The sequence below is a fragment of the Dendrobates tinctorius genome, unplaced genomic scaffold (genome assembly GCF_039654945.1).
Source record: "Dendrobates tinctorius isolate UK_male_01 unplaced genomic scaffold, ASM3965494v1 ptg000035l, whole genome shotgun sequence".
Classification (NCBI taxonomy): domain Eukaryota; kingdom Metazoa; phylum Chordata; class Amphibia; order Anura; family Dendrobatidae; genus Dendrobates; species Dendrobates tinctorius.
This window is the reverse complement of record NW_027361703.1, coordinates 8,123,681-8,195,769: the sequence shown is the minus strand read 5'-3', so window position 1 is coordinate 8,195,769 and position 72,089 is coordinate 8,123,681.

Genomic DNA, 72,089 nt, shown 5'->3' with positions numbered 1-72,089 from the left:
AGTGAGTTTGCTGCACTGAAAGTAAAAGGGGCCGAATAATATTGCACGCCCCACTTTTCAGTTTTTGAATTTCCACAAAAATTTAAAATAACCAATAAATTTAATTCAGCTTCTCAATTGTGTCCTACCTGTTGTTGATTCTTCACCAAAAATTTACATTTGGTATCTTTATGTTTGAAGCATGATATGTGGGAAAAGGTTGAAAAGTCCCAGGGGGCCAAATACTTTCGCAAGGCACTGTACATCAACACTGCAGTATCCTGGTGTATAGTGCAAGCAATTAGATGATCACAGGTTGAAGTCCCTAATAGTCAAACAAATACACTAAAAAGTAAAAAAAAAAGATCAGAATTTCGAATTACAACCCTTTTTCCTCATTAAAAATAAAGTTATTAACATTTTTTTAAATATACATATATGGTTTCACTGCATCAATAAAAATTCAATCTATCAAAATATAAAATGAATCAACCCAATTGGGAAACATCGTAAACAGAACATACATTAAAAATGCCAATATTGCATTTTTTTGGCCAATGCAAAAAATGCAGCAAGAAGCAATCACAATGGTGCATCTACCCCAAATAGTTTAAATAAAAACATTGGCTTGCTCCGCACAAAAAAGCGATCACACAGCTCCATCGACCAGAAAATGAAAGAGTTATGGGTCTTCAAAAATGGCCACACAAAGAAAAAAGAAAAAATCTAGACAAGTTTGGTATTGCTGTAATTGTACTTAGCTGGACAAATATGATGCCAGGTCACTTTTACCACAAAATGCACACAGTAAAAACAATTCCCCAAAAACAATGTCAGAATTGCATTTTTTTCAATACAAAATATGGTAAAATGAATGATGTCTTTCAAAAGTACAACTCTTCCCATTAAAAGCAAGCTCTCATATGGTTATGTGGACAGAACAGTAAAATGAAAGTTATGGCTCTTGGAAGAAGGAAGAGTAAAAAAAAGAAAACACAAATGGAAATTAACCATGTTGGGAAGGAGTTAATAAAGGGGGTCTTATTTTAAGTGAAGGAATGAAAAGGTGTATAATACACATATGTAATAATCACCATCTGCCCCTTATTGTGCAGTTTGTTGAGTGCCTGACAAATTGTTTTTGTCTGTTTAGTTCTGCTGATTATGTGAGGATATACGTATGCAGACATAAGGGAGTTGTTTGAACCCTGCACACCCAATACTTTTATTTTCAGGTGGTCTTGTGTCTGTTTTTGTTACTGTAAATATGATTATTATTATTATTATTTTTTTGTTAATATAGCACTAAGCTTTGACACAAAACAGTGTGAAGGAATCCATGGCTGAAATGTGTTGTATGCCATTTTCAAGATGTACATACTTTCAGAAAATAAATGGTTTGGGATTGGATTTAATTATTTCCTAATTCATGTTTGATATGTGTAAAAAATGTATTGGTTAAACGATGGTTAATTTCTTTACCTAATATTAAGAAAGTTACAGACATTAAGTAATAATGCAGCCAGAAGACAATATATCTAGTGATGTATAGAAGGAGTAGCTGTAGCCGAACAAAAGGTCAAAAAGCTACTATAGCAACAACTACAATGAACTGTATAAAAATGGCCAAAATGTATGACAGAAATGCAGAGCCCCAGCCCTGTGTCTTTTCTTCTATACTATGGACTTTTACTTTCCTTACATTTAATTACTGAGCACCGTGGTAACTGTTATCTCCTTAGTTTGTCAAATGCCTTAAGGCCCTTTTACATTTAGCGATGCACCAGCGATCCGACCCGGTCAGGATCGCTGGTGCACCGCTAAATGATCGCTAGTGAGCTGTCACACAGACAGATCTCACAGCGATGCAGCAGCGACGCAGCGGACGATACTCACCTTTCACACACAGCGATCCTGACGTCCTCCCACCCGCCTCCACACGTCGCTCGTCGTCACAGCAGGAAGCCCAGCAGGAAGCAGACGACGAGAAATTGAGCCGCCCGATCTCGCGCGATCCGCGATGGACAGCGGGGGAGCCGGTCGGAGGTAAGTATCACACGTAGCGATATCGCTAGCAATATCGCTATAACGTCACAAAACCAGTGACGTTTTAGCTATATTGCTAGCGATATCGCTATGTGTAAAACCCCCTTTAGTGAGCAATGCTGAACACTTACTTTTTTAGTGTTGGTCATTTTGTATGTAGTTGAGGCAAAGATATTTTGATATATACTGTACTGGCCCAATGCCAAAAGAGCGCTCTTGTGGAATGTGCGATGTTTTAGTACAGAACAAGCTCTTGTGATTCTTTTCTTTTTAAACGAGTTGTCTGATATTTTGAAAATAATTCCCTCATAGCAGCGAATGTGATAAAGTAAAATAATTCACCTTTTTTCCTCCTGCTTTTTAGTCACATGTTGAGCATTTGGTGATTTTTTTACCTCAGTATATGTAAGCCAAAACCAGGAGTGGGTGATAAATACAGAAGTGGTGACGTGTTTCTATTACACTTTTCCTCTGATTGTTCATCTCCAGGTTTTAGCTTACAAATACTGAGGTAAAATGCTGACCAAATACTAAGTGTGTGATCGTAGCCATAGTCCTCCACTTGGGTGTTCCCTTCTGGTGTGTATTTCCTTCACGGCAGCAATGACATGCTGTCCATGTGCACATGACAGCTGCAGCCAATCACTGGCCTCAGTGGTGATGCCTGTAGACATAAAATGAGACTGCTGAGGCTACTGATTGGCTACAGCAGTCACATGCATGGACGGCAAATAATCCCTGCAGGACAAGTAAACACAAAATGACAGAGATGATTGAGGGATGGCACTGGTCTGGAGGATGATTTAAAGGTACGTTATGGATATTTGTATAATTAATTGCAATTAGAGAATGTTAGGGTTTTATTTCTATCCCGGTCAAAAAAAAAATCCCTTTCCTTGCATAGACTTCTCTTTTCCTTAGCCAAATATTAATGTAATGCTTTTATCCCTTTTTTTATTTTATTTTCTCTGTTCAATTACTTGATTGTTTTGTTGTTCACATTCTCCTTTCAGCATTGTGGAATGTGAACAGGAACACGAGTAAGTTGTATTTCATCTGATTTATAGAAAAGTATGATCTGTCAAGAAAAAAATTGCATTTCTCCCTGTGCTCTGGCAATTTATTCATGGGTAAATAATCCTGAGATATTATTAATGATGTGAAAGAAAATAAATTCTGATATCGGAGTATGAGTAAAAATGAATATTGTGGGTATAAATCTTCCCTGCATCTGCACCTGTGTTTTGTAGGTCTTTTCTGGTCTGAGAACAATTTCTTATGTTTGCTCTGATTTCAAGAAACACGTCACATTTGCATGCTTGATATGTAATTAATCACACGCTGATTACTAAAATTATCTATCATTTAAGGAAATGGATTAGCATTAAATGACATGCTGTAATTTTAATACTAACTCCATTATTCAATGCATATTTTTTTGTTCAATAAGAACTTCATGAAACCGTATAATTCATCATGTCAATTATGTGAAATTACATTTCAGTGAGTATATATGAGGTGTTTCTGAATAGTCTGATTTCATAAATAAAAAATACATATTTAATTGCCAATGACAGAAGCTACATCTGACACATCTGTAATATACATATCATCCATATAAACATGCCTATCTGCACTACAGGGACAAAAGTATTGAGACACTTACACATTGGACCTACAGGAGCTTTTCTGACATCCCATTCTAAATCCATAGGCACCAAAGATTCCTCTTTGCAAATAAAACTGCCTCCACATTACTTAGAAAGCTTTCTATAAGATTTTGTAGTGTGCTTGTGGGAATTTTTTATTGCACACTAGTTACACACAAAACTGCCTTTCTTGACATTGCTTTGTGCACTTGGGCAGTGTCAGGCCGAAACAGAAAAGGACCTTCCCCAAACTGTTCCCAGAAACTTTGGAAATATACAATTGTCCAAAATGTCTTGGTATGCTGAAGCATTAAGGTTTCCCTTCACTGGTAGTGAGAGACCTTGCAAAGCCAATGAATAACTATCCCATAGCATTATTCCTCCTCTTCGAATCCTTGCACTTGGCACAATGTGGTCTGACAGGTAAAATTCTCATGGAATTCTCCAAAACCAGACTTGTCCATCAGACTGCTAGAAAGAGAAGTATGATTCCTCACTCAATAAAACACATTTCTTCTTCTCCTGTGTCCAATAATGCTCTGCTTTCCATCACTCTATCTAATGCTTGCCATGTTTTTGGTGGTGTAGGACTTGCATTCTGCTGCCTGGCCATGGAAACCCATGCCATGATGCTCCTGGCGTACAGTTTTTGTGCTGATGTTAATTCCAGAAGAGACATGGAGCAATGTGCCTCAACTTATGGGGATTTTTTGTTGTGGCTGAGTTCCTGTGGTTCCTAAATGCTTCAACTGTTCAATACTACTGCCCAACTGATAGTGGAATATTTATAAGGGACAAAAAATTAAAAAATTGACTGATAATAGAGCCATGCTCAAATTCATTGAGCGCACAAATCTTTCTATCTAACATCAGTATTTCTATCTATCTATCTAGAAAGAGAAAAAGGAAACAACACAAACTAGTGAAAATATAAATGTAGTGCCAGTCTACAGATTGAAACCCAACAACCTTTACTTCTTAGAAACAATAAAAAAAAAAGCAGACAGCACTCGATGGTAAGTTCCAAAACCAAAGTGAAAATTTCAGCAAAGGCTCAGTGGTGTCAAAAGGTTGCCACTTATCAACATGAGCCAATAAATATTAATTTGCCTTTGGAACTCCGAATTGAATGCTCTCTGCTTTTGTGGATTTCTATTTACCTATCTACAAACATAAGAATACAGCAGTACTCTATAAGTCCTATGATTAATGCAAACATTTATTATATAACATGTAATAGCATTAATGCTGTATAGAATAAACTTCTAAAATGAAGGTACTTAGGTTCTCATGAATTGGTCAATTTATGCCTTATCAGTCTACAAATTTAAAGGGCAGGTAGCATCCAGCGCTAATTAAAGAGAACCTGACACCAGGTTTGGCCGATGCGAGTTAAGGCTACCACCTTTCAGGGCTTATCTACAGCATTCTATAATGCTGTAGATAAGTCCCCGATCTGATCTGCAAGAGAAGAAAAATAAAGATTTATTATACTAACCCGGGGGCGGTCTGGTCTGATGGGTGTCAAAGGTCCTGGTCCAGAGCTACTCATCTTCTTACGATGCCGCCCTCCTGCTTGCTTCATGGCTCCCCAGCATCATGCTCTTGTGCAGGCGTACTTATTTGCCAGTTGATGACAAAGCAAAGTACTGCAGTGCTCAGGTGCTGGGCGCCTCTGACCTTTCCCGGCGCCCGCACACAGCAGCACTTTCCTCTGCCCCCGGGTGAGAATAAAAAGACGTATTTTTCTTCTCTTGCAGGTCAGATCGGGAACTTATCTACAGCATTATAGAATGAGAACCTCAAAAAGAGGAAAAAATCCTCCACAAAATTCAGGAAAAAACCAGACAGGCCTAAATACATCTGCACTAATACAGGGTGCAGCAGACCCAAGTAAAATGGCAGCTGCACAGGTGCAATAATACCAAATGAATCAGCCAGCCTATAATCAGGGATTGGCCATGTGGCTCACCAGTGCAGAAAAAATAATCCGCATGTGGCAGTATTCACACAGGGAATGCAGGGCTTCTGGTTCACAACCTCTTAGTAACACCATAGAGGGGGGCTGCCCAGTGCCAACTAGAATGCATCCCGTGTGAACAGAGGCCACAGATGGCAGAACCATTTGGGCCCAACTGCACCCTGAAATATAAAGTGCACAAAAACATATCAATATATGTAAGGTATTGGTTGATATTAAGGCCTTAATACGGAAGCTGGCAAACTGCGTCAAAGTTCCTTACACTTGCCAGTCCTACTCTAACATGACAACCTCAAAAAGAGGAAAAAATCCTCCACAAAATTCAGGAAAAAAACAGACAGGCCTAAATACATCTGCACTAATACAGGGTGTATTAGTGCAGATGTATTTAGGCCTGTCTGTTTTTTTAGCATTATTGAATGCTCTAGATAAGCCCTGAAAGGTGGGGGCCATCATCGGACAAACCTGAAGATAGGTTCGCTTTAAAGGGAAGCGGTCATGTCAAAAAATGCAGTTAGCCTGCAGATAAAGGGTTAATCTGCAGGTTTAACAGTATACCTAAGATGTGCAAAGACAGGGGATGAAGCTGACAGTCTGTGTGAAAGTAATAATAATGATGACAACGATTATGATGTACAACAGTTGAAGCAGAGGGCAGAAAGTGAACTAACTGCTTCCTGAGTAATGCTGCTAAGCATGGCAAGCTGCATCCTTTTTTGCTTGTGATGTAACAAGCATATAAGCACCAAACGAAAGTATACAGTCATAGCCAAAAGTGTTGGCACCCTTGAAATTGCTCCAGAAAATTAAGTATTTCTCCCAGAAAATAATTACAATTACATACAGCTCTGGCAAAAATTAAGAGACCACTACAAAATTTTCAGTTTGTGTGATTTTTCTCTTTATAGGTATATTTTTGAGTTAAATGTAGATTGCTCTTTTACTCTATAAACTACTGACAACATGTCTTCGAATTTCCAAGCACTAAATTTTGTATTTATTTTCAGAAAATGAGAAATGGTCAACATAAAAAAATGCAGTGCTTGCAGACCTCAAATAATGCTAAGAAAAAAAAGTTCATAATCATTTAGAGACAAAAATAATGTTTTAACTCAGGAAGAGTTTAAAAATCAATATTTTGTGGAATAACCATGATTTTTAAGCACAGCTTTCACGGGTCTTGGCATGCTTTCCACCAGTCTTTCACACGATTTTTGAGTGACCTTATGCCACTCCTGATACAAATATTTAAGCAGTCCTTCTTTGTTTGATGGCTTGTGACTACCCATCTTCCTCTTGACTACATTCCAGAGGTTTTCAATGGGGTTCAGGTCTGAAGATTGGGCTGGTCATGCAGGGATTTAATCTGGTGGTCCTTCATCCACACATTGATTGACCAAGCTGTATGGCTTGGCGCATTGTCCTACTGGAAAAACCAGTCCTCAGAGTGGGGGAACATTGTCCTTCGCAAAGATTAACCTGCCCAATTCCAGCTTTGCTGAAGCATCCCCAGATCATCACTGATCCTACACCAAATTTCACAGTGGGTGCAAGACAATGTGGCATGCACACCTCTCCAGGTCTCCGTCTAACCATTAGATGACCAGGTGTTGGGCAAAGCTGAAAATTAGACTCATCAGAGAAGATTACCTTACTCCAGTCCTCTATGGTCCAATCCTTATGGTTTTTGATAAACTTCATCCTGGCTCTCCTTTGCTTCTCATTGATGAAAGGCTTTTTTCTAGCTTTACATGACTTGAGCCCTGCCTCTAGGAGCCTCTTACAAACCGTTCTTGCCATGTACTTGACCCCAGCGGCCATTTGCCATTCCTTTTGTAGGTCACTTGATGTCATCCTACGGTTGATGAGTAACATTCGAATAAGATGACGGTCATCCCAGTCAGTGGAGAGTCGCTTTTGCCCTCTGCCGGTCTGTAGCTTCGTTGTCCCCAATATCTGCTGCTTGACCTTGTTGTAATGGACTGTCGTCTTAGAAATTTTAAGGATGGAGGCAACATGACGCTCCCTGTATCCCTCTGCTAGTAAAGCCAGAATTGAGCCCTTTTTTCCTCACTTTTCTTTTCAACTCCTTTGGCATGGTTAAAAGTTATTTTTTCTTTCCTATTACTTTTAGGATATTACCAGCACTTGTTTTGCCATCCAGCTTGTCCTATTGCAAGAGGATTGTGAACACCACAGCAGGGTTTTTTATAATTTCCTTCATTAAATAAGATTTGGTTCAGTTGATCACCTAATCAGAAGCACATTAAGTGGAATGAGATGTACTCTGGTTGGAATTCAACTGACACTGGAATGGAATGACTGTCAGACATGTAGAGAAGCTGACTTTTGCAAACCTGTGCAGTGGTCTCTTAATTTTTGCCAGAGCTGTATGTTTTGTTATACCCATGTTTATTTTCTTTGTGTGTATTGGAACAACACAAAAAAACTGAGAAAAATAGGCAAATTGGACATAATTTCACACAAAACCCCCAAAATCGGTCGGACATTGTAACACCCAGTCCCCGTCCTGGCGCTGCGTCCAGGTCTGCCACTGCCCCCCACTATGGGCAATCACCTCCAGCCTCGCACGTTGTCCTTAGGCAGCAGCCGGCCTCCTCTGCGTCTCATGCTGCTGCTCTACATTCAGGTCTCCCTCCTGCCTCCACCTCCTGGCGTCCTGTCGGCAGATCTGTATCTAAAGCTATTAGGGCACACCCGCCCACTCTCCTGCCTTCTTAAAAGGACAGCGTGCATTTTTCAAAAAGTGCAATTAACCAATGGCAGCGCACTGGCTGCTATTTCTGGCCTCTCCTCCATAGGGAGAGCGCCGGACAACGAGTATCAATCATTGCTACATCCAGTTCTCTTGCTAACCTGTCTGCGCTGCGTCTGCAGTCTTTGTGCATCCTCTAATGCAGGGGTGTCAAACACGTGGCCCGCGGGCTGCATGCGACCCCTGAAGCAGTCATCTGCGGCCCACAGTGCACCACGTCTCACCCCCCTGATGCAAGAAGAAGGGGGAAGGCACGCAGCTATCCAGGAGCGCGGCGATGGCTGTGTGTTCTGTGTGCACAGGACCTGTGATGAGGTCACAGGAGGGGGAGGAGTCAGGGGGTCGCATGAACAGGGGCCTCAGTGTATGCAGAACGCTGCTGTCTTTGCCTGTGCTGGTTGTCATGGTGCTGACTGGGTAAGTTTCTTTGTGGGGTCAGAAGGGGTTTACAGGGTGGATGTAGCAGATCTGTGTGTGTATGAGGTGTACGGAGCGGAGCCATGTGTGTACAAGGTGTACGGAGCGGAGACGCGTGTGTACGAGGTGTATGGAGCAAAGCCGCATGTGTAAGAGGTGTGCGGAGCAGAGCCGCGTGTGTACGAGGTGTAGGGAACAGAGGCATGTGTGTATGAGGTGTATGGAGCGGAACTGCGTGTGTACGAGGTGTGCGGAGCAGAGCCGTGTGTGTGCGAGGTGTACTGAGCGGAGCCGCATGTGTGCGAGGTGTACGCAGCAGAGCCACGTGTGTACGATGTGTGCTGAGCGGAGATGTGTGTGTATTTTGGCATGGGGTGGGCCTCATTTGAAAGTTTGCACCAGGGCCCATAACTTTGTAGCTACACCACTGCTCACGCTAGAAGAGAGGAGTGCGCCACTCCATAGTGGCAGTGGCCCTGCGTGATGACATCCATCTGGCGCTGTGTAATGACATCACGCCAGCGCGCAGAGAGCGGAGGCGTGACTTCCCCCATTGCTGGATTTTGCAGGTGACTGAGGCTGTGCGTGTACAGCGAGATGATAGCGCCGGCTCACATGCAGAGCCGACACTATCATCCGCTGAGGTAAGCTGTACATCGCAGCTGACAACCTATTTGAACGGCCATGATCGGTATTAGCACCGATCGTGGCCGTTTAACCCCTTAGAAACTGCTATAAATTGTGACTGTATTAAGTATGAAAGGAATGCGGCCCGCCAGCTTAAAGTTTTTTTTATGGACCCATCTCATTACGGACTCTGCTGGAACTTCTGTTTTCTCTTTTGGTCCCGCTGGGACAGCTGCCACGTGTCCGGGGTATAACTGGAGGTAGCACCTGTGTCCTCCGGGTATTCCATTCTTGCCCTGTCTGAGGAGCTTTCTGAAGGGTACCCGGGGCTCATTAGTCACGCCCCCTTCGGAGCCCCCCGGACCGTGGTCCCGAGGCTCCCCTTTAAAAATAAAAAACGAATGTGAACTTCACCATCTCTGCCTCCGCTTCCATTCGTTACAGATTGCTCCAGCCATGGAATCCGCTAGACTCCAGAGGCCTCCGACTATGGAACTGTGCCAAGAGGTGACCCACTTAAAAGATCAACAGGACAAGATCACATCTTATCTACGTAACCTGTCCACCCGCGTGGATTCTCTGCTGAACCCGGCTGCTCCTGATTCATCTTTCAGCACCCAGGTACCTGCTTGTCACGGCAAGCAAGGGCCCTTGCCTGGCGGCTCCTCCCCACTTCCATGGTGATCCCACTCAGTGTCGGGGTTTTCTCAGTGTACCCTACACTTCAAAATCTTGGGGCACATATTTGTTTCTGACCTTGCCAAAGTGGGCTTCATTATGTCACATCTAGCAGGAGAGGCTCTCGCTTGGCTAAACCCGTTATGGGAGAGAGGAGACCCACTGGTTAATGATCTTCAGTCCTTCATAGAGACTTTTCACAGGACCTTCGATGAACCTGGCCAGGCCACGACGACCACTTCTGCCCTGCTTCGTTTACACCAAGGAACCCTCACGGTGGCTCAGTATGCTGTTCAGTTCCGCACCCTCTCGTCTGAGTTATCTTGGAACAATGAGCCCTGCTGGCTACCTTCTGGGAGGGTCTATCTGGAAAAATTAAGGATGAGCTGGTGGCATGGGACAGGCCTACCATCTTGGATGACCGGATTTCCTTGGCGATCCGGATTGACCCGAGTTTTCACGAGCGTTCCATGGAGATTAAGCGAGACAAGAGGTCCTACCACCTGGACTCTAGTTCTTCCAAAATGGTTACCTCATCCTCTTCTCCCAAAGCTATGGAGGTAGATCGAGTAAGTCTGGCCAGCCGCTGCCAGGAGGCGCGTCGCAAAGATGGAATCTGTCTATATTGTGGTAGTTCCGAACACCTGATCTGCTCCTGCCCAAAGAAGTCGGGAAACTCCTGTGCCTAGGCTCGGTAGGAGAGACCACTCTAGGTAGAGAACGTTCCTCTCCTTCGTTGCAGATCTCGATCTCCGTGACCTGCGGAGCAATAAAATTTTATGGACTCTGTTGGATTCCGGAGCCGCCGGGAGTTTTATCCAGCAGATGTTTGTGGATCGTTACCACTTACCAGTTCAGGCTCTTCCCAATCCGTTGCGGGTGACCGCTGTTGATGGTCAGCCACTGACCAAACCCGTCCAGTTCCAGACTGAGCCAGTGGAACTCCGGGTAGGTCTTATGCATTCTGAAAGAATCCCTTTTTATGTGTACCCTGGTTTGTCTCACCCCTTGCTTTTAGGTTTGCCTTGGTTTCAGAAACACGAACCAGTCCTTAATTGGAGAACAGGCAAAATTCTACGTTGGGGAGATTCGTGCACAGACCGTTGCTCAACCCAGATAGAACCAGTTTCACCCCCGGTCCAACCTGCTACCCTGCCTGAATTACCATCCGCTTACTGGACCTTCTCGGATGTCTTCGGGAAAAAGGAGGCTGAAAAACTTCCTCCCAACAGGTCGTATGACTGTCCAATAGATCTTCTTCCTGGTACATCTCCACCCTGTGGGAGAGTTTACCCTCTTTCCCAGGCAGAGACTCAGGCTATGTCGGACTACATCCAGGAGAATTTGGCCAGAGGGTTTATCCGAAAATCATTAGCAGCGGCAGGAGCAGGCTTCTTCTTCGTGATGAAAAAGGACGGATCCTTGCGGCCCTGTATCGACTACCGGGCACTGAACCAGATCACGGTAAAAAACAGGTACCTTTTGCCTCTAATTTCAGAACTGTTTGACCGTCTCTGAGGGGCCAAGATCTTCACCAAACTGGATCTCAGAGGTGCCTACAACTTGATCCGAATCAGTGATGGCGACGAGTGGAAAACAGCCTTCAACACACGTGATGGTCACTACGAGTACCTGGCAATGCCGTTTGGTCTAAGCAATGCACCCGCTGTTTTCCAAGAGTTCGGCAATGACATTTTCAGGTATCTGCTTTACACCTGTGCTGTTGTCTATCTGGACGACATTCTGATTTTTTCCACTGACTTGGTCTCGCACCGGTGGCAGGTATGCCTAGTCTTACAGAGGCTCAGGAAGAACAGACTGTATGCCAAGTTTGAAAAGTGCCTCTTTGAACAATCCTCTTTGCCTTTCCTCAGTTACATTGTTTCCTTCACAGGAATAAAAAATGGATCTACAGAACTTATCGGCTATACTCAAGTGGCCTCGTCCGTCTGGGCTGAAGGTCATACAGCGATTTCTGGGCTTCGACAACTACTACAGGCAATTCATTCCTAACTTCTCCACCCGAGTGGCGCCCATCTCTGCTCTGACCTGGAAAGGTACAAATCCCAAGGATTGGCCTCCTGATGCTGAGGAGGCTTTTGTTTCTCTCAAAAAGGCCTTTGCTGTTGCACCTGTTCTTCATCGTCCTAACTCTAATGAACAATTTTTTCTTGAGGTCGATGCTTCCTCCGTAGGTGCGGGAGCAGTACTAACCCAGAAATCGCCCACCGGGCGAATGCACTCCTGTGGTTTTTTCCAAGGTTTTTTCTCCCACAGAGAGGGATTATTCCGTTGGAGATCGGGAATTGTGGCTATCAAATTGGCTCTGCAGGAGTGGAGGCATCTTCTAGACGGAGCTCTTCATCAGGTTGTCATATACACCGATCACAAAAACCTTGCTTACCTCCAAACTGCGCAAAGGCTGAATCCTCGTCAAGCCCGCTGGGCTTTGTTTTTTGCTCGCTTTAATTTTGTTCTTCATTTTCGCCCAGCTGACAAAAATGTCAAAGCAGACGTACTTTCCAGAGCCTTTCTACCTCCTGATCAAGAAGAAGAACCGCAGCACATGATTGAACCCTCAAGGTTAGTCGCTGTCGCTTCTGCTGATCTTGCCCGGCTTCCCCCTGGGAAAAGTTTCGTGTCAGCTTCTGAACGTACGCGTGTCCTTCGGTGGGGTCACTCATCCAAGTTGGCTGGTTACGCCGGTCAGAGAAAGACTCTGCAACTCATCTCCCAGTACTACTGCTATGGCTAAGGACATTCAGGAGTACGTCTAAGCCTGTCCTTCCTGTGCCCATAGCAAGACGGCCAAGCACCTACCCGTAGGTAGGCTTCAGCCTTTCCCAATTCCATCCGCTCCCTGGCAACACATCGCGATGCACTTCATCACAGATCTTCCGGTCTCATCTGGCTGTTCTGTGGTGTGGGTAGTGGTGGACCGCTTCTCTAAAATGGCTCACTTCATTCCGCTACCCGGTCTTCCAACTGCTCCTGAGTTGGCAGATCTGTTCATCCGGCACATCTTCCGTCTCCATGGTTTCCCTCTCCACATCGTGTCCAACAGAGGAATCCAGTTCACCTCAAGATTCTGGATAGCAGTTTGTAAACTGGTAAAAATTGAACTGGATTTTTCCTCAGCATACCATCCCCAGTCCAATGGACAAGTGGAGAGGACAAATCAAATCCTGGCTGGATTCTTGCGTCACTTTGTCAACGCACATCATGACGACTGGGTAGCCTTACTGTCCTGGGCCAAATTTTCCTACAACAACCAAGTAAGTGAATCTTCTGGAAAGTCTCCCTTTCAGATTGTCTTCGGACTGCAACCCGCCATCTCCGGATCATCTGGCGTTCCGGCTGCCGATACCTTCTCCGAAGATTATTCTAAGGTCTGGAGGGACACCAAAACTGCTCTGGAGAAAGCCTCCCAGCGTATGAAATGGCATGCTGACAAGAGACGTTTGGATGCGCCTATCTTTCACCCCTGTGGTGTAGTAACCACTGAGTCTGCTAGGGGGCGCTGTGTGGATGTCCCAGGAGAAAGGATGAATGGCAGAATACTGAATGGCCATTATGTATCTCAAAGTGGGTGGCTTTGGGATGGAGACTTATGTGTTGTTCAGCAATGATATTGCTGAGGTGTTGTTTCAATGTGTAAGGGAGAAGTCTCCAGGTAACTAGAGAGATGGGCAGACCTGGTTACCTACAAACCCACCCAGGGGGTGTGTTTAAAGCACTGTTGGAAAGAGTGTGTAAATGCTTGAAGGACCTGTGATGAGGATAGAGTCATGTGACCCGGTGGGCGTGGCTATGAACCATATACTGTAATGTGGCCAGGGTAGGTCACAGGTGGTGAATGCTTGGACCCGGTTGGTCCAGTGTGGAAGGTCCCGCTGAGATGGGACTTCCTGCCTGACAGCACGTGTGGACGCTGTGAGTAATGGCTGCAAGTGCCTGAGAGTTCCCAGAGGAGGGAATGAACGCCTGCAGTAAGCTGAAGCAGCCATGAGGAAATCTGGACGTGGGTGAGATAAATGAGGCTAAGAGAGCCTGTATGCTGGACATTGTACAACCTGTATCAACACAGGGTTTACAGAGTGAAGCTATAATGGATGCTCTGCTGTTTATATGCTTGCTATGAATGAGTCACCCTAGGAGGCAAAAACAGAAATACTAGCTAAGTCCAGAAAACCAGAGAAGTTGGCAGCTATCGGATTGCAGACCCCTGAACCTATCAACAACAACTAGCAGTAGCCGTGGGGGGTTCCTACGGTGCCCTAGACCCCTCGATCACAGCCGGAGAACTACATAACCTAAAGACAGAAAGGGAAATCTAAACTGCCCCAGAGCAGACCCCAAAGCAATAGGCAGCCCCCAACATATAATGACGGTGAAGCAAGATGAAAAAACACTCACACAGATAGAAAGATAGGCTGAGCAAATGATGGGGCCCAGGCTAACTAAATAGGACAGGATAGGAAAGCTGCTGTCTGCAATCCGCCAAAACCCTATCAAAACAAGGGCCAACAGGCTGATAGGGAAAAAAGGCCCTGAGATGCTAGGCTTCAAAAAAGACTATATCAGCACTCAGGTATTTTCTGAAGACAGAGCAAAAAGGAATTCAACTCACCCCAGCAGGGAATGGCAGAAATTCAGAAAAACAAGGCAAAACAAAACAAAACACAAATGCAAAAAGCAGTGCAGAAAACTTAGCTTTTGAGGAGCAGGAATCAGACTGGTCTCCTAGAAATCCTCAGAGAGATCACCAACAAGGCAGAAGGGCGTCGGCTGCCTTATATCCAGTCAGCAATTCCCGTCACCGAGTCATCATCATCATACCCAGGTGCTTGGTAATCAGCCTCACTACCTTCCTTCACCAGAAGAGGGAGTTCATCAGACCTCAATGGTGAAGGGGAAAATGAACTCACAACAGTACATCCCCCTTGAGGAGGGGTCACCGAACCCTCATCCACGCCACCAGGGCGATCAGGGTGAGCCCGATGAAAGGCACGCACCAATCTTTTGGCATGAATATCAGAGGCAGAGACCCAGGAATTATCCTCCTGACCATAACCCTTCCACTTAACCAAATACTGGAGTTTCCGTCTAGCCAGACGGGAATCCAGTATCTTCTCTACCTCATATTCCATGTTACCTTCAACCAATACAGGGTCCGGAGGTGCCACCCCAGGAACTACTGGTTCAACAAACCTCTTCAACAAGGACTTATAAAACACATTATGGATTTTAAATGTGACAGGAAGAGCCATGCGAAAAGAGACCGGATTAATAATCTCCAAAATCTTGTAAGGTCCAATAAATCTAGGCTTAAACTTAGGAGAAGCCACCTTCATAGCGATATTTTTTGATGATAACCAAACCATATCACCAACCTTAAACTGGGGACCAATGGTCCTATGTCGGTTGGAAAACCGCTGGGCCTTTTCCTGGGAGAGAGATAACTTATCCACCACTTGGTCCCAGATCTGGTGCATTCTCTCCACCACAGTGTCAACACCTGGGCAGGCAGAAGGCTCCACCTTCCCTGTAGAAAATCAAGGATGAAACCCAAAGTTACAAAAAAAAGGTGACATCAAAGTGGCAGAACTAGCTCTATTATTTAAAGCAAATTCGGTCAAGGGCAAAAATGAAATCCAATCATCCTGATCAGCGGAAATAAAACATCTCAAATAAGACTCCAAGGTCTGGTTTGTTCTCTCCGTCTGCCCATTGGTCTGCGGGTGAAAAGCGGAGGAGAAGGACAACTGAATTCCCAGCTTGGAACAGAAAGTCCTCCAAAATCTAGACACAAACTGAACTCCTCTGTCAGATACAATGTTGTCAGGAATCCCGTGCAAGCGAACCACCTGTTGCAAAAACAGGGGCACCAACTCAGAGGAAGATGGCAACTTAGGGAATGGTACAAGATGAACCATCTTAGAGAACCTATCACAAATCACCCAAATAACAGTCATTCTCTAAGAGACAGGCATATCAGAGATGAAATCCATTGAAATATGGGTCCATGGCCTCCTGGGGACCGGCAAAGGCATCAACAACTCACTAGAGCGAGAACAAGGTTTAGACCGGGAGTAAGTCCCACAGGACTGCACAAAATTCCTGACATCACGAGACAAGGCAGGCCACCAAAAAGACCGACTCACCAGATCTCTAGTACCAAAAATACCTGGATGACCAGCCAATGCAGAGCAATGAACTTCAGACATCACCCTCTTCTTCCACTGGTCAGGAACATACAACTTTCCCCTGGGACAACGCTCAGGTTTGTCCTCCTGGAACTCTTCCAGAGCACATCTCAAATCGGGCGAGATGGCAGAAAGAACTACCCCTTCGCCTAAGATGGTAGCAGGCTTGGTCACCACAGGAGAATCAGCAAAGAAGCTCCTAGAGAGAGCGTCAGCCTTGACATTCTTAGTGTCAGGAAGAAAAGAGACCACAAAATCAAAATGTGTAAAAAACAGGGCCCACCTAGCCTGTCTAGGGTTCAAGCGTTTGGCCGACTCCAGGTAAATCAAATTCTTGTGGTCAGTGAGGACCACGACTTGATGTTTAGCTCCCTCCAACCAATGTCTCCACTCCTCAAATGCCCATTTCATGGCTAACAGTTCCCGATTCCCCACATCATAGTTACGTTCAGATGAAGAGAACTTTCGGGAAAAGAAAGCACAGGGATTCATATTAGATGTTACAGGATCCTTTTGGGACAAAACAGCTCCTGCACCAATCTCAGAAGCGTCCACCTCTACCTGGAACGGGAGTGAGACATCAGGTTGCCGCAAAACCGGGACGGAAGTGAATCTTCGCTTCAGCTCCTGAAAGGAAGAAACAGCCTCTGGAGACCAATTCAACACATCAGCACCCTTCTTAGTCAGATCAGTCAATGGCTTGGCAATACTAGAAAATTTTGCTATAAATTTCCGATAAAAATTAGCAAAATCCAAAAACTTCTGGAGGGCCTTTAAAGAAGTGGGCTGAACCCAGTCATAAATGGCCTGTACCTTGGCTGGGTCCATTTCAATAGTTGACGGAGACAAAATAAATCCCAAAAAAGAAATCCTCTGTACCCCAAAAAGGCATTTCGATCCTTTGACATACAGGGAATTCTCCCTCAAGATCCGGAACACAGTCCGAACATGTTCCACATGAGAATCCCAATCCTTGGAGAAGATCAAAATATCATCCAGATAGATAATCAAAAATTTTTCCACAAAGTCTCGGAAAATGTCGTTCATGAAGCACTAGAAGACAGAAGGGGCATTAGTGAGCCCAAAAGGCATCACCAGGTACTCAAAATGTCCCTCCGGAGTATTAAACGCCGTCTTCCATCCATCCCCATGCTTAATGCGAATAAGATTATATGCCCCCTGAAGTCAAGCTTGGTATACCAGCAAGCACCTTTAACTCTGGAGAATAGATCCGAAATCAGGGGTAACGGATACTGATATTTAATAGTAATTTTGTTGAGGGCACGATAATCAATACAAGGCCTTAATGAACCATCCTTTTTGGCCACGAAAAAAAACCCATCACCTAAGGGTGAAGAGGATGGTCTAATATGACCCTTCTCCAACGCCTCCTTAATATAGGATCACATAGCCTCGTGCTCGGGTACAGATAAATTGAAGAGCCGACCCTTGGGAAATTTACACCCCGGGCTCAGTTCAATTGCACAGTCATAACTCCTATGAGGAGGCAAAGACGCAGACTCATTCTCACTAAATACATCATAAAAGTCCACCAAATAGTCAGGAACATCATGCGACTGAGGAGAGGTGGAAAAAACCGGAGCCTCACTAAGGGCACACCGACAACCCCAACTCACCACAGACACAGATTTCCAATCCAAAACTGGATTATGAATTTGCAACCAGGGAAACCCCAGAACAATGGTATCATGCAAATTATGCAACACCAAAAATCTGCAATTTTCTTGATGGTCTGGGGCGACCCGCATTACCACCTGGGTCCAAAACTGAGGTTTATTTTTCGCCAAAGGAGTGGCATCAATCCCTCTCAAAGGGATAGGCGTCCGCGGAGGTGTCATCGGAAATCCACAACGTTTAGCAAAATCCAAGTCCATTAGGTTCAGGGCTGCTCCCGAATCCACAAAAGCCTTGGCGGAAAATGTGGACAGGGAGCAGATCAGAGTAATTGCCAAAAGAAACTTACGTTGAACACCACCCACAGAAAACGTGTGTGCAAAACGTTTCTCTCATTTAGGACAGACAGAAATAATATGCGAGGCATCTCCACAAAAAAAACACAGCTTATTACGCCTTCTGAACTCCTGACGTTGCTCCCTGGACAAAACTCTATCACATTGCATAGGTTCAGACACTTGTTCAACAGGTGGCAACACCTCTCGTGCAGTCCTGCGTTCACGTAAACGCCAATCAACCTGAATGGCTAATGACTTAGAATCGTCAAGACCAGAGGGAACAGGAAATCCCACCATAGTATCTTTTACGGCTTCTGACAAACCCTTCCGAAAGAGAGCTGCCAAGGCATTATCATTCCAGGTAGTAAGGACTGCCCACTTTCGGAATTTTTGACAGTACAATTCTGCAGAATCACGACCCTGGCTCAATGCCAACAGGGTCTTTTCAGCCTGGTCAATAGCATTAGGTTCGTCATACAACAACCCCAAGGCTTGAAAAAATGCGTTCACATTAGTCAGAATAGGATCATCTGGTTTCAAAGAAAACGCCCAATCCTGGGGATCGCCACGCAGCAAAGAGATGACAATTTTAACCTGCTGCGCGGAGTTCCCCGACGAGTTAGGCTTCAAGGCAAAAAATAATTTACAATTATTCTTGAAATTCAAGAATTTAGACCGATCCCCAAAAAACACATCAGGAGTATGAATCTTTGGTTCAGCAGCATGTGAATGAGCAAGATAGGCGGAAACGCCAATCAACCTGAATGGCTAATGACTTAGAATCGTCAAGGGTCTTTTCAGCCTGGTCAATAGCATTAGGTTCGTCATACAACAACCCCAAGGCTTGAAAAAATGCGTTCACATTAGTCAGAATAGGATCATCTGGTTTCAAAGAAAACGCCCAATCCTGGGGATCGCCACGCAGCAAAGAGATGACAATTTTAACCTGCTGCGCGGAGCTCCCTGACGAGTTAGGCTTCAAGGCAAAAAATAATTTACAATTATTTTTGAAATTCAAAAATTTAGACCGATCCCCAAAAAACACATCAGGAGTAGGGATCTTTGGTTCAGCAGCATGTGAATGAGCAAGGTAGGTGGAAATTCCCCGCACTTCCGCAGCGAGCTGCTCCACACGATCAGACAATTGCTTTATCTCCATTGAGAGAGAAAAAAAATTCACCCTACGGCCTCAGAGATATAGAGGAAAAAATATACACACTTTTTTTTTTTACAATTTTTTCCTGCTATTGAGTACCCTAGGATCTGCGGTATGGCTGGTGATTCTGTTATGAATGAGTCACCGTAGGAGGCAAAAACAGAAATACTAGCTAAGTCCAGAAAACCATAGAACTTGGCAGCTATTGGATTGCAGACCCCTGAACCTATCAACAACAACTAGCAGTAGCCGTGGGGGGTTCCTACGGTGCCCTAGACCCCTCGATCACAGCCGGAGAACTACATAGCCTAAAGACAGAAAGGGAAATCTAAACTGCCCCAGAGCAGACCCCAAAGCAATAGGCAGCCCCCAACATATAATGACGGTGAAGCAAGATGAAAAAACACTCACACAGATAGAAAGATAAGCTGAGCAAATGATGGGGCCCAGGCTAACTAAATAGGACAGGATAGGAAAGCTGCTGTCTGCAATCCGCCAAAAACCCTATCAAAACAAGGGTCAACAGGCTGATAGGGAAAAAAGGCCCTGAAGACGCTAGGCTTCAAAAAAGACTATATCAGCACTCAGGTATTTTCTGAAGACAGAGCAAAAAGGAATTCAACTCACCCCAGCAGGGAATGGCAGAAATTCAGAAAAACAAGGCAAAACAAAACACAAGTGCAAAAAGCAGTGCAGAAAACTTAGCTTTTGAGGAGCAGGAATCAGACTGGTCTCCTAGAAACCCTCAGAGAGATCACCAGCAAGGCAGAAGGGCGTTGGCTGCCTTATATCCAGTCAGCAATTCCCGTAACCCAGTCATCATCATCATACCCAGGTGCTTGGTAATCAGCCTCACTACCTTCCTTCACCAGAAGATGGAGTTCATCAGACCTCAATGGTGAAGGGGAAAATGAACTCACAACAATGCTGTTGCATATTGCTTTGGTTTGTGATGATGAATAAACCTCATGGACTAGACTCCTTTATGAAAACCCGTGCTGGATCTGGTTTTGTGGTGGCTAAGCAAGAATCCCCTAACTGAATGACAGCGCTACCTCACACCCCGGAGACCAGGTATGGCTCTCTTCGAAGTATATCCGTTTAAAGATGCCATCCTACAAATTGGGTCCCCGGTTCATTGGACTATTTGAGATCTTGAGACAAATCAATCCAGTCTCCTACAAGCTGAAGTTGCCTACTTCCCTATATGTGCATAACTCCTTTCATGTTTCTCTCCTCAAGTCAGTAGTTTTGAGCCCCTTCTTTAAGGATCCGGGTACCACTCCTTACCCTGTCTCGGAGGGTTATGTTTTTGAGGTAAAACATATCCTGGCCATAAAAAAAGTAAGGGGTAAGACCTACTACCTGGTGGACTGGAAGGGTTTTGGTCCTGAGGAGAGATCTTGGGAGCCTAGAGAGAACATCCAGGCTCCTCTTCTCCTTAAAACGTTCCACGCAGGCTTGAAGAAGAGGGAGTGTAAAGAGGGGGATAAGGTAGCACCCAGTCCCCGTCCTGGCGCTGGGTCCAGGTCTGCCGCTGCCCCCCGCTCTGGGCACTCACCTCCAGCCTCGCACGCTGTCCATAGGCAGCAGCCGGCCTCCTCTGGGTCTTATGCTGCTGCTCTACATTCAGGTCTCCCTCCTGCCTCCACCTCCTGGCTTCCTGTCGGCAGATCTGTAACTAAAGCTATTAGGGCACGCACACCCACTCTCCTGCCTTCTTAAAGGGACAGCGTGCATTTTTCAAAAAGTGCAATTAACCAATGGCAGTGCACTGGCTGCTATTTCTGGCCTCTCCTCCATAGGGAGAGCGCCGGAGCAACGAGTATCAATCATTGCTACATCTAGTTCTCTTGCTAAAATGTCTGCGCTGCGTCTGCAGTCTCTGTGCATCCTCTCATGCTACCTGTCTCCACAGAGTATCAGTATCCTGTGCTCCCTGATTATATCTGCAACCACCTGAGCGAAAGCCATCCCTTTCCGCCAACAGCCATCCGAGTCCGAGGACTGTGTGAAGGTCACTGGAACCAACTACCTACCAAGTACCCGGATCCAGTACCCATCTCATTACGGACTCTGCTGTAACTACTGTTATACCTTTTGGTCCCGCTGGGACAGCTGTCACATGTCCGGGGTCTAACTGGAGGTAGCACCTGTGTCCTCTGAGTATTCCATTCTGGCCCTGTCTGAGGGGCTTTACGACGGGTACCCGGGGCTCACTAGTCACACCCCCTTCGGAGCCCGCCGGACCGTGGTCCCGAGGTTCCACTTTAAAAATAAAAAACGAATGTGAACTTCACCATCTCTGCCTCCGCTTCCATTCGTTACAGACATAATTTTTGCCACCTTTCCAAAATTGTGGGTAAACTTTATTTCAAGTAGGTCATGCTCGCTTAAACTCACTTTTGCAGGTAACAAGTGTGGGCAATAGGAAAATCACACCTGAAACAAAATGAAAAGGGTAGAAGTTGACTCAATCTTTGCAGAAAGTGGAGAAAAGAACTGACTGAGGTCTTTAGAACCAAAATGATTGAAAAATATCAACAATTTCAAAGTTACAAGTCCATCTCCAGAGATCTTACTGTTCTTTTGTCCACAATGAGCATCATAATCAAGAATTTTACAACCCATGGCACTTTAGCTAATCTCCCTGGACTTGGATAGCAGAGAAAAATTGATGAAAGATCTCTGTTGAGAAAGCTCACGTGAAACGTGCGTCACCTGGGAACTGTATCGTGCACTTGCATATAATTATGGGTGAGTGTAATTGATCCTAATTCCACGGCACATGCATTTTGCACTTTATTTCCTTGCTGCTGTTTACTCCATCTATTTTGGATTCAAGTAGTTAGTTGCAGCTAATCCACTAGTGTCCCTGCAAGCTTCAGTGTATGGTATTGCACTTGTTCACTTTATTTAATGAGATCCTAATTTTCTATAGTCTAGATATGAGGCTTTATTTATTATTTATTTAAATTGGAGCCAACCTAAACCTCTGTCTGGACTGGGAGCGCTCCAACCCTCGCTCTAGGAAGCGGAGATTAATGCGGGTGGAGATGGTAACAAGCTCCTCCAGAGTACCGGGAACCTCCCAAGTGGCCAGAGCGTCCTTAACGTGGTCAGCCAAACCCCTCCAAAATATTAGTATTAGGGCCTTATCCAACCACTCTAACTCAGAGGCCAGTGTCCAAAAACGGATGGCATACTGGCTGACCGGGGACGAACCCTGTGTCAGGGCCAACAGCTGGAGCGTGGTATTGTGTGTGACCCATGGTCCCAGAAAGACCTGCTTCAAAGAGCATAGGAACTGAGAGGCTCTCTGAACCGCGGGGTGACCACGCTCCCACAGTTGGGTGGCCCACTCCAGAGCCCTGCCAGCCTGAAGGGAAACGATGAATCCGACCTTAGCCTGCTCAGAGGGGAATCGCGTGGCCAGCAGATCTAACTGAATATCACACTGGCTGACGAATCCCCTACAGGAGGCACTATCGCCTGAGAACTTCTCGGGTAGGGTGATGTGGGATAACATCGGTGCAGGAATGGAAGTGGGAACACGAGAAACAGCCTCTGCGGCTGCCTGGGCAGCGGCCGCAGTAACATTCGCAGCTGAGGTTGAACGCTCGAGAGCCACCAACCTGCCCCCCAGCTACCGAATGTGCTGCAGTAGTTGCTGTTTATCCGCCATTACTAGCCAGACCCTGGTGCTAGTATAATGTTAGGGGTGGCGGAACGCACCAAATGATAAAATAATAGTAGGTGCATTCGCAGCCCGGGGTCCACCATGCAGAGGTGGTACACTGCTGCTAAGTAAAGGCAGAAGTATAAAGCTGTGTGGGAAGGTCACACATGGTTTAACAAGGAGAAAATGGAAAACTGTCTTAGGAGTGCAGGAAAGAGACTCAGACAAGAGATGGGTTTAATCCACAACGCGTTTCGTCTGATGAAGACGGATCCTCCGTCGAAACGCATTGTGGTTTAAACCCATCTCTTGTCTGAGTCTCTTTCCTGCGCTCCTAAGACCGTTTTCCATTTTCTCCTTGCTACTATCCTCCATTGGAGGTTTTCGTCTGGAGCTGCAGTGGAGACCTGACATCCTTGTCTGCCCCTGGGTTGCTTCCTAAGCGCTCCTGTATGACCGCTTATCACTGACTCTTACACGTGGGTTAACATCACCCAGTGTGAACAGCAGCGACTCTGTTAACTCACAGTGCCGCACTACCGCTGAACATAAACACCAGAGCCTGTTTAACTCACAGAGCCCGGCCAAGGAGCGCACAGAAAACGGTCACAGAACCCTGCCCCAAGGACACGGGGTCAGAGTCCCTCTAGACCTTCTGAGCGCGCGGCGTCAGAACTGCGGATGCCGGTATAGACGCTGACTTCAGTGTGTAGGGCACGTGCACTGTGGCGTGCCGAGCTACTGGTGGAGACCAATGCCTGTCACTGACTCTGACCTACCTACACCATGCCTGGGCGCTTAACAGGCTAGGCTGCACATCACATGCATACCAAGGGTAGGGGTTCTTAATGAGTCATTCACCAGAGACATTCACACATGCATATGACACAAACTCTTGATAGTCAGCTAATGCAGTCTATACTAGCGCATGGCCGAGAGGCCATGCGAACCTTTAACAGCCGCGTGCTTCCGGGACCTTCCTGGCCTTTCGGATGGACCAATCCTAGCTGGAGAAGGACCTGAGCACGTGACGTTCGATCTCCAATAGGAGATCACACCACGGGCATGCTCAGTTGACTGCAAGGAGGACTCGCTGCTGGCCAGTCTGCGTTGCTAAAGGTGGACCAGAGGTGGCAGCAGCAAGCAAGCCCACAGTGCTGGTCTGAGCAGAGTGCTGGGAACGACGAGTCTGCTGAGCAGGCTCCTCTGCGGCCGAAGGAGAATGGGAGACTGCTGAGTGCAAGGCTTGGGATTCCTGCTGTGCAGTGGCAGAAACCCGACGCCTAACACAAAGTTTCAACTGAGAGGCATAAGAAGCTCATTGATGGTTATAGGAAGTGATTGATTGCAGTTATTTATTCTGAAGGGTGTGTAAACAAATATTAAGTTGAGGGTGCCAACATTTTTGTCAGGACCATTTTGGAGGTTTTGTGTGAAATTATGTCCAATTTGCTTTTTTCCCTCTATTATTTTTTGTGTTGTTCCAATGCACCCAAAAAAATAAACATGTGTATAACAAAGCATGTAATTGCATTAATTTTCTGGAACAATTTCAAGGGTGCCAACGCTTTTGAACACGACTGTACTTAATGAATAAATTTGCTTTGAGATCCTTGCTATAACAGCAAAACTCCCAGTTTTTCTGGCTTCTAAATGGGAGTTTACTCCCAGTATAAGCTGTGTTCCCTACTCATCAAACCTTTAAGCCAAGCAGAGGCCTGCCAATTGTATACCTCACCTTTCTCTGTTCCTTGCAAAATCAATGCTCCCACACCTGTGCCAATGGCACCACTACTACAAATAGTCAAGGCAGCAGTACATATGACTTGGCGGGCTAAATGTTTTATTAGAATTGCATAAATGGAGTAAATAGTGAGCACTCAGTGCAGCAGTTGTATAGGTGCCAGCAAGGAGAATTACCTCTAAGAATGCTTTAGGAAAACAAGACACTCAATTTCAGGATTCTTGGTAATGAAAAGGATTTTATTGGCAAGAAAACAATGTAATGTATTCAATGCTTATTGTGACATTTTGTGATGTTTCTGCACCTTCCATGCATTCATCTTACTGTCACAAAATGCAAAAGGAAAAACTGGGGTTCCTAAGTTGAGATCATGTCACTTACTGTATAGTTGCTTCTTCACCAGAACACATAACTCTATTAGTATTAAAACCAGCTCAAGCATAATCTCAATTTAGGAACCTCAGTTTCTTTTTCATTCTATGAAGGTGAGATTAAGGCTCAGGAGGTACCAGAATATCTCAGCATGTCAAAATAAGCATTGAATACATGAATTATTATTTGTTATCTTGACAATAAAATTCTCTTCCTTATCAAGAATCCAGAGTTAGAGATTACAGTTTTCCTAAAGTATAATCAGAAGCACTAACCTGATTCACATCAGCAAATTGCCTGAACAAACAAGTCTAATTATGAATCTTACAATCAAAATATATAATTTATTAAATTGTTTAAAAGCATATCATAATACAAATGTATATAAATTACAGGGACAATAAACACAGAAAAAGGGGGTTTAGGAGATCAGTGTGTTACAGTTGTATACAAAATAAAGAATAGTCCTGTATTCAAAAATTACAATGCATTCAATTATTTTAATAAATCATAGACGTATACAGGTGATTCTCTCAAAATTGGAATATCATCCAAAAAAATTATTTCAGCTCTTCAATACAAAAATATAGAGTCATTACAAACAGCGTGATCTATTTCAAGTATTTATTTCTGTTAATGTTGATGATTATGACTTACAGTCAATGAAAATACAAACGTCATTATTTCAGTAAATTAGAATAATTAACAAAAAACAACTGCAAAGGTTTCCTAAGTGTTTAAAAAGGTCCCTTATTCTGTTTCAGTAGGCTCCACAATCATGGGGAAGATTGCTGACTTGACAGATGTCCAGAAGGCAATCATTGACACACTCCACAAGGAGGGTAAGCCACAAAAGGTCATTGCTAAAGAAGCTGGCTGTTCACAGAGTGTGGTATCCAAGCATATTAATGGAAAATTGAGTGGAAGGAAAAAGTGTGATAGAAAAGGGTGTACAAGCAACCAGGATAACCACAGCCTTGAAAGGATTGTTAAGAAAAGGCCATTCAAAACTTTGGGGGAGATTCACAAGGAGTGGACTGCTGCCGGAGTCATTGCTTCAAGAGCCACCACACACAGATGTATCCAGGACATGGGCTGCAAGTATCGCATTCCTTGTGTCAAGCCACTCTTGACCAATATTCAACACGTGAAGATTCTTACCTGGGCCAAGAAGATGAAAGTAAATTTTGAATTTCATTTGGAAATCAAGATCCCAGAGTCTGGAGGAAGAGTGGAGAGGCACACAATCCAAGCAGCTTGAGGTCTAGTTTGAAGTTTCCACAATCAATGATGGTTTGGGGCCCCATGTCATCTGCTGGAGTTGGTCCACTGTGTTTTTTCAAGACCAAAGTCAGCACAGCCATCTATCAGGCCATCTATCATCTATCTATCTATGATGCTGTTTGCATCAGCCATCTATAAATTTTAGAGCACTTCATGCTTCCCTCTGCCGACAAGCTTTTTGGAGATTGAAATTTCATTCTCCAACAGGTCTTGGCATCTGTCCACAATGCCAAAAGTATCAATACATGATTTAAAAAAAACAGTATCACTGTACTTGATTGACCAGCAAACTCACCTGACATTAACCGCATGGGGAATCTATGGGGTATTGTCAAGAGGAAGATGATACACACCAGACCCAACAATGCAGATGAGCTAAAGGCTGCTATTAGTCATGAGCGAATGTGCTCGCCACTACTCATTACTCGCCCGAGTATCACGGTACTCGATGTACTCGACGAGCGCCAAGCATTTCCGGGATTACTCGGCGGGAACTCGGGTCTCCACCCAGCTTTTTTGGCGGACTTTACAGACCCAATCACGATACAGGGATTGTCTGCCAGGCAATGAAACGCCACAGCCATCTTTGTTGTGGCGATGCAGTGATTGGCTGGATGCACAGCATCATCAGGGGTATAAGAGACAGGACGCTGCCCTGCTCGGCACATTCAGCTACGGATCGAGTTAGTGTAGGGAGAGCTGCTGCCAAGATAGGGTCAGAATTGGGGATTTATTAGTTAGTGTGGGGTCTACCATCCTAAACTACTCAAATACAGCTAAACCAACAGTCCTTCTAAGGACTAATTCCGGAGTATATAGGTTCCAGTGTTAGATAGCCAGGGTAGTGTATGTTGCTCTATACACATCAGTGCGAGGCACTGTATGTGTGTATATAGATCATTGCATACATCAAGAGGGTCCATTCCCTTCCTGTGTTCTGGTGCTGCTATATATGCTACCAGTAGCATATATTGGCCGTATATAGCTAGCCCCAGGTGTAATTGGAATACAGTCCACACATTTTTTTGGTGTGGTATCTCTGTGCCAGCTCATATCTGTTCGTGCTCAAAGTTTGGCAAGTTTACGGTGGTTTTCTTTTCTTGTCCTGAGTGTCACTGTACTTACATACAGCAGTATTTAGCAAAAAAAATTAAAAAAATACAGGCCACACATTTTTTGGTGTGGTATCTCCGTGGCAGCTCATATCTGTGTGTGCTCAAAGTTTGGCCAGTTTACGGCGGTTTTCTTTTTTTGTCCTAGGTGAAACTGTATTTATATACAGCACTATTTAGCAAAAAAAAGAAAGAAACAAAAAAACACATTTGTCGTAGTGTTATCTCCGTGCCAGCTCACATCTGTGTGTGCTCAAAGTTTGACCAGTTTACGGCGGTTTTCTTTTTTGTCCTGGGTGTCACTGTACTTACATACAGCACTATTTATCAAAAAAATAAAAAAATACAGGCCACACATTTTTCTGTGTGGTATCTCCGTGCGAGCTCATATCTGTGTGCCAATTTAGGTTTTTTTTTTTTTTTTGGTCCTGGGTGAAACTGTACTTATCTACAGCACTATGTTGCATTATGTTAAAAAACATTTTACATTGGGGTATATCTCTGACACGCCTTATACATCCGTGTGATTACAATTTGTGCATTTTAGGCTGGTATTCCAGTGTTTTCCTGTCTGTTACTCCAGTTATATACAGCACTATGTTGCTTTTTTTTTTTTTTTTTTTTTAAAAAGGCACATTTAACAGTGGGGTATATCTCTGACACGACTTATACATCCGTCTGCCAAACATTGAGACATTTTAGGCCTAAATTTCCCTTTTTTTGCCAGTCTGTCACTGTCGTTATATCCAGCACTCTTTTGCAGCTTTAAAAAATATATATATTTTACAGTGTGGTATATCTATGACAAGCCTCACACGTCCGTGTGATAAAAATTTGAGGATTTTAGGCCGGTATTCCAGTGTTTTCCTGTCTGTTACTCCAGTTATATACAGCACAATTTTTCATTTTTTACAAAAACCAGGCCACATTTTACAGTGGGGTATGTCTCTAGCATGCCTCATACGTCAGTGGGCCAAAAATTGTGACTCTCGTTATATCCAGCACTCTTTTGCATCCACAAAAAAAAAACAAAAAACATATTGTATAGTTGGGTTTGTCTGTAAAAAAAATTATGTTTCAAGTTGTTATGGCAGCTTCATGACTGTGTTAAATGCTCCAACTACTACCACCATCATCATCTTCAGCCTAGAGGCATTCACTGTGCAAATGGAAAATCTGAGTAGCAGAGGGTGAACGCTTAGGTGGTGTTGTACTCTGTCTCTGTATTACGAAAGCTAAATCTTCTTGATGAAATCATGCCTGGAAGAGCCAGAGCAAGATAACGTGGAAGATCACAGGGACAGGACTCACAACTACTGAAGCCTGGTGTTCCTGGACAGGATTCTGACAAGCCCTCACCTACTAATACTGAACTGGTTAGACAATGACGTTTAAAAGGAGCTCATGCATTTTCTATAACTGAAGCTATAGATTTTGACATTTCGGCTGCATTTCAAGAGATGTCAATTGGAGAGCATGGTAGTCGGAGATGTGACTTCTACACCACCAAACGAGCTGCTGCCTCTCCACAACCCAAGTAGCCACACCCCCACACCTTCTGTCTCTTTCCCATTCTCCCGCTGAATGAAAGTCCGCAAGGACAAGGTCCTCTCCCCTTTGTAACAGTCTGTCATTGTAATTATTTTTTGTAATCAATATCTATTACTTTGTATGTAACCCCTTGTCATGTATAGCACCATGGAATTAATCGGGCTATATAAATAAATAACAATAATAATACAATATGGGTGTTTCCACGCGACAATCCATCAAACATGTTATTGAAGGTTTTTTTTTCTGACAACTCTGTTCAGCTGTGCACAAACTATGTTAACTTGGTAGCTATACCCCAGTGGGTGTGGCACAGTGTCATGTTGACTACAGTCTCCAGATGTTATGTAGGTCCCTAATCTAACCTCTACTTCAGCAGCATGATGAATTTATAGGAAAAGCATGTGGTATTGGTGGAGTTGTTGTTTTCTTGCCAAAGAAACTCAATAACATCAATGAGGTGGTTAGCCGCACACGGACTGGAGAAATAGTAAAGATGACAATTGACAAGTAGTTTCACATTTGAGGTAAAACACACTTCAACAAGTTGCTTTAACTCTTACAACCTTATATTCAAAAGCCTTGAAGAAAAAGATGAATATATTGTGAAGCAAATAGGTATGAATAATTAATCATACAAATGATGTTATATAATTCTGAACATGCACAACCTCTCACAAATTATTTTCCACTGAAGATTTCAAGTATGAGACTAGTGTCATCTTGTGGATCGATATGAGCAACAAAGTCATTCAAATTGAAACTGTTCTGGATGTACTGTCCAATTTTCTCTCTAAAATTGGAAGTACATGCATTCTATGCTGCTTGCATTAAATAACTGATTTGCCAGATATGTGCGGAGTCAGGATGAGCGGACTGCGGGTACCTGTGCTGCAATGTCAAGGCTGCATCTCCTGTTTCCCGGTGGAATGAATAGGGGAACAGACAGGCCCCATTACACAGAAAGAGGTGTTGTGCTTAGACAGTGAACCTGACCGGAAGCTGAGGGAAATTAAAAGCAAAGCAGGAGTGAGTCGACAGCTGTGACCGTGTGAGCAGCAAGGGGGGCAGTGCACTATGCACCCGAAGCGCCAATGCTGTGGCAAAATGCAGCAGACAGACAGACCTGCTGACCTAGAGGCAGGGGGCCAGTTTAAGAGAAATCGGGCAAGACAGCAAAGATTTTTGGTGTTGACAAGCAGCGCATAGGAGTGTTATGATTGAGTCACCGAGGAGGAAAAAACAAAACACAAGCTCAGCCCAGAAAATCAGAGAGGTTGGAAACTAGCGGATTGCAGACCCCTGATCCTATCACACAACTACCAGTAGCCGTGGAGTGTTCCTACGGTGATCCTAGACACCTCGTCACAGCCGGAGATCTACACAAGCCTAAAGAGAGAAAAGAGAAAAACTGACTGCCCCAGAGCAGACCCCAAAGCAATAGGCAGCCCCCAACATATAATGACGGTGAAGCAAGATGAAAACACTAACACAGATAGAAAGATAGGTTGAGCAAATGATGGGGCCCAAGCTAGCTAAAAAGGACAGGACAGAAAAGCTGCTGTCTGCAATCCGAGAAAACCCTGCCAAAAAATTCTACCAACACAACTGATAAGCAAAAAGGACCCTGAAGTCACTAGACTTCAAACCCTATATCAGCACTCAGAATATTCTGGAAGCAGAGCAAAAGAGAACACTGATCAAGGAAAAAGAATCCAGCACACCCCCGGCCGGGGATGGCTGAACTCAAAAAACAAGGTAAACAAAACCAAAACTAATAAGTTCAATAGCAGAACTTATATCCAGTCTGTAGTTCCCGTTACCCAGTCACGATCCACCTGATCAGGTGTTTGGTTTCTTTCATCCAAATCAGCCTCACTACCTTCCTTCACCAGAAGAGGGAGATCCTCGGACACAAAAGATGAATGAACAGATGAGCTCACAACATAGGAGGCTGAGTAGTCCTTAGAGCAGTGGCGCTGCAAAGGACTGTTCCTGTTGTCTCATGCCACTAAAAGTGGGACTGCCGTTTAGCAAGGCGCCGTTTGCCCAGTAACCGCCAGAGAGCGAGTCGCCGTGTGCTCATTGCAAATGAGTACAGCGCATGTGCACAGTAGAGCCAGTTCATGCCACGTGTTCAGCGTGGATAACCAATAATTATAAGGCCCAGAGGAATGACAGAGGACGTTGGTATGGTCAGCAAGGTGCTCCCTCAGCATTTTCCCAAACTTTGCACTCCTTGTGAGGCCCCCCTCACTTCAGTGACAGGGCGATGGGAGGGTCTGAGAAAACTCTCCTCAAACTTTGCCAGGGTTCCACTGCCTTTGCTGGCTTGGAGTTGTGTCTCTCTCACCTGTGCTCCTTTCTTGGCCAACAAACTGATCTCTGCTGCAGCATTTTCAGATGTGAAATTTTGTAATAATTCTGCTAGAAGGGCCCTCTGTTCCTCCAACATTTTAGTACACCTGTCTGCCTCTGTAATAAGAGATCTAAAGTTCTCCTTGTATCGTGGGTCTAGAAGTGTCACCAATCAGTATTGCCCGTCACCCAAAATTTTGAGAACGCAAGGGTGACAGGAAAGGCAGCATAACATTAACTCAGCCATGCATGCAAGACTTTTAACAGTCAATTCTTCCATGTCCTCACCAAAAGGACGACTGACCATGCTCTCCTCCTCACTGTCCTCAGGCCTCCAACACTTAGAACTAACCTCAGTATTATCATTGTACAAACATCATTGTAAATACCTTCCTGTAAATACACCCCTGTATTTTTTTTTATCTCCCCCACCTCATTTTACATTGTAAGTTGTCACGAGCAGAATTGTTTTGTTTGGGTTTAAGAATTGTTATCGTTGTGACTTAGTGTAGATTGTAAGCTGTCACCAACAGGGTAGTTTTATTTTGGTTTAATTATTGGATTATTGTTATCGTTGTTACTTAAGACTGTTGTGTTTGAAAATGTAAAACTCAAAATATGTTTTCGCTCTATAATAACTCTCAATCTTCAAATTAGAACACAGATAAGCAGGATGGAGACGTTAATTATGGTGTCATTGACGCTCACCCTCTTGTTGGATTCCTCAAAGTTTTGGAGGATGTTACATATGTCAGACATCCATGTCCACTCGTCAGATGTTATGTGTGAAGACAGAACTGAATACTGACAACCTTGTTGATGCTAGTAGACTAGTCACTAACTGCCCTCTTCTGCTCACAAATCCTTTCAAATATCTGCATTGTAGAGTTCCAAGGCCTGGGTACATCACACATCAGTCGGTGAGCCAAAAGCTGCAAGCGCTGCTGAATCACGGCAAGGGCAGATGAAGCTGCAGATGACTTTCTAAAATGGGTATTTCCAGCATTGTACTTTTCCAAGCAGATCTGCCAGCTCTGTGTCGCTTTTCACAAAACGTTGACCAATTCGGTTAAGCGCATGAGCCATGCATGGAAAGTGGGTGAGCTCGCCTCACCACAGAGCAACCACAAGGTTCCAGCCATAGTCACACACAACCATGCCTGGCTGTGGGTTCAGCGGTCTCAGCCACTGATCTGCCTGCTCTTTCAGGGCTGTCCATAACTCGACAGCATTGTGGGATTTGTCACAGAAGCATATTAGCTTCAGCACAGCCTGTTCCCGCTTTGATTAGGCACTGCTGCAGTGCTTCCAGCTTGTGACTGTTGTGCTACCTTTTGTAGCTGGAGGCTAAAGAGGAGGCGAAGGAGGAGGAGGTGCAGGAGCTGTACACTGTGGGGGCAATCCAGATTTATGTAGGGCACGCAATACTCGTTGTTTGAGAGGACGGGTTTGTTAGTTGATGGCCCAGGACACGTGCTTGCTTGTCTAATGTCGTGATGGCAGACCGGGAGAAATAGTGCCGGGTGGGGACCGAATACCTTGCTATGGTCACCGCCATCAGGTTGCGGAAAGCGTCCATTTCCCACAAGCCTAAAATGCAACATTTAGAGCGCAAGCAGGCGAGAAATTTCTGAATTTAGTACTGTAGCCTGTGAAGCGTTGGCTGCGTCTTTCCCTTACGGTCCAATGACTAGGGTATGGACAACTGAAGGCTGCGCTGGGACAAGGACGTGGACGTGCTTGATGATGGTGCAATTTGACTGTGGTCAATGACAGGTACAGGGCAGGAGGTATCTTTGCATGCACCATGGACAGGGGATTGGCTTACACGCACAACAGCGGAAGAAGCAGTGGTATCACCTGCAGACACTGTTCATGGAGCCTGGTGTTCAACCAACAAAGTCTGTTGCTTTGCTGCCATGTGCCTGATCATGCTGGTCGTGGTAAGGTTGGTAGGTTTACTACCCCTGCCGATGCGGCCATGACTGGTGGTGCAAATGTCCTTTTTGAGGTTATCGGCACAGTCTTTAAAAAACAGGAAGACTGGTAGGGGGACATTCATTGTCTTCCTCTACCACACCACCTCCTCACATCGACACCTGTGCTTCGTTGTTCCCCAAGGCTCTGTTCTAGGACCCCTACTCTTTTCTATCTACACCTTCGGCCTGGGCCAGCTGATGTAATGGCATGGTTTGCAATATCATTACCACGCTGATGACACACAGATCTACCTATCTGTACCTGACATCACCTCCTTACTGACCAAAATCACACATCTTTCTGCCTAATCATCCTTCTTTTCTGCTCACTATCAAAAAGTGGACATGGACAAATCAGAATACATAATCTGTCAAGCATCTCATGCTGAGTACACCAGAGAGCTGTGTATGCCTTATTTGGTAACACGTAAAACGTAAATTTTGCACTAGACAAAATGATTTTCCAGACATTCACTGCCTTTTTGGAACATTTTTTGCAGCCGTGAGCTTCATCTTCTTGGTGTGGATGTGGAAATTTTCTAAGTCATCATCAATACCATCATCGTCCATATGTTGTAAAGAAGAAATCAGGTTTTTCAAAGGGCCGTGGTTATTTATATTTCGTGGCATTCCTTTAACAATATTGGTTACACTCAGACAATTAATTTTAGACTGTGACATTTGTATATTATTAGTAATATGTATGGGTGAAGGTGAAAAAGCTTGTTGCACGGGTGTGTTTATAGTTACGGACGGTGCACTCCTCTTTAAACTTAGTTTTTCACGAGCATCCACCAGTTTGTTTTGTTTTCCTCCTTCACTGATCTGTTTTCTTTAAATCTGCATCTAACAAACATGTTGCACTTTGCCCTTTATACAGACACGTGCATGTTTGGCAACATATTTTGGGCGGGCATTTCTTTGGGCGAGTCTCACACGCGCATCTGGTACACTAATCTTTTGATGGGCATGAGACCGATTCTGGTAATTGATGGTGGATAAACAACAAATCATTGTTGGCTGTATCCTGGATCTCATACCTCCCACAGCCACTGCTGTTATTAATCATGTACTTTCCCATTTCTGTCATCACCATGGAGCTTTTCCAGATCACTTCATTCAACGATTCGTCCAACATATTTTTACTAAAAACCTGCACCTTCCCAACAGCAACTGTGTATCAAACCACGTTAAAGTTTATGATGCCCCACACAATAAAAGGCCAAAGGCCACACTATGTTGATATCTACCCCGCAGGGGAAAATGTTTGCTAGCCAACACACTTAGTGCATGGGCACTAGAAGTCTAGGAGACCCGCTCCTTTAAATTGGGCATAGTTTTTAATCAGGCCTTCGTCCACGTCTCATCATCCGCCGCCACTAGATCACCAGCGTTAATGTGTTCCGTGTAGCTACAGCCATTGTCAGCCATTGACCCAAGCACAGTGGCCTCCATAATTATTAAATGGAAGAAGTTTGAGACCACCAGAAGTCTTCCTAGACCTGGATGTCCAGCCAAACTGAGCAATCGTGGGAGAAGAGCCTTGGTGAGAGAGGTAAAGAAGAACCACAAGATCACTGTGGCTGAGCTCCACAGATGCAGTAGGGAGATGGAAGAAAGTTCCACAAAGTCAGGTATCACTGCGCCTCTCCACCAGTCAGGCCTTTATGGCAGAGTGGCCTGACGGACGCCTCTCCTCAGTGCCAGACATATGAAAATCTGCATAGAGTTCGCTAAACAACACATGAAGAACTCCAAGACTTTGATAAATACGATTCTCTGGTCTCATGAAATGAAGATATAAATTTTTGGTGATAATTCTAAGTAGTATGTGTGGAGAAAACCAGGAACTGCTCATCACCTGCCCAATACAATCCTAACAGTGAAACAAGGTGGTGGCAGCATCATGCTATGGGGGTGTTTTTCAGCTGCAGGGACAAGATGACTGGTTGCAATTGAAGTAAACATGAATGCGGCCAAGTACAGACATATCCTAGATGAAAACCTCTTCCAGAGTGCTCTGGACCTCAGACTTGGCAGAAAGTTTACCTTCCAACAGGACATTGACCCCAAGCACATGGCAAAAATAACAAAGGAGTAGCTTCAGAACAACTCTGTGTGACCATTCTTGACAGGCCCAGCCAGAGCCCTGACCTAAATGCAATTGAGCATCTTTGGAGAGATCTGAAAATGGCTGTCCACCTACATTCACCATCCAACCTGACGGAACTGGAGAGAATCTGCAAGGAAAAATGACAGAGGATCCCCAAATCCAGGTGTGAAAAACTTGTTGCAGCATTCCCAAGAAGACTCATGGCTGTACTAGCTCAAAATGGTGCTTCTACTGAATACTGAGTAAAGGGTCTGAATATTTATGACCATGTGATATTTCAGCTTTTCTTTTTTAATAAATTTGCAAAAATGTCTACATTTCTGGATTTTTTTCACTCAAAATGGGGTGCAAAGTGTAAATTAATGAGAAAAAAATGAACTTTTATGAATTTACCAAATGGTTGCAATAAAACAAAGAGTGAAAAAATTAAAGGGGTCTGAATACTTTCTGTACTCACTGTATAGCTCTCAGAATAAAGTGATGCAAAAATTATTATTTTTTCTATAAAATAGTTTTTATTGTGTGAAAGTGCCAAAACATAAAAAAAACTATATAAATATGGTATCATAATTGTACCGACCCAAAGAATAAAGCTGCCTTATCAATTTTATCACACATGGTATGACATAAAAAAATCCTGAATTGCTGGTTTTTGTTCATTTTACCTCCCAAAAATTGGAATAGAAAGCGATCAAAAAAATATCATGTGCCTAAAAATGGTACCAATAAAAACGTCAACTCGTCTCACAAAAACAAGCCCTCACGTGTTTTCCAAAATATGGAAATATTATAGCTCCCAAAATATGGGGATACAAAAACTAGTTTTTGCAAAAACAAAAAATTTATATAAATCTGGTAATAGCGCCGATCCAAAGAATAAAGTCATCTAATTGCATATACAGCACAAGGAACGGCGTAAACGTTAAAAATAAATAAAACCAATTCTTCACCTTTATGTAAAATGTTCTAAACAAAAGCTTCAATTCAATCCACAAAAAAAGCAAGCCACCACCTAGGTCCATCATCTCTTAATGGAAGTATAGGGCACTTCCACGTAAATGGTAGTATAAAGGCTCTGGAAAAGCGAAATGGCTTCTCACACTCCAAAAGAAAATCAGTAAATTCTGTGCGCCCAAATTCAAATTCCCCCTCGCTATTTAGCCCCAGTGTGCCTAAACCACATAAAGCGTCCACGTTTGGCATTTCTGTCGCTATGCGAGACCACCTAGTTTACAGGTGCATGTATCCAGAAGCATGAGCTGTTCAAAACGTATTGGTCACTATAAGGTATTTGGCACTACAACGTACTGGTAACTATAGCAGCAGTTGGCAATTTTCGCTCAGCAACATCCGCTGCTGCTTGTTTCTAGAAAACACCCATGGAGTCAAAATCGTCTCATATAATTTCCAAAATGGGGTCATTTGAGGGAGGATTCTGCTCTTCTAGCATTTAGGACCTCTATATGTGGAGTCTGCAAACTATTCTAGGAAAATCTCCAGGGCTCTATCCCTCCCAAGTCCCTCTGTATGGCTAAGCAGTACTGTACAGCTACATATGTGGTATTGCCATGTTCAGTATAAATTGTGGGACAATTTATGGTGCCATTTCTAACCACTTCTTGTGTGAAAATGTAAAATCGGGGACTAAAACAAAATTTTGGTGATAAAAATGTAATTATTTTTTCTTCACTGTGCATTGGTATAAAATTCTGTGACACACCCGTGGTGTCAGTATGATCACTGTGTAGTAATGGCCCGGATTGGGGGGTGGTCCACTGCTTACTGCGCACAGATGACACAGAGACGAGATGGAGGCAGATTTTCGGGTACAACAGGTCCGAGTTTATTGGCTGTCCTCCTGACGACCGTAGCCATACACCGCAGCACCTTCACAGCTCTCCGTATTCAGGCCCGGGTACCTGCACCTTTCTTCAGTCGTAGTGACGTTCCTTGCGGCTCTTTCACTGGGGCTGCCCTAGGCCTATCTACCGCCAGCCCTTCACCAGTCCGAGGTCGTCGTCCAATTGGTACCCCCGGGGCCTCGTCTGTCCTGCGGTTCTTTGTGTCAGGGCCACCCCCCTGACTGTCTCTTCCTATCAGTCCCCTGGTCGAGCTCTCCACCATTGTCAGTTCTCCGTACTGATTCTTCTCCTCCTCAGCTCCTCCTGGGACTAGTGCACTCTGGAACCCACTCCTGTTCTATTTATCCCCCTCCTCAGGAATTTCCCTCCTTTCCTATCTCCCCGCCCCCCATGACTAAGGAGTTTCTAAAGCCCTAAGCAGCTGTCAAGTCCTGAACTATGCTCCCCCTGCCATCTTGTGGTCAAATCTAGGTACTGCACTCCTTTTCCATCTTCCCCAGCTGTTTCTCTTCTATCATTACAAACATCCGTCTACAGTGCACAAACCATCCCTTCTCCCTTCAGTCAAGTCCGTCTGTCAAGTCACCTTCCCCACAACTGCACCCATAGAAGAATTCATTGAGAGGTGTAGTTTGTAAAATGGGTTCACTTATAGGGGATCTGCTGTGCTGGCATCTCAGGGGCTCTACCAGTGGGTCATGGCACCTGTAAACCATAACAGTAAAATCTGCACAATAATATGGCACTCCTTCCTTTCTGAGCTCTGCACTGTGCCTGAAAAGTATTTCCTGACTATATGTAGGAAATTAGCGCACTCAGAAAAAAATGGACCTCAGTTTGTTGTAAAAATTTCTCCTATTAACCCTTAGAAAAATTAAAAACTTTGGACTAAAACAAGCTTTTAGTGGTAAAAATGTAATTTATTCTTTCCTCACGGTTCAATGGTATACATTTCTGTGTGGCACATGTGGTGTCAATATGATCACTACACCCATAGATGAATTCTTTGGGGGTATAGTTTGTAAAATTAGTTCACATATGGGGGGTTTCTGTTGTTCTGGCACCTCAGGGACTCTGCCAATGTGATATGGCACACTCCAAGCCATTCCAGCAAAATCTTAACTCCAATATGGCACTTCTTCCCCTGTGAGTTTTGCACTGTGCCTCAGAAGTAGTTTTCCCCCACACATGGGGTATCAGAGTACTCAGTAGAAAATTGTGCAATAAATTCTATAATACAATTTCTCCATTTACCCTTATGAAAATGCAAAATTTGGGGAAAAATTTGATTTTTTAATTTTCACTGCTCAACATTATAAACTTGTGTGAATCACATGGGGGTTAAGTGTGCTCACCATACATCTTTGTAAGTTCCCCCAGGGGTCTAGTTTCCAAAATGGTGTCACTTGTAGGAGATTTTAGGCACATCAGGGGCTCTCCAAACACGACATGGTGTTCGCTAATTGTTCTAGCAAATTTTGCATTCAAAAAGTCAAATGGCGCTCCTTCTCTTTCAAGCTCTGTCGTTCGCCCAAACAGTGATTGTCCCCCATACATGGAGTATCATCAAAGATGCATGCTCACAAAAAATTTCACAACAAATTTTGGGGTCTATTTTTTTCCTGTTACCCTTGCAAAAATAAAAAAATGTGAGTAAAAAGTAATTTTTTGGGTGAAAAAAAGTTAAATGTTCATTTTTTTTCCACAGTCCAAAAATTCATGTAAATCACCTGAAGAGTTAATCACCTTTTTAAATGTGATTTTGAGCACTTTGAGGGCTGCAGTTTTTAGAATGGTGTCACTTTGGGGTATTTTCTGTCATATAGACCCCTCAAAATCACTTCAAATGTAATGTGGTCCCTAAAAAAATGGTTTTGTAAATTTTGTTGGAAAGATTAGAAATTGCTGGTCAACTTTGAACCCTTATAACTTCTTAACAAAAAAAATGTTCAAAATTTGTGCTGATGTAAAGTAGACATGTGGGCAATATTATTTATTAAATATTTTGTGTGACATGTCTCTCTGATTTAAGGGCATAAGAATTAAAAATTTCAAAATTACAAAATGTTCTAAATTTTCACCAAATTTCAGGGGTTTTTTTTACAAATAAACGCAAGTGATATCGAAGAAATTTTATCACTATCATGAAGTGCAAAATGTCACAATAAAAATCTCAGAATCAGTGGGACCCGCTGAAGCGTTCCAGAGATAATAGCTCATAAAGTGTCACTGGTAAAAATTGTAAAAAATGGTCTCTTCATTCATCAGTTCTCTCTTTTTCAACATCTTAATTCAATATTTTAATTCTATCACCACCTTTTCTAAAGGAGGTATATGATCTATAAGATGAAATCTCAACTGTCTTTTAGAATGTTTAAATTCAGTAAAATGCTTTGAAACCAGCAGATCAAGATGCTTTATGCAGATTATGTAGCAATGATGGTTAATCCTAGTTTTGAAGTCCCAGGTAGTTTCACCTTCATACCATAATCTGCATGGGCATTCTAACAAGTAGATGCCATATTCCTAGTCATAGTCACAAGTGAGGAAATAATTAATTAAAAAAAATTATTGGTTAATTATTGATTTATTGTAAATTTAAGGCTGTGTGCACATGTTGTGGATTCTGCTGTGGAATTTTCCGCTCGGATTTGTATAAATCCGCAGGTATATCCGCAGTTTATCTGCAGATTTCCTGCGGATTAGCCTGCGGTTTTCCCCTGCGTTTTGACACCTGTGGATTGCTATAATGGAGCAGGTGCCAAACTGCTGCGGAATCTGCACAAAGAATTGACATGCTGCGGATTTAAATCCGCAGCAAATCCGTGCTGAAAATTCCACAGCATGTGCACAGCGTTCTTTTATTTCCATTGAATTTAAAGGTACTGTACAATGCAGCAAAATCTGCTGCGCATCCGCAGGGCCAAAAATGCTGCGGATCTGCAGCAGAATCCGCAACGTGTGCACATAGCCTAAACTCACTACCTTTATCCATATTATTACATTTAAAGGAAAACATATTTTACATTGTTGGCTAGTAGGGGTAGATTAAGTAGATTATGTATGTGTCTTTAAGGGAAGTTGCCACGTATTTATATTATTTAAAAAAAAATAAAAATTTTAAATTCATTATTTTTATAACATATTTTCAAGTACACAGTATTTATAGTTTTTTGGACTGTCATTTTGCTTTGCAGAAGTGTAAGAGTTGCTGCACAACACTTACACTCTGCAAATATGGCTGCCCTGGGCATAGACATCAGCGGTCGGATGCCAACCCTATCTATAACACTGTAGCCGCATTAGCTGTGGCCTGGGCACCCCCACTGGGCTGTTCAGGTCACAGCTGTGGGTGGAGATCGTGGGCATTTTGTTGTAGCCTGCAGTGTATGCTGTGGGCTTTACTTTCCCCTGTCATTGCACACACTGTTAAGCACATATGATGACAGGTACTGCGGGGTCATGCTGTCACATGTCAGCGTGATTCCGCAGCTGACTGTGACCCGCAGTAGTCGGGTGCGGGCCGATGAGACTACTGCTCCCATCAAGCCACAGAATGTCTGAAGGGAGAGTAGTATCTGATGGCGCCTGTGCTCACAGTTGAAAAAAAGTTACATTACATACATATTCACATGAAAATAAAAAAAATTATACTCACCTCATACCAAATCCCCGATACCCTCGTCTCTTAGAAATAATATAAAATAATAAACCAACCTATACTCACTTTTCCGCCATAGTCCAGGTAATCCAGATTGTCCCACTGCAATCTCACGTGTAGAACTGTCACATCAGGAGATGTGACCACTCTACCCGGCCACCGGCAATACACTGACAGGAGGTGATCGCCCTCTGCAGTGTAGCACTGCGCCACCGTGAGAGTTCACCAGAGTTCATTAACTTGGTGCTCTCCTATACGGCACGGCTGTGTGAGAATTTTCCCAAACAGCAGTGGTGCCATAAAGGGAAAGCATCAGAGCTAATGACCATCGGTGAACTCTCACTGCTGCTCATTAATGCACTGCCTCTTGTAAGTGTATCGCCGGCTGTCTTTGAGAGCACTAAAAGTGGCTGCTTTCAAGATAATTAAGATCGTCCTGGGACATTATGGATTATCTTCTTGTCAGACAGGTGAGGAACATTTGTGCTTTATTATTTTATTTTTGTTGCAGGAGATGAGGGAGTTGGGAATTAGGCGTTCTTTAAGTATGGTTAATTCAGATTAATAAAGGACTTTATTCTGGCTGTGTCTATATTTACCATAGGATTAGTAATGGATAGGTGTCTTATACACACCTCTCCATTACTAATCTGTGGGTTTGATGTCATCTGACAATACAAAGGTGACATCAACCCCACAAATATTACCCAACTTGCCACTGCTACAGAGCAAGTGAGAAGAGCGAGGCTAAGTGCCAGAATTGGCACATCTTATAGATGCACCATTTCTATTGAGGCTGAGAGCTGATGTTTTTAGCCTCTGGGTGCCAATATCCATGGCCCCTTCCTAGGCTATTAAAATCAGCCCGCAGCTGTGTGCATAGACTTTGCTGGTTAATAATTATAGGGGGACCCCACATCATTTTTTGTTGGGGTCTCCCATTTTAATAGCCAATAAAGCCTAAGTCTACAGCTGTGAACTGATATTAATAGCCTGGGAAGCTCCATGGGTATTACCCCCAGGCTATAAACATCTGCCCCAGCCATCAACTTTCCCTCTGCTGGCTATTAAAATTACAATGGAGACCACGCAATTTTTTTTTCTATTTTTTTCATTAAAACTAACAGTTGCTGTCTGGTACAGCCTATGTATGTTTGTTCTGTTAACACTCCTACATAGGCTGGTGACAATGTGTGCCTAGTTTTGTGTGTTTCTGTTTACTTATCGGCTTAGTAATGATGGTGTCAGACTGAGTGTGAGTGTGTGAGCGTCAGCGTGAGCGTCAATGTGTGAGCATAAGCGTGAGTGTCAGCGTGTGAGTGCGAGCATCAGCGTGTGAGCATCAATGTGAGGGTGAGTGTGAGCGTCATCATGAGTGTGAGCATCAGCATGTGAGCATGAGCATGAGAGTGTGAGCATCAGCGTGAGTGTCAGCATGAGTGTGAGCACACTCCCCCATAGACCAGCACACTGCTCTCCTCAAATATTCTGTGCTGCTGTCACCATGCTCCTTCCACCATATATCTCATCTGTGACCCCCCCATAGACCAGCATACTGCTCTCCCGAAATACTCTATGCTGCTGTCACCATGCTCCTTCCACCATATATCTCCATCTGTGACCCCCCATTGACCAGCACCTTGCTCTCCTGAAATATTCTGTGCTGCTGTCACCCTGCTCCTTCCACCATATATCTCCATCTGTAACCCCCCGTAGACCAGCACACTGCTCTGAAATACTCTGTGCTGCTGTCACCCTTTGTAATTATATTATAGTTATTTTGGTTGAAACGTCGCATTATGGCAAAATAAAGAAGTATTTTTGTTTTTTCACCTGGATTGGATGCTGGTCTTCTTGATTTTCTGGTATACATTTTTCCTATTGGGTCCTATGGATTCTGAACATGCATTCTGATATCTGAAGTGCTGTCGGTCATTGCTTTTGTATTTTGTGGATGCTCTGTGCTCCGGTCACCCTGCTCCTTCCACCATATATCTCCATCTGTGACCCCCCTATAGACCAGCACACTGCTCTCCTGAAATACTCTGTGCTGCTGTCACCCTGCTCCCTCCACCATATATCTCCCTCTGTGACCTCCCATAGACCAGCACAGTACTCTCTATCCCCCTGTGCCTAGTCTCTCTCCCCATGTGTGTGCTCTATCCCCCTGTGCCTGGTCTCTCTCCCCGTGTGTGTCCTCTATCCACCTGTGCCTGGTCTCTCTCCCTCCTATGCACTCCTCTTCCCCCCCGCATGTCTGTGTGATACAGCGAGCAGCACCAACTAACAGAATTAGTGCTGTCTGCCATCCTCGGTGACTGTCTACTTGTCAGTATAACTTTGCAGTCACCAACAAAATGGCTCTGCACTGTGTTCCAAATGTCATCCTCTCTTATCCCTTAGCAAACACCCAGGAGGGGAGGAAAGGAGAGACATCACACACATGGCAGCAGATTCAGCCCATAATTACTGCAGTGTTGTAATGTGAGCTAGGTGTACTCTAGGTTTTTGTCAAATTTCAGTAGCTGCTCCCCCTAGTGTTTAAAAGTGGAAATACCAAACCTTTTAAAATTATTTTTCATATTTTACTAAATTATAAGCAAATGATAATATTTTTTAAGAAAATATAAACTGATTTTTTACATTTTTTCAATTGCTGAAAAAAATTTTTTTTTATGGCACCTTCCCTTTAAAGGGGACAATATCTGAATCTACTAGGCTATCCCATATATTTTAAGACCTTCTGTATAACATAAGAGGAGGTATTCTAAATTCATCAACAGGAAAATACATATATGGTGAGAGAGTACATTACACTTGCACGCCTAGATTTAACAACTAATAATTAAAAAATAGCAAATCATTGAAGCAAGATAAGTGTTGACCACATTTATTTCCTTTCTGCTTCATAATTTAGAACATTTACGATGCCTAGAAAAATATTCAGAATTGAGAGTCCTCAGTGGTTGATACCTTTTAATGGCTAACTGAAAAGATGGTAACACATTGCAAGCTTTCGAGACTACTCAGGTCTCTTCATCAGGCTAGACTAATACAAAATCCGAAGAGTCACATATTTATGCACAATACAGCACAGAAAAAATGCAATAGATGAGACAAGTGACGTGAAGCAGATCAATAAGGGAGAGGGAGAAACATAAATATTGGATCAGTACATAGATAAGGAGTCCGGATGTTTTATACTTCTCTGATTGGAGTCTCCTAATGTGTTGTGATGCCCCCACAAGGTCTTGGAAGCAAATTCCTTAATTGATGTAAAAAGACATAAATCCATGCAACACATTCATTCCAGCACTGAGAGTGTCAAAGGTCGTCATAAATTTATACTCACAAACTCTTCTCTCTCCGAGACTTGAAGTTACCTTTCAATACCAGTAATTTCATATCCATGTTGCTGTAATCAGGGATACAAAAATTGAAATTACTGGTATTACTGGTATTGAAAGGTAACTTCAAGTCTCAGAGAGAGAGAAGAGTTTGTGAGTATAAATTTATGACGACTTTTGACATTCTCAGTGCTGGAATGAATGTGTCGCATGGATTTATGCCTTTTTACATCAATTAAGGAATTTGCTTCCAAGACCTTGTGGGGGCATCACAACACATTAGGAGACCCCAATCAGAGGACTATAAAACATCCGGACTCCTTATCTATGTACTGGTCAAATATTTATGTTTCTCCCTCTCCCATATTGATAGTTCTGCTTCACGTCACTTGTCTCATCTATTGCATTTTTTCTGTGTTGTATTGTACATAAATATGTGACTCTTCAGATTTTGTATTAGTCTAGCCTGATGAAGAGACCTGAGTAGTCTCGAAAGCTTGCAATGTGTTACCATCTTTTCAGTTAGCCATTAAAAGGTATCAACCACTGAGGACTCTCAATTCTGAATATTTTTCAATCTACTGGCTAACACGGTACAAAGATATACATCTTTCCTGTATTAAGATGCCTAAACACCTTTCTACCCAGTTATTGTAGATAATATAATCTATTAGTGGAAAGTAACAGACTGCTCTTCTTCGGGTTAGAGCCCAAAAGGTGAAGACTTTGTATTGTTCTAAAATAGAAAGAGTCTTGCCCAATGCTGCTTTGTTGCCTTGCCTACTTGTACATTACTGATTACACAAAACTTAACATCTGAAAAGCTTTAGCGCTAGTACATCAAGCCCCGGAGAGCAGAATTACTTCCCTAGAGCATTTCTCATTGTGTTTGTTCATATGATTTCTGTGCTCTACATGGCTTCTCTGTATTGAAAACTCTCGCTATGTTTTCTGCTAATATTTGGCCATACGACATAGAGATGAATGGCCACTTCATCAAATTACATCTCCACTTCACATGAGCCTATTAGGTTTTTTCTTGTTTTTACAAAAGAGATATTTTGCAGCTCATGTCTGCATTTCACAAAGATCCTATTGAATTTTCTATTCAATTTGTAAAGTATTCTTCTTTTCAGTTTCCATATTGTATTGTACATGTGTAACTATAGCCATGCCAGCTAGCAATATCTCCGCTCTTGCCAACTTTGTATGATGCTGACGCATCAGCACCATTTAGAGTCAGTATTAGAAACTCAGCGTAAATACTGCATGTCAATTAGAAAGTCATCTTACTTACCTTTACAGAACATCAATCTAACAACATCCTTTCACATGATCAATAATACTGCTTTCTTTAGAAAATCAATGTGTTGTACAATTTTACAAGAAAAGGATTTAAGCTGTATTTTCTTATCAGCTGTAAATGGCAAGTGATAAATGACAATATTATTATTCTGGTACCTATTACATTACCCCAATAGTAATAGCTGGATGACTTAAAATACATATTCTAAAGACAATCCGTGGCAGGCACTTAAGCATGATTGATAAAGGCACCCTGCTCAGGTAGCACCTCTTTAGAAGTGGATAACTACTGCAGTGAGAAATTTTCACTCTAGAAAACTCCATTCAGGAAAGTATTACATTGCATTTAGTATACTGGGTACCATATAATATTACCACATTTTGCGGATTATAAGGCGCACCGGATTATAAGACACACCCCAAATTTTGAGGAGAAAAATAGGAAAAAAAACTTTTTAATAAAATGGTGGTGTCACAATCCATTTTTGGATTTGTCGCAGCTCTGGTTCCACTAACATTAAAACTTATTTTCCTTTCAGGCCAGTAGGGGTTAAATGCAGTTTTTCCCTGCTGGTGAGCTGGTGTTACTGCAGTGCTGCTGGGTCAGCTGATGTTGCTGGTGACCACTCCCACATCTTTTAAAAGATCACCTGATGCATCAGCTGACTGTTGGTGATACAGGTCCTTTCTGGAGACCAGCCTAGCAGAAGCAGCTCTTTGGTGCCTGCCACGTTTGGTGTTAAGAGTCCTGTTGCTGTTGATATCTGCGATGTGGAGCTTTGCAGCAGTGCATATATGCTAAGTGTTGTATTTTAGTTAATTTACCCCTTTGGTGTCTGTCACTTCTCCGTTTTGTTGTATTAGTGCAGTGGTGGGACCAGTGCTCTCACCTGCCAGTTCCCTACTTTGTGATAAGAGTAGGGCAAGTGAGGGATTAGGTATCCTGCCTGGCGGCAGGGTGAAAGAACCCATATAGGGACAATAGTGAGATCAGGGCTCATCCTCAGGAAAGTGCAGATGGTGTCCATTCCCCCATTCCCTATCAACAGGGCCGACCATTGTTATAGTTTCCCTGGTGTTCCCTGGTGTGTTGTGCGTTTTGGTGACCGACCAACCTTAGGTCGTGTCACACTGGGTTGGTCACTCTGTGACAGGTGGTGCTTATTATAATCTATGTGTCTTATTGCTTACCAGGGGGTGCTGCGGTCACTGCTGGAGGAGGCAAAAGTGGAGGATTGCTGCAGTCCGCAGGCTGGGATGAGGGGATGTTCTGATCTGCGCCGCTGCAGGTGTTCGGAGGTGTGGGAGCTCTGTTGTCATTTTGTGGAAGTCCAGAGCCTCCCGTACTTACATAGTTCATTGTGCAGTGGACTCCGGGAAAATGACTGCAGGGTTTGCATAGATGGAGATCTCTTCACCAAGATCTCAGGAGATGAGAGCCTCCACACCACAGAACACCCACAACAGCGCACATCGGAACACCCCCTCATCCCAGCCTGGGGCCTGCAGCAAAGCTCCACTCTTGCCTCATCCAGCAGTGACCCTGGGACCCTGCCCCACCGCAGCCGATAAAGTATATCCTCATTATAAGATGCACCCCCATTTTCCCCCAAAATTTGGTGGAAAAAAAGTGCGTCTTATAATGACTTTAGTCTCATAGCTAGGTACCTTCGATTGGGAAGGGGACCTAATACAGTACTACTTATCTCCAGACAACCTTTTCTCATGGCTAGGAAAAGACTGAGGTTTCTTTTAATCCCACTGTTTTGAGTACTGATGAGCCATGTTATGGAGATTCCCACAGACAAAGCATCCTTCTTCTTCCACATCTCGAATCCAACGCTGACCACCACTCATCCATCTTGAAGACTGTTGTAGTCTTTCATTGGCTTATTCAACAATTAGTTTTAGCTGCTCCACTTCCCTTTGCTTCTCAATGATATTCAAGATCTGTTACTCTCAATCTCTTGGCTTTGGATATAAAGTCACAGTAGCTACCCTCTTGATTGTCAGCTCTCTGGCTCCTAGAATAGCTTCCTCTTATTGCACCTCCTTAAGCAACAGATGGAAAGAACGGGGTATCTGCTCTTTATCACAGAATCTCAGTCATTAAGTAATGAGATCATGGGTCACAGCTCCCCATAGCCCTTGTTCCAGACGACATTGGTCAAGATGTCCAGGACTAAGTGCGTTTTTAGATATTATTCTGTGAACCAGCTTGTCCGCTCCACACACCTCGTACACATGTGGCTCCTTTACGTCCACCTCGTACACACGCAGCTCTGCTCCGTACACTTCATACTTCATACACACGGCTCTGCTCCGCACACCTCGTACACACGCGACTCCTCTCTGTACACCTCGTACACATGTGGCTCTGCTCCGTACAATTCATACACACACGGCTCCGCTCCGTACACCTCGTACACACACAGCTCTGCTCCGTACACCTCATACACACGGCTCCGCTCCGTACACCTCGTACACATACGGCTCCACTCCGTACACCTCGTACACACACGGCTCCGCTCCCTACACCTCGGTCCTTGTACACACACGGCTCCGCTCCGTACACCTCGTATACACACAGCTCCACTCCGTACACCTTGTACACACACGGCTCCGCTCTGTACACCTCATTCACACACGGCTCCGCTCCGTACACTTTGTACACACACGGCTCCGTACACCTTGTACAAACACGGCTCCGCTCCATACACCTCGTACACACAACAGCTCCTCTCCATACACCTCATACACACACAGCTCTGCTACATCCACCCTGTAAACCCCTCCTGACTCCACACATAAACTTACCCGCATCCAGCACCATGGCAACCAGCACAGACAGCAGCGTCCTGCATACACTGAGGCCCCTGATCATGTGACCCCCTGACTCCTCCCCCTCCTATGACCTCATCACAGGTCCTGTGCACACAGAACAGCCATCGCACGCTCCTGAATGCATACCTTCCCCCTTCTACCTGCCTCAGGGAGTGAGACATGTGGTGCACTGCTGGCCGCGTGTTTGAGACCTCTGTTCTAGATACTGCAGAATAACATCCCTCCAGGTGTCATACCCTTCTTCCCCAGCTGCGATGGGAGTGACACCCGAAAAAGTTCTCAGATGACAGTAGACTCCTTCAGGCAGCATCTTTGCAAACCCAGTGACTAACTTCTCCAGGCTGGCCACAAACAAATGAATAATTTCTTCAGGATTGTCGGAAGCAGGGGTGGGAGGTGGACATTCATTATGCCTCCAAGGCTGTGTGCTTCATTCTGGAGTTGATGCCTCTGCTGCAGGTCTCTCAGGCCAGCTGATCTTCCACTGTTGCCCATGTTTTAATGGCATAGCTATGACTGATGGGAAGTACTTATTTTCCAGGGTCCTTTTAGTAGTGATCACAGCTGCTGATAATTGACTCCCTTCATCTCTCCATCTGTCAACCATTCTGGGATGAACAACTTCTTGGATATTGTTCATGATCCGTAGTACCTCTTTATCAGATGCATTAGTGAGTTCACCACATACTGCAATACTATGCTCACCTCCTCACACCACATGGATACTTGGGCTTCATTTAAAGCCTCAATACTTGTTGGACCTATCTTGATCTATCTCAGCAATGCCTACACTGTAACGCCCCTTTAAGCCCCCTCCATGGGAAAGGTGTCCGGTAGTTCTCACCTCAATACGGCACAGTGCCTCCACCTGAATCTTGCTGGGAGCAGTAGTGGGATGGAGGAGGGTCTTCTGCCAGGAGTTGATTCGGGAAACCCCTGTCCACGCTCCATACAGACTCGCAAAAGATGAGGTTGAAACAAATAACAAGTTTATTTACAGAGGGATAAATGCTGTTTAATTCAGAGGGCATAAACAAGGAACATCAAAATATATAATATCATACAATCTATGACACACTTCAAAATGTGCTTTGCAATAGGTCTGAATATTAATGACCACTTGGCTACTTATCAGACGTCTACTACTAATCAAGTCACTGCACACTGAATCTTCCTCTTGCTGCCTGCAAACTGTGTAATCCACTGCTGCCTTTCCAACCCAGTGCTGAACTCCTTTTTTTTTTTTTCTCTCTGAAATCTGCATTTAATTGCTGCTTGTCCACCCGATAATTGTTGTCTGGCTCCTCATCAAGTGCCTTATTATTTTTTAACTTTTTACCTGGCCTTGTGCTTTGTACCTTACATTAATTATTTCTTGCTGCATATTTTTTATTTATTTATTTCTTGTTGCAACTGTCATGGATTATTTTAAACTGAAATCTGAATCCCTTAGGATTACATCCATCATAGAAGCACTAGGTGCTTCAGTAAATCCTCTAGCACCCAAGGATCAATTCCCTGCTCAGAAATTAAACGATACAGAAAGAAGGGATATGATCAAATTATTTCTTGACTATGAAATTTTAGTAAAATAGAAATCACTAATCATATAGATGTGCTCTTCTTAAAACAATATATATCAGAGGGCCTTGTGCCCAAAGGTCTAATTATAGCCCAACAATCATCTTTTCCTAATGACACTACATTTTCTGAATCCTGGGATATTTGGTTTAAATGCTCCATGCACATGATGGATCTTCTTAATTCTAAACGTAATTCTCTTGCTGATTCTGCTTTATCCCAACTTGCCCTAACTAAGGAGAAACTTACTCAATTCTCCTCTTCTACTGAATTCACTGAGTATAATACTAAACTATATAGCAAATTAAATAAATTTGAAGAAGATTTAATTAGGAAAAAGGCAAATAAATTTTTGAGGGACAGGAAAACCAAATTGATCAATAATTCAACGGGCCCAATGGAAATAGGCATGCCAACACAATCAGAAGTCATTACAGGTGCCTCATCCAGTGTGGAAACCCCCCAGGCAGGTGACTCTGATTCCTTTTCATCCATTTCATGTAATAAGCAGCAGAACATATTTTACAAACAACACAAGGATAGCTTAAAAGGTAGTGTCAACACTAATAAGTGGGGTCTGCTATCTCTATCGATTCAGGAAAAATCACCATTCCCCCTCTGATTTTAAACCGTACCACTAAGGAATCCCATCCCACTATTAAAGATTCATCTGTGGTGACTACGAGTAATAATATTATAACTTCGGTGGGGGTTCTACCTAACAATGGGATTAACCCTCTTCCGAATAGGCAAGACATATCAGATTGCTTGTCTCAGTTCACGGTTCATGAGGAATGTTCCACTTCCCAATCCTCCACTCAGCCTCTACCACAGACACCCCCCTCTACCGTTTCTAGTACGTCTACCGCTCTACCAGTAATTGACACCGTAGAATCCAGTGTTACATTGAGGAATCGTACAGTTGGATTCCCTCAATCAGAGACTTTTACCCTAACCTCTCCCTTGAGGATTGACTCACATAATTCAAAAATCACCCATTTTTTTCAGGTGGTACCGGGCCACCAGCCAAAAAGAAAATGGGAACACGTGGATACAGGGGCAAAGGCATACACAAAAAAAGCTTTTGGGCAACCTGTGGGCCCTCCAGTGAGAGAACCAGCAACAGCCCTGACAATTTAGATGCACGTTCCAGCATCTTCAATTTGTCGGACTATAATCTTAATGATGATGAAAGGTCACTTTTAGAACGAGGCCTATCATTTTATCCAGATTCACCGCTGAATGTTTTTAACCTCTATCTTGAGATCTGAATGATTTCATTCAGAAACTTACTATACAACGTCACATTTTAATTGAAAGCAATAAGGTTGACAATGGTTCTGCAGCGGATATTCCCTCCACCCAAACAGATCCACTTTTGCATGTGGCCCCAAGAAACGCCCACAGTCAGTTCTATCCTCTTCACCACAAAGGGTCACATATAGAAACATTCCAACAGCTCATCTTTAAGGAAGTTCGCTCGCTATCCCCTGGCAAGAAGCTAATTACTAACCTGAGCACTGGTGAAAAGGCAGCTATCAAGTCCCTTCGTGAGAACAGCAATATTATCATAAGAAAATGCTGATAAAGGGGGTGGGGTGGTTATAATGAATAGGGGATCCTATATCCAGGAAGGGTTCAGATTACTCAATGATCCGGATTTCTATTCTAGGCTGGACCATGATACCTCTATCGATATTTTTCTTGAATACACTGCATTCATTAAGGGAGCCTACTCTTCAGGTATCTTGAATAAAAAGAATTTAAATTCCTTAACATCCCCCGTTTCAAAATGCCATTCTTTTACTTTCTACCAAAAATCCATAAGAACCCGCTTAACCCTCCTGGACGCCCTATCATTTCTGGCATTGGCTCAATTACGAATAATCTATCCCATTATGTAGATCTCTCCCTTCAGAAGTATGTTATGGGTTTAGACTCATATCTTAAAGATTCCTTCCACCTCATTGATTCCCTTCAAAGAATACCACCTATTCCTAATTGCCTTCTTGTCACAATGGATGTTCAAGCACTCTATACGAATATATCTCATGATCGAGGCATAGAGGCTGTAGACCAATTCCTTTCCGCTGATGCATTATTGCCCCCTCTTCAAAAGAAATTTCTAAAAAATGCAATTCATTTTGTGCTTAATAATAATGCATTTTCTTTTGAACATTTCTTCTTTCGCCAGGTCAAGGGCTGCGTGATGGGGACGAGATTCGCCCCCAGTTATTCAAATCTCTTCATGGGGGCATTTGAATCTCTCTTCATCATGCAGTCCGACCTGGCATTGGGCAAAATAGCCTTTTATCGACGCTTTATAGATGATCTGTTCATTATCTGGACCGGCACAGAGGAGGAAGCTCTTGAATTCATCTGCAATCTAAATTTGAATGCCTGGGGCCTCCGCTTCACAGCTAACACCTCCACTACGTCCATCCAATTCCTGGACCTGTTGGTACATGTTGACAAATTGGGACGGTTTTTCACCACCACACATTTTAAAGAAGTAGATGTGACTAGCTAACTTAGTTTCAGCAGTGGTCATCTACCCAAGTGGATTCAGAACATTCCATACGGGCAATATTGGCATATACGAAAAAATTGCACAGAGGATACTGACTTTATTGAGGAGGCAAAAGTTTTGAAACAGCGATTTCAGCATAAAGGGTACCCTAAAAAATTGGTCCAAGATGCATTCCTGAGAGCCAAAACTTTCACACAATAAAAAAGGAGGAGACAGAAGCGCACAATAGGGTCTTATCCAGTGATATAAACGTTTCACAGATATGGATCCACTCACCTGGTTCAGTTGTGTGAAACACAACAACCATAAGCACAAATGGGTAGGATCCGATGAACTGCAGCAATCAGCCGGTCACTAGAATTGCATATATAAGAAGGAAAGAAATCCGGCTTTCAGGATCACGCTGTTCCAATCCAAAGTTCACAAGGAGTTAATCCAAGGACCAAGCAGTGATTATAACTTCCTTTTTATTCCATAAACTCTACGCGTTTCGTGTACACACTTTGCTCCTGAGGAAATGTACAGTGTGTACACGAAACGCGTAGAGTTTATGGAATAAAAAGGAAGTTATAATCACTGCTTGGTCCTTGGATTAACTCCTTGTGAAACTTTGGATTGGAACAGCGCGATCCTGAAAGCCGGATTTCTTTCCTTCTTATATATGCAAAACTTTCACACAGAAAGACTGTATAAGCAAGATTATGAGTCATAAAACCACTTGTTCTTCTGGTACGGATCTAGGTAGATGGAGTTTTGTTACCACTTTCAACCAATCCTATGGGTTGATTAAGAAGCTCCTTACCAAGTACTGGTTCATCCTGAAAGGGGACCCAGTTTTGACCAAGCATATTCCCCCCGACCTAGAACAGTACACCGCAGAAACCGCACGTTACGGAACCTTGTTGCACCAAGCAACATCACCTTGAGTTCAGGCTCCCTATCCTCTCTCCCAATTTCACTGAACCCTGGTTGCTATGCATGTAGAGCCCCCAAATGTATTTGCTGCACCTCCATTCTAAATGGGGTACATGAATTTAAATCCAACACTACAGGTACCTTATATAAAATTAAATTTCATGTTAACTGTCAATCCATTTTTGTGGTATACTTAATTGAATGTGGTTGCGGCCTACAGTACGTCGGTCGAACCATACAAACGATGCATGCTAGATTGAACAAGCATCGACAGAATATCCAAAATGGATTTCTCCTGCACAGTCTTTCTAAACATTTTATAACTGTGCATCAAAAAAATCCCAAAACTTTGAAACTAACAATTATTGACCACATACCTGATACCATGGCTGATCGCTTCAACAGTTTAATCAATAGAGAAAGCTTTTGGATATTCAAGCTTGGCACACTTGCCCCTGAAGGTCTGAATTTAACTATTGATAAAGTGACCAGATAACTTTATTTACCTTTTTATCATCAGTGCATTTTATTTAGATGCTATTGTTTACATGCTTTTATTATTAATATGTGTTCTCGCTTTTTTATTGGTCTTTTTACTGGTCTACTAGCCTGTTAATAATTTTATTCATTTTTATCTATACTATTTTATTGCTCCTTTTTGCACATTTTATACATTTAAAACTTGTTTAACTCATGCTGTTTTATCTCACGTTTTATATAGGTTGTTTTTATCTCCTTTTTTTGTAATACATGATGTCATCTTGTCGTAACATGTGACTATCATAACATGTGACTGTTTTGACTGTTGTGATTGGCTGCTTCCCATTTAAATACCACATAATAATAATAATAATAATAATAATAATAATAATAATAATAATCTTTATTTATATAGCGCCAACATATTCCGCAGGGCTTTACAGTTTAACAGTTTCAAAACACAAGTCATAAGTAACAACGTTAACAATATAATAATTAAAGCAAAATAAGATGACCCTGCTCGTGAGAGCTTACAATCTACAATGAGGTGGGGGAGATACAAAGTACAGGTGTGTATTTACAATGCTGTATTTACAATGATGGTCCAACCATCTTGAGGGAGTGAGGGATGGATGGAGATAGAGAATGGGCTACACATACACACTTACACATAGAATGACTTTGATTAGTGAACGTGATAGGCCGCTCTGAACAAATGTGTTTTAAGGGAGCACCTGAAACTATGCAAATTGTGGATAGTCCTAATTTCCTGGGGTAGAGCATTCCAGAGGATTGGAGAAGCACGGGAGAAGTCTTGGAGTCGGGAGTGGGAGGTACGAATTAGTGCAGAGGTTAGTCAAAAGTTGTTTGCAGAGCGCAGCGGTCAGTTAGGCCGATAGACAGAAATGAGGGAGGAGATGCAGGGGGTGCTGCACTGTGGAGAGCTTTGTGGGTGAGAACAAGTACTTTGAATTGGATCCTATAATGAATGGGCAGCCAATCTAAGTACTGGTGAAGAGCGGACGTGTCCGAGTACCGATTAGCCAGATAGATGACCCTGGCTGCTGCATTAAGTATGGACTGGAGAGGGGATAGTCGAGTAATGGGGAGGCCAATTAATAGAGCGTTGCAGTAATCCAGGTGGGAGTGGATCAATGCTACAGTGAGGGTTTTTGTTGTTTCCATGGTGATAAAAGGGCAGATTTTAGAGATGTTCTTTAGGTGTAAGTGGCAAGAGTGGGCAAGAGATTGTATATGGGATGTGAAGGAGAGATTGGTGTCAAACATAACACCCAGACAGTGCGCCTGCTGCCGGGGTGTTATTGTGGTGCCACCCACGGAGAGGGAAATGTCAGATTTAGGGAGGTTAGTAGACGGCGGGAGCAGAAGAAGTTTTGGAGAGGTTGAGTTTCAGATAGAGAGCGGACATGATGTTGGAGACTGCGGACAGTCACTGGCGTTCTGTAGTACAGTGGGGGTAAGTTTGGGGAATGACGTATATAGTTGTGTGGCATCAGCATAAAGATGATACTGAAAGCCAAATCTGCTGATGGTCTGTCCAATTGGGGCTGTTTAGAGAGAGAAGAGAAGGGGGCCAAGGACTGAGCCCTGAGGTACCCCGACAGTGAGAGGAAGAGGAGATGACGTGGAGCCAGAGAGCAAAACACTGAGGTAGCGGTCAGAAAGATAGGAAGAGAACCAGGAGCGAGCAGTGTCTTTAATGCCTAGTGACTGGAGCCTAGAGAGTAGGAGATGGTGGTCAACAGTGTCGAAAGCTGCAGATAGGTCGAGAAGAATGAGCAGAGAGTGGTCACTGTTACGTTTTGCTGTCAGAAGATCATTAGTCACTTTGATGAGTGCAGTTTCAGTTGAATGTAGGGGGCAGAAGCCGGACTGTGAAGGGTCTAGAAGGGAGTGAATGGAAAGGTAACGGGTAAGGCGGGAGTAAACTAGGTGCTCCCAAACTTTAGAGATGAAGGGGAGATTGGAGACTGGTCTGTAGTTGTTTGTGCAGGATGGGTCGAGAGCCAGTTTCTTTAGTAATGGAGTAACGATGGCGTGTTTGAAGGAGGATGGGAAAATGCCCGAGGAGACTGATAGATTAAAGATTGCAGTTAGGTGAGTTGTGAGGAAGAGAGGAGTCTGGAGACTTCTTCTTCTGTGATGGGATCAAATGTGGAGAGTGAGCCAGGGGAGATGCTGGAAGGGATGGGAGTCACAGTACTTGGTGGTTGGGAGCAGATTTCCTGACAGATAATATCTATTTTTTCTGTAAAGTGGGAGGCCAGGTCATCAGCACAAATGTCTGTGATAGGGGCTTGTGCTTTCGGCCTGAGGAGGGAGTGAACGGTGTCAAAAAGTTTCTTGGGGTTGTTGGCTAGTGAGATCAGGGTGGTGAAGTAGGTCTGTTTGGCGAGGTGAAGGGCAGCGTTATAGGTTCTTAACATAAATTTGAAGTGGATGAAGTCTTCTGGTGTGCGAGTTTTTCTCCATAGGCATTTAACACTCCTAGAGCATCGCTGGAGAAGTTGAGTTTGCGATGTGAGCCAGGGCTGTTTTACTCTGTGCTTGGAGGTTCTGAGGGTGAGGGGAGCTACTTGGTCAAGGGTGCTTCTAAGAGTGTCGTTGTAGTGATGAACAGCCAGATCAGGACAGGAAAAAGAGGAGATCGGGGACAGTGATGAGTGTAGGGAGTATGAAAGTGTCTGAGGGTTAATGGCTGGTAGATTTCTGACTATGTGGTAGGTAGGAGTGAGCTGGGGTGGGCGAGGATTTGTGAGTGTGAAGGAGAGAATGTTGTGGTCAGAGAGTGGAAGCGGTGAGTTATTTATGTGGGAGATTGAACAGAGCCGGACAAAGACCCAGATCAAGGGTGTTACCGTCCTTGTGTGTCTCAGAGCTTGAAAGCTGCGAGAGGTGGTTAGTGATAGAAGCTGGGATGCAGATATGGAAGTAGGGCTGTTAATGGGGTTGTTGAAGTCTCCCAGGATAAGAGTTGGTAGTTCTGAGGACATGAAGTGCAGCAGCCAGGCTGAAAAGTGGTCAAGGAAGTGGGTGGGTGAGCCTGGGGGCTGGTATATGACCGCTACTCTGAGGGAGATGGGATGGAAAAGCCTGATGGTGTGGACCTCAAAAGAAGGGAATATAAGTGATGGAACTGGGGGAATGACCTGGAAAGTGCATTGTGGGGACAGGAGTATGCTGACTCGACCACCAAGTCTGTTTGTGGGTCTCGGGGAATGAGAGAATTGTAAGCCACCATAGGAAATGGCAGCAGGAGAGACAGTGTCAGAATCCTGAATCCAGGTTTCAGTGGGGGCCAACAGATTAAGAGAGTTGTTCAGAAAGTATTGGGCAGGAAAGGAAGCTTGTTACAAACAGACAGTGGAATCCAGAGGGCACAATTAAAGGATGGAGATGAGGGAGTGTAAATAATATTAGTAAGATTATTATGGTTTCGATATGAGGTAGGGTAGGGGTTGAGGTTGGGGGATGGTGGACCAGGGTTGGGGGAGATGTCCCCTGAAATCAGTAGGAGTAGGAAGATAAAGAGCAAATAGTTGTTGGAATTGTAAGTAGTTTTTTTCTGCAATGTGTTTGGGCAAGATGGGCTGAGGTTTCTCAAGTAGGTGAGGAGTGTATGGGAGCTGTACATGGGAGAGGGAAGTATAGAGGGGCTGATGTGTATGAGTCGTGATGGAGGGGGGATGGGGTGGTGAATGTGGATGGCAAGGGAGCACAGGAGGACAGAAATAAAGAAAATATTTAAAGGGGAGAGCAAAGTGTGGGTTACCTGATTCCTGCCCTGACTAACTGCCATGGATAACTGCCGTTTTCTTGATGCTTAGCTTCTGTGATGCTCCGCTTATGGGATGCTTGCATGCTGCACTCCACACTGCGTCTGCAACCCACACTGTGTGCTTCCCCATGTCATTAATAAACTTCCACCTGATGAAGACGGATCCTCCGTTGAAACGCGTTGTGGTTTAAACCCATCTCTTGTCTGAGTCTCTTTCCTGCGCTCCTAAGACCGGTTTCCATTTTCTCATGAATATTAATGACGACACTTCCACTTTATGTGTCAGCAGACACACTCCTATCTAATGACACCCAATAACAGCTGCAGCAATGCCAGTAACACAATCCAACTATGAGGCTCAGTTGCCGTGGTTGTTTGCACACTTGCCATTGGTGCAGGTAATACAATAGAAATAAAATCCCCTCAGCAAGATTTCTCTTATTAACTCCTAAACAGTGGTACCACAAGTCCTAGCAATAGCTCAGCAACAGTGCTTACTCCTTGATGTAGTAGGTTTGGGCAGTCATTCAGGGATCCATCTTGGGGCTGCAGTATCTGGATGTCATAAACACAAGAAATGGATTGTGGACTCGTTCCCATAGTAAGGTCAGGTGGCGATGGACATCTCCTGGTAACCTGGATGGTTTGCAGATGTGATTTGGCTGAAGGATTATCTTCTCCCCTTACACACTGAGTGGCTATACAATTAATGCCTTTGTCCCCTGTTCTCTAGGATCAGATTTTCACATGTCTGTAATGGGGATTGCATAACTTGCTCCCCTTCCTGCTAGCTCTAAACTTCTCCAACCTGCACAGACAATCTGTCCCTTCTTCTGCTGCTTCTCCTCCCCTATGATGCAGAGAAGAGCAATGTCTTATGGGATTTGTAGTCTAATGCAGTGCAGCAAGAAAATCATGACTGTCTGCTGCTGTGAATGTCTGAGTAATCTCAAAAGAACCAGTTTGTGTGTAAGGTTCTAGCAGGGACGCCGGATGCAGTGACGAGCAGGAGGCAGAGCAAGAGTTAATGGGTTGTTTATAAAGAGTTATTATAACAGTGAATACTCCATTCAGGGAGAGGGAGGATAAGGGAATATAGGTGAACAAAGCGTATAAGGTTATAGAGCAATAGTATGGGTTCAAATAACAGGCTAATTTATCCATCTGTGGTTTCCAGACGGAGGAGGCTGGAAAATCCCATGATGGCGCCGTAGGTGACGCGTGAAGTTCCCAAACTGGTCCCGGAGAAAGGTGAAATACTGTCTCTTAACAAAGGCGACGTATCCTGGCCTTCCCACACGTAGTCTTGGGGTCCTGGAGCAGGGTACTGTTCGAGTGGTTATCTGCGGCACCGCGATTGGTGAACGAAGTCCCGTAGTGGAGGCCACAATCACGCTACTTGCTTCAGCGTGCACTGTTTGGTGAGAACTGTGTCACGGCCCGGCAGCAGTCAGCGGTAGAGAATGGTTTATCCTAGTCAAGTCAGAGATGACAGGAGTAATAGTCTCTGGAGGTACAGAGTCTGTATGCATGGGGGATGAGAGAGCGCAAAGCGGGCCTGCTAGTTGGCGTCGGACTGCAGAGAGGGAGTCAATCTTCTCCTGTAACACATGCTGTTTCCCCCCAAAGGCCCTGTTCTGGTACGCCCCGTCCCTTTTATCTCAGACCTGCCCCGTACAGTCAGGTGCAAAGGTCTCTTCCAGTCAGAAAGTCCTTCCCCCGGCAACAATGGCGACAGTCCCGACAGTTCCGGCACTGACACAAGAGAGATACCATTAGCCCGGTCCACCTCCCTATACTCCCCCACTCCTTTTGCTTGCCATTCCATGGTCGAGGATCTTTGTGAAACATGTGGCCGTCTTCCTTTTCCTTGAACAATTTACTGCCAAATAAACTGATCCTGGTCATAAAGATTGGGGGGTTTGCCGATTGTTGTTTGAAGCATCGTAAGTTGGGAGGAGTAGTGGAGTCCCCTAGAGTGGTAGTCATGTTGCATAGGAGAGAGTGATGGTGTGTCTGTTTCCTCTGGGGCAGATTCTTCAGGGACCTGGTTCCTTGTGCTGCTTGTCCATCCTTGGGCAGTTGTTCAGAACTTTCTTCTTCTTCCTCCTCTACTACCGTGGGAGCGCTTTCAAGAGTTCATCCACTCAATGCCGACTTTTATCCCCCATTGACTTGCATTGGGGTTGGGTTTCGGACGAAACGCCGACTTTTTTTGCCCTAGTCGGACCAGTTTCATCTGAAAAAAATTTTGTTTCATGAAACCCGATCCGACTAAAGTCGCTCAACTCTATTTCTGGTGCCTTTCCCACTTGATCTTTTGATAGACAAGGCCGAAACATATTCCGGTGAACTAACGGAGTAGTAGAGCTTCCTCCTTCCTCAGGTTGAATTTCATACACAGGCCCTTCAGAGCTGACTCGTGGCTTTACTCGATACAGGTCCCTTTCCGACTGATTTTCCAGTTTGTCCCGAGGACTTCTTTCTCACACTAAGACACGGTCCCCGACCTGGAGATCTGTCCCCCGCAGCAGAGTCTTCTCAGCATGCTCCAACTCTTGAAGCCTGGTCTGTACCAGGCAATGCAAAGTCTACAGTAGATGGCGATGATCTCGAACCCAGGAGGACACCCCCGTCCGTGGGTAGTCCTCTTCTGGATGCAACTCTAGCTCATCGATTCCTTTTCCTGCACAGTCGAATAAGAGGGTATAGGGAGTATAACCAGTGGTTCGGTGCACTCGATTGTTGTAAACCCATACTAATTCTGACAGATACTCAGGCCACCAGGCTTTCCGGTCCTCCTCCAGGGTTCTCAACATTTGGATCAATGTCCAGTTGAATCGTTCACAGGCACCGTTTCCTTGAGGGTGATACGGCGTGGTGCGAGACTTCTCAGTTTGGTACATACGAAGCAACTCCTCCATCACGTTTCCTAAAAAACAGGCCCCCTGACCAGAATGGATTCACCTCGGACATCAATAAACTTGAATGAAATAATGAGGTGCCCCGTCCCTTTTATCTGAGACCCACCCCCTACAGTTAGGTGCAAAAGTCTCTGAGTCAGAAAGTCCTTCCCCCGGCAACAATGGTGACAGTCCCGACAGTTCTGGCCCTGACACGAGAGAGATACCATTAGCCCGGTCCATCTCCCTACATGTGCACAAATAAGTCTCACTGCAGGTGTTGCACTAAAGCCTAAAGAACCCTAAACGTAAGGGGAAAATAAGTAGAGCCAATAAATGAGACAGTCTGAACTGTCAGAGAGGTATAAAGAAAATGAAGAGTCCTTAGAGGTCAAGGCCAATGAAGAGAAGAAGAAAAACAAGAACATGATAGATTGAACTGTCAGGAAAGTAAGAAGAAAATCAAGAATTACTGGGGGTCAAGGCCAAAAGAACAAAATGCACTGAGTGAGAGTTGATAGTTTACAATATCAAACTCTGCAAAGGAATCAATGGAGAGTAGTTATCATCAGATTTTGCCATCAATAGGCCATGTCAGTCTTTAGTAAGGGTAGTTTCTGTACAGTGGTGTATTGTGAAAACCAGATTTTAAGGGGTTGAGAAAAGAGCAAAGAGCTAGCTTATAAGAAGGCTGTAGACCAAGTATTCCAAAAGTGATTTCAGTCATGTGATTATGATAATATGTTTAAAAGGGAAAGATACCAAAGAAAAGAGAGAATGAGTATTTCACTTAGGAGTATAATGAAAATTGATTGACAGAAAATTGACAAGATATGAAGGAATAAGCTTCTTAGCTAGGAAAAGAAACTGGAAGCAGAGGGAATCAATGGTCCTTGAGGGCTATGGATGTTATTATGCTATCATTTAATGTTTGATATTAGATGTCAATGCATGAGGAAAATATATACTGGGATGGGGAACATATATACCAGGATAGAGGTTACGAAGGATCCGCACCTCGCCACCCCACCTAACGTCAGTAGTACGTTAGCGAGATCACGTGGTAAGGTCTACCCACTTGTACCAACATGACGGTGCACACCCCCCTGGGACACATAAGATCAGCTTGGCACAGTTTTATACAGACACCTCTGTCCATACAGGCCCAGAAAGGCACAGAGAATGAGAAAAGGTGGCCCACACAGTCACTGACATGGGACCACACTCATCCACAACCCTGACATGCTGAGAGGCCCCATTCACTAGCCCCAATGAAACAGAACCTTATCAGCCCAGTAGAAATGCCACCAGTTCCCCGGTCCGTTAATGGGACTTATATCAGGCCAGAAACCAGCCCCGGTAGCATACAGTGGGTACAGAAAGTATTCAGACTCCTTTAAATTTTTCACTCTTTGTTTGATTGTAGCCATTTGGTAAATTCAAAAAAGTTCATTTTTTTCTCATTAATGTACACTCTGCACCCCATCTTGACTGAAAAATATTCAGAAATGCAGACATTTTTGCAAATATATTAAAAAATAAAAACGAATATCACATGGTCATAAGTATTCAGACCTTTTGTTCAGACACTCATATTTAAGTCACATGCTGTCCATTTCCTTGTGATCCTCCTTGAGATGGTTCTACTCCTTCATTGGAGTCCAGCTGTGTTTAATTAAACTGATAGGACTTGATTTGTAAAGGCACACACCTCACAGCTCACAGTGCAAGTCAGACCAAATGAGAATCATGAGGTCAAAGGAACTGGACAAGGAGCTTAGAGACAGAATTGTGGCAAGGCACAGATCAGACCAAGGTTACAAAAGAATTTCTACAGTACTCAAGGTTCCTAAGAGTACAGTGGCTTCCATAATCCTTAAATGGAAGAAGTTTGGGACCACCAAAAGTCTTTCTAGACCTGGCCGTCCAGCCAAACTGAGCAATCGTGGGAGAAGAGCGTTGGTGAGAGAGTTAAAGAAGAAACCCAAGATCACTGTGGCTGAGCTCCACAGATGCAGTAGGGAGATAGGAAAAAGTTCCACAAAGTCAACTATCACTGCAGCCCTCCACCAGTCGGGCTTTTCTGGCAGAGTGGCCTGACGGAAGCCTCTGCTCAGTGCCAGACATATGAAAGCCCGCATAGAGTTTGTTAAAAAAAAACACATGAAGGATTCCCAGACTATGAGAATTGAGATTCTCTGGTCTGATTAGATGAAGATAGAACTTTTTGGTGATAATTCTAAGTGGTATGTGTGGAGAAAACCAGGCATTGCTCATTGCCTGCCCAATACAATCCCAACAGTGAAACATGATGGTGGCAGCATCATGCCATGAAGGTGTTTTTCAGCTGCAGGGACAGGATGACTGGTTGCAATTGAAGGAAACATGAATGCGGCTAAGTACAGAGGTATCCAGGATGAAAACCTCTTCCAAAGTGCTCTGGACCTCAGACTTGGCCGAAGGTTCACCTTCCAACAAGAAAATGACCCTAAGAACACAGCTAAAATAACAAAGGAGTGCCTTCAGAACAACTCTGTGACCATTCTTGACTGGCCCAGTCAGAGCTCTGACCTAAACCCAATTAAGCATCTTTGGAGGGAGCTGAAAATGGCTGTCCACAAATGTTCACCATCTAATCTGTCGGAACTGGAGAGGATCTGTAAGGAAGAATGGCAGAGGATCCCCAAATCCAGGTGTGAAAAACCTTTTGCATCATTCCCAAGAAGAGTCATGGCTGTATTAGCTCAAAAGGGTGCTTCTACTCAGTACTGAGCAAAGGGTCTGAATACTTATGACTGTGATATTTCAGTTTTTCTTTTTTAATAAATTTTCAAAAATTTCTACATTTCAATTTTTATGAAGTGTATGAAGTGTACGGAGCGGAGCCGTGCATGTACAAGGTGTACGGAGCAGAGCCGTGTGTGTACGAGGTGTATGGAGCGGAGCCTCGGTACGAGGACCGAGGTGTAGGGAGCAGAACCATGTGTGTACGAGGTGTACGGAGCAGAGCCGTGTGTATAAGAAGTGTACGGAGCGGAGTCGCATGTGTACGAGGTGTACGGAGAGGAGCCGCATGTGTACGAGGTGTGTAGAGCGGAGCCGTGTGTGTATGAAGTGTACGGAGCGGAGCCGCGTGTGTACGAGGTGGACGGAGAGGAGCCACGTGTGTACGAGGTATGTGGAGCAGAGCCGCACGTGTACGAGGTGTGCGGAGTGGAGATGTGCGTGTACGAGATGTGCTGACATCCCTCTGGCGCTGTGTAATGACATCACACCAGCACGCAGAGAGTAGAGGCGTGACTTTCCCCCCATTGCTGGATTTTGCAGGTGACTGTGGCTGTACAGCGAGATGATAGTGCCGGCTCACATTGCAGAGCTGACACTATCATCCGCTGAGGTAAGCTGTACATCGCAGCTGGAAACCTATTTGAACGGCCACGATTGGTATTAGCACCTATCACTGCCGTTTAACCCCTTAGATACCGCTATCAATTGTGACTGTATTAAGTTTGAAAGGAATGCGGTCCGCCAGCTTAAATTTTTTTTAATGTGCAGTCCATTTACTCTGTCGAGTTTGAGACCCCTGAATTAAACCCTCTGGGTAATTCCCCTCATGCCATCTGGGCTGAACCTAAATCCCCTTGCCTTGCCTCTGCAGATGCCAAACTATAAAATCATTGAAAGATCATGACTCGTTTTGGACTGTCCTAGGGTGGCAATTCTGACGCCATCATATCCGGCATGGCAACTGCTTGGAATTAAGACCAAACACAACTTTACTTCATGGCTTCAAGTATTCTAGTAGCTGTTCTAAGTATTTCCATACCCCATAGGTTATAGAATGGATCAAGGCCCTGGAAGGCATTGAGTCTGGTCCATAGATCTCAGAAATATGCATGATGTATGGCGAGGATGTATGGTATCTCCATAACTCCTTATGGAATTATAGCTGACTTAGCAAAGCAATTTTGACCTCATGGTCTCCACATGGCATGAAGCCTTTTGTTCCACTCTAAGCTGGTTGGAATGCGAGTTTTGTCACTTACAGTCCTTTGATTCTAGACCCTCCCCTGCTGCTGCTTGGTGTACTGTTACTACTGCACACTGAAGGGGTTTTTATAATCCCATGTCAAAAAGGATACAAATGATTGACATGGAATTATATCTCCAACATTCTTCACAGAAGTCTTATATACCAGGATGGGGTGAGGATGGGGAACATATATACCAGGATGGAGAAAAAAATGTATATAATGGGGCCAGGATGAGTGACATATATACCAGGATAAGGGATATATACTGCTCACAGAAATAAAGGGAACACAAACAGCCTGTTGCAAATGGAATAGTGATCCCTTTATTTTTTGAGCAGTATATACTGTATACTGCATACTAGGATGGGTCCAGGATGGGGTATATATTTTTACCAGGAAGGCATCTAAGGCTGGTTTCACACTTGCGTTTTTTGCGCTGTGTTTTTGCGCATAAATGCGCATGCGGTTTTTTATCCTATACTTAACATGGGTGCGCATTGTCATGCGTTTGTATGCGCGTGCGGTTTCTTGTAGTGTGCGCCCGGGCGCACAAAATGCATCCTGTTGCATTTCTTGTGCATCCGACCTGCCTCAAAAAAACGCATGCGCACGCAATGCGCACAAAATTCACCCAAAAACCCATTATAGTCTATGGGAGCGCTGACGTGCGCATGGTGATGCGCACGTCAGCGCAAAAAAAGCATGCTTTTTTGGCAAAAACCATGCACAAAAAACAAGAAAACGCATGATGCGTTTTTTATGCGCGTTTGCACTGCGTACGCAGAGCAGCGTAAAAACACACAAGTGTGAAAGTAGCCTAAGATGGGTGATATTGCTACATAATGAGGGAGGAGGTGCAACTTGTATGTCCTTAAAGGCTTTAGAACGCTACAAAGGCCCATACAGCTCAACATGCAGGGGGCCCAGGTTCAAATTTGACACTGGAGCCCAACGGACTCTAGTTACACCACCGCATGTACCTAACACAGAACAGTAGAACTGAACTTTGTTTCCGTACAAACCCACGTTATTCAGTTCTCACAGTTCTAATGTATTGTAACACTGGAATCTTGTGAGATGGAAGTTGAAGCTCAGTGGAACCTGCAAATGTGTCAGTTATAATAACAGACAGCAGGAAAGCAGAGAGCTGCCATCACACATCACACTGGTAAAGCCCCATTTCATTTATAGTCTCTTGCAGATCAGTGTCCTGCCCTGCATGCCCATACAGATGTCTTAAAAGGGTTTATCCTACTGTAAGATTCCCTTTACATGACTTATAATCGTGTTTGGCAGCCATGTCGTAAACTAGGAGAGGAAAGAGATTAAGAAAAATAAAAACTGTGGAGTGGTTAAAACTGCTAAGTGTTAAAGGAGCACTCCAGTGATTTTCTTATTTTATGGTGTGCTAGCTATCATGTATGTAGTGTAAGTCTAATTAGTGTATTAACATACCACTGACAGATTATTGTGTGCAGTTGCAGTTACAATCTCAATGTTGGAGGCTACAGTGCATTGTTCTGAATTCCCAAAGGCTTATATTTAGAACATTCAAAAAGTGACCTCTGCTCCATACAGTAACCACCGTGTGAATCATCAGGTTAGAGATGTGGCGACGTAGTGTCAGAGCATAGCATAGTAGATCTGATACCGGGAGAAGCAGGGCCAGTGTTTGGGGCAGGCAGACCAGGCAGATACCTGGGGCTCCCACCCACAAAGGGGGCCCCCTGCATCTGCAGCCCCTTTATGAAGTGTCCAGAGGGTGAACAGCAGTGAATAATGCTGTGTATACTCTGTAGTCCCGGAGCATATCTCCCAAACCCTCCTCCAGCCCCCCTCTCTCTCTCCCTGCAGTCAGGTTAGAAGTTGAGAGTGAGGGGGAGAGGCTGATTATAGCACAGCAGACAAAGTTCAGAGCCAGGCCAGGAAGATGCCTGCAGCCCTGTGTGTATGTGTCATCTCCTCTTGAGTACTCATCATGGCTGCTCCTAGCACTGTCCTGGGAATGGATCTGTACAAGTGAAGCCACAGAATCTGGTAAGTATACATATATATGTGTTTTTGTGTGTGTACATGTGCAGTATACAGTGTGTCAATATATGGTAAAAAAAGAAAATTTTTTCAGCTCACCCCAAAGAAGACAGCTATAAGTCCGATCGGTGCACGGAATGTGGAAACAGGATCCCTCTGCAGCAAAGCGTGATATGAAAAAAATTCCAGCATCCAGATCCGTAATTAGATTAAAAACATTTTGTATTCCTTTATTCCAAAATTTAAAAAAATCATAAGATTCTCCATCATGATAAGAGACGCATCAGGACGTGTAGTTGGACGCGTTTTGGACAAAAAACCAGTCCTTATTCTAAGACAACACATAATACATCTGAACACATGCTATTAAAGGGAAACAAAGGAAGTCAAGGAACAATCAAGACTAAACATAGCCAGCTGATTAATGGGAGGTAGTAAGTCACAATCACACTTACAAAACACTCAAAATCTCACTTCTAATGTTCATACCCGTTGGAACCCTGCTTTGTAACAATAACATCCATTTTGCCTCTCGGCGTAATAATAGATCATTTAGATTTCCACCTACCCTCTTTGTAGGTGGAAATATATGTGTATATAGTATGTGTGTGCATATATACAGTATATAGTATGATTGTGTATATCTGTGGTGCATGTGAGTGTGTATATATATTATATATATTTATATATATATATACAGTTCTGGCAAAAATTAAGAGACCACTTCCAAATGTTCAGTTTGACTTATTTTTTCTCTTTATAGGTATATTTTTGAGTAAAATGTAAATTGTTCTTTTAGTCTACAAACTTCTGACAATATGTCTCCGAATTTACAAGCAATAAATTTTGTTTCTGAAAAGGAGAAATGGTCAAAATTTAAAAAAAAAACAGTGCTTTGAGACCTCAAATAATGCAAAGAAAACAAGTTCATAATCATTTAGAAACAACAATGCTAATGTTTTAACTCAGGAAGAGTTCAGAAATCAATATTTTGTGGAATAACTATGATTTTCAAAAACAGCTTTCATGCATCTTGCCATGCTTTCCACCAGTCTTTCACACTGGTTCTGGCGCAAAAATTTAATCAGTTCTTCTTTGTTTGATGGCTTGTGACTATCCATCATCCTCTTGATTACATTCCAGAGGTTTCCAATGGGGTTCAGGTCTGGAGAATGGGCAGCCCATGACAGGATTTTTGATGTGATGATCTCTTAATTTATGTTTTATTTTCTATACTGCCTGTGTACAGTATATTGTGTAAATATATATAAACTGTATATGTATGTGACCATACTGTATACACTGTATATAAACTGAATGTTTCTGTGTATATACTTTATATATGTGCTTGTACACACTGTATGCGTTTGTATACTGTATATACTTTATATATGTGCTTGTACACACTTTATGTGTCTGTATACAGTAAATATATTCCGTCCTCAGCTAAATGCACGGGGTTCATACAGCTTATACGGATAGCTAAACCGCTATACCGGGGGTCCAATAAGAAGACTGTAGGTTGAATCTGTGTTTATTGAACGCGATGGTATATAGATGCACGGTGAAACTACAAATAAGACATACAATGCAATGAATCAGTATGGGTACATAAAAATACATATATACAGTACATTATACAGATTACCTGAGCTAATAGCTAACCAGGGGAGAGCTAACTAAGCAGGGTGATCTAGGACAGGAATTAGATGAAAGAAGAGTGATTATGTACCAACGATGCTGACAGAAGGGGAGGTAGAGAAATGAGATGTCCACATGAAGCAGGCTTCACAGAAAATGGCAGACTGGACAGAGAAAAGTGTTATGAATGGGTCACCGAGGAGAAAAAAACAAAACAAGCTAAGTCACAGAAAACCAGAGAGGTTGGTAACTATGCAGATTGCAGATCCCTGATCCTAACCACACAACTAGCAGCAGCCATGGAGCGTACCAACGATGGTCCTAGACACTTTGTCACAGCCGGAGGACTAAATAAGCCTGAAGCAAGAAAAGGGAAAACTAACTGCCCCAGAGCAGACCCCAAAGGAAAGACAGCCCCCACACATGTATTGACGGTGAAACAAGATGAAAGCACAAACACAGGCAGGAAAATAGGCTGAGCAAATGATGGGGCCCAAACTAACTAGAAAGGAAAGACACTGTCTGTAATCTGCAAAAAACCCTACAAAAATAAAGTCCAACACTTCTGATAGCAAAATTAACCCTGAAGTCACTAGACTTCTCCCACTATATCAGCACTCTGAAATATTCTGAGACAGAGCAAAAAGAGGCCAATCTAATAAGGGACAAAAAGCAAATTGGCAAATACAGATAAATAAGAGTGGAAATTTAGCGCAGCCCCAGCCGGGGCTGGCTGACCACACAAAAAACTGAATAGACCAAGAAAATCAAGTGTGAACATTAGCAGAAAAACTTAGCTTTAGATGACTGGAACAGAGTTGAAAACCAATACCTGACAAGCCAGAAGGAATCACCAGCACCAGACTAGGGCGTCGGCTGTCTTAAATCCAGTCTGAGATTCCAGAAGTCCAATCGTCATCCTCATTATCAGGTGGCAAATTTCTACTGATTAAATCAGCCTCACTACCTCCAGTTACCACCAGAGGGAGCCTGGAAGGAGAACTCACAACTGGTGGACCGAAAAATGAACTCACAACAGAAAAGGGGCTGTATTACACCATGATGCCTTGTAACTTACCCAGGATACATTGGGAATTGGAGTCAGGAAGTAGAGTGCATATATCATCATGCAGTTATAACATTGGCCACTGGATGGAGCTAGAACACTAAACATTAAATGTGTGAAAAAGACTGAGCATTCTATACATACAGCAATATGGTATGTTATCAAAACAGGTAATTAAGAGTCATTGCTTATGTCGGAGACAGAACAATATATTTCTATATTTTTAAAGCATATATAATGTGTGTACATGTATAGTGTGTATCTGTGTTTATGTGCTGCATGTATAGTTCTGTAATTGTAGTGTTGCTATAATAGGAATCAGTATTTTACCGTATTTTGCAGATTATAAAATGCTCCGGATTATAAGGCACACCCCAAATTTTGAGGAGAAAAATAGGAAAAAAACTTTTTTTTATAAAATGGTGGTGCTTCTTATAATCAATGCGTCTTATTGCTTACCAGGGGGTGGTGGCTGTGGTGAAGTTTGGTCCCAGGGTCGCTGCTGGAGGAGGCAAGAGTGGAGCAATCCTGCAGGCTGAGATGAGGGGGTGTTCGGATGTGCAGCGCGCTGCTGTGGGTGTACGGTGCTGCGGGGGCTTTGCCAATATTTTTTGAGAGGCCAGGACCCCAGCAGTATATTTAATTTTACTCATTTATATAGCGCTATTAATTCCACAGCGCTTTATAGACATTAGTGGCACTTTCCCCAATGGGGAAATGTAGGAGGAAACCGGAGTACCCGGAGGAAACCCACGCAAACACGGGGAGAACATACAAACTCCTTGCAGATGTTGTCCTTGGTGGGATTTGAACCTAGAACCCCAGCGCTGCAGGTTGTCCACTGAGCCACCATGCCACCCTAGTTCCATGGTTTCCTATGCGATGGGCTACTGGGGAAATAGCAGCCGGGAGCTGCGCATGCGCAGATGGAGCTCTCAGCACCAAGATCTTGGGAGATGAGAGCTCAGCACTGAAATCTCATCCCCCGAGATCTTGGTGCCGAGATCTCCATCTGCTCATGCGCCTCCCCCGGAAGCCATTTTCCCAGACTCCACCCCATAGGAAACCATGGAACTGCGGGGGCTCTGGCCTTTCACAAAATGTCGGCAGAGCCCCGGCAGCACCGTACACCCACAGCACTGAACACCCACGGTGGCACGCTGCACATGCGATCATCCATCACGGCCGTTAAGGTATATCTGCATTATAAGACGCACCCCCATTTTACTCCCAAATTTTTGGGGAAAAAAGTGCGTCTTATAATTGGAAAAATACAGTATGTCTAATGCCTGTGTCTTACATTAAGGCCTGTTCACACTGTCTTTCTTTATTGCTCCCCGTGCGTTCTTCCTGAATCCTGTATGGAGTTTAAATGAATTCCACATGTGATGTTTTTTTTCTGAACGTGTCCATCTGTTCCAATAGCGACAGAAAAGTGGACACTTTTAGACAAAAACCACAAACAGACTCTGAGGGTAGGTGCACATGATCAGTAATTGCTGCAGGTTGGAAGCTGTGTACTTGTGCAGTGTCCAGATGTTACAGCATAGTGGATAGTATCTCAAGAAATCCTATGCCCACTATGTGTCCATAGACGCCCACAGATCACCCGCAGAGATTGACATGTGGTGCGTCTTTCCAGACCGCAACATGTCTATTTATCTTGTGGAGACGTGATAAATCTCACCCGTACAATGTATTGGACATAGTGAATCCGCACGGTTCAGTGATCACATGTGGAGTCACCTGCGTTCAATAGCCGGCAGCGGATATGTGCTGCGTCCAAAGCGGCAGCGGACATGTGCTGCGTCCAAAGCGCTGCCAATTCCTGATCGTGTGCACCTGGCCTAAGAAAATAAGTCAATTTCAGAAAAAGAAACAAATTCATTTGCCTTATGCTTGTGTCAGTGCCGTCTGTGGCTCTGTCGGGGATTAACGTCAATCCTATTTTAGGGGGATTCAGGCAGATCCCCCGGACGCACTGCAGAAGTCCAGTGTGAACAGGGCTTAATATACTATTGTGTGGCATAGTGCAGTCTACTATACTATTCCGTACTGTCCCTGCACAGCAGCCAGACACAGACACTGGCCAGACACTTTTTTTTTATAAATCTATTGCTGTCGTCTTTCAGCGTTTCTGCAGCGTTTTTTTTCCCTATTCAAATGAATGGGACACAAAAATGCAAGTGAAAAGGCTGCGAAAACGCTGAATATTTCCTGCCAACACTGTAGATCAATCCGCAGGAAAAATGGTGTGTGTGAACAGACACTACAGGGGTTTTCTGATAATGTAAAAATAATTAGCATGAAATGATAAATCCCCCACAGCTCCAGGAGGGTCTCTGCCAGTCTCAGCAGTGGCCTGCCAAGGTCTTGTGGCTACAGGGCTCTCCGCCAGTCTCAGCACTGG